The sequence below is a fragment of the Hyla sarda genome, chromosome 7, assembly GCF_029499605.1.
Source record: "Hyla sarda isolate aHylSar1 chromosome 7, aHylSar1.hap1, whole genome shotgun sequence".
NCBI classification, from domain to species: Eukaryota; Metazoa; Chordata; class Amphibia; order Anura; family Hylidae; genus Hyla; species Hyla sarda.
The window spans coordinates 28,783,581-28,846,388 of NC_079195.1; the positions used below are offsets into that span (position 1 = coordinate 28,783,581).

The 62,808-nt window shown below is 45.4% G+C and overlaps 1 protein-coding gene across 1 annotated transcript; it reads right to left on the minus strand.

Moving 5' to 3' along the window:
* Nucleotides 1–11,423: 11,423 nt before the first annotated feature.
* LPCAT3 (lysophosphatidylcholine acyltransferase 3) lies at nt 11,424–46,912 on the minus strand. The gene is made up of 13 exons (XM_056530061.1): nt 46,636–46,912; nt 45,149–45,256; nt 32,437–32,543; nt 32,235–32,328; nt 30,978–31,015; nt 30,234–30,412; nt 30,033–30,141; nt 27,050–27,136; nt 26,150–26,316; nt 23,980–24,127; nt 23,457–23,615; nt 13,118–13,246; nt 11,424–11,887 (listed from the first exon to the last, which is right to left on the minus strand). The coding sequence occupies exons 1-12, from the start codon at nt 46,727–46,729 to the stop codon at nt 13,130–13,132; spliced, it is 1,407 nt and encodes a 468-aa protein (XP_056386036.1). The 5' UTR covers nt 46,730–46,912; the 3' UTR covers nt 11,424–11,887; nt 13,118–13,129.
* Nucleotides 46,913–62,808: the final 15,896 nt, after the last annotated feature.

Genomic DNA, 62,808 nt, shown 5'->3' on the forward strand with positions numbered 1-62,808 from the left:
AAACCTTGCTCAATTAGCTCATGACAGCACCCTTGGAGAGGACCTCCCACCACAGGAAAGTAAACCTGGAAACATAAAAATGGGACACACCTCAGTTCAAAGTAAAGTGCTCCAAAGGAGCCAGAAAACAAGAATTATTTTCAGTCAGTGGCATACCTGGGGGGGGGGGGGGGGGAGGGGCACTCTCAAGGGGGGTGCCAGGGGCAGACTGACCCACCGCCGCAAAATAAAAATACAAATTTTCTACACTTTGCAGCCGCCCGCGCTCTGTGTCTGCCCGCAGATGGAAAGATTGTAGAGGAGGGGAGGGCACTGAAAAAATGCAGAGTCTGACATGTTTTTCCTGCAGATGTTAAGAGATCCACATGGTGGTCTTATCCAGACAGAGAAGAAAAAGAAAGAGGGCGCCGCTGATCAGAAAAGACGTAATTGTGAGTCTCAAAATGTAACTGCAATCACTTATATGGTATACACATCCTGTGTACAGCTGATATCTACCGCCATATGGTCCTGTATATAATCACTTATATTGTATACAGATTCTTTATAGTATACTGGTCTGTGTATAGTGGTATTATTCAGTACAGTATGGCGGTATTATCCAATTATTGTGTGGTGGTATATATTTACTCCTTGTATACCAGTATTATTGGTCATTGAAATGGACCTACGTTAAAGTGTTTCTTACATATATACATTTTTATTTATTGTGTGTGGGATTTGGGTGGAATAGGGGTGTGGCAGAAGATTGACGAGCTGCAGAGCCTAGCAGGGGCCCTTGCCTTTTTTTTGGTCCTGGGGCCCCGAGTGTTGTCAGTCCGTCCCTGGGGGGAGGGGAGGGGGTGAAATTAAGGGGGGGGTGCATGTGTGTGTGTGTGTGTGTGTGTGGGGGGGGGGGGGGGGTGCCAAACAAAGGGTCGGCCCCGGGTGCCAAATGCTCTAGGTACGCCCCTGTTTTCAGTCTCTAAATTAAACATAAAATGTTATCCTTGTAATCTATCTTTACCTAATCGTTCATGACAGCACCCCTGGAGACTTAGAATAGTAACAAATCAGGGTGGGAATACCGCCTGAAGGACTTTACGTCCAAAGGAAAGATCAGAAACAAACAGGATTTAATTGCAACCTATAGTGTTTTAAAAAAAAAGTATGTTTTGAGGACCATGGAGTTGCCCTAGAGATCTGGTCCTAAGAGGCTTCAGCCTTCTCTGCCCAGGAGGAAGCCACCGCTCTGGTAGAGTGAGCTAAAAAGAAGGAAGGTGGATCCTGATTCTTTGTAGTGTAAGCTAATGTAATTGATGCCCTGATCCATCTACTAGTAGACAGTTTAGAAGCAGTCTTGCCTTTGTTAGGGACAGAAATTGGACTTAAAGATTTTCTGTAGAATGAAATTCCATAGTAGAGTCCAGATACTTCAGGAGGCATCTTCTGGCATCAAGGTTATGGAACTTGACTTCACCTTCATGTCTCGGCTCATCGCAAAAAGAGGAAAGAATAATCTTCTGAGATTTTTGAAACTTTGAGACTACTTTCGGCAGAAAAGATGGTAAAGTTCTCATTACTACCCCAACATCTAATATCTTAGTATAAGGAGGAAAGGCAGAGAGCGCTTGTAATTCTCCGACCCGTTGTTATTGCCAGGAGGAAGAACATCTTGAGGGTGAGCAACTTGATGGAAATAGAATCCAGAGGTTCAAATGGTGGCATCTAACACCAGATTTAAGATATTATCTGCTAACTTGCAGTTAAACGGGGAACTAAGTACTGAAATTTGTACTTTAACCCCTTAAGGACCAGGCCATTTTACACCTTAGGACCTGGCCATTTTTTGCACATCTGACCACTGTCACTTTAAACATTAATAATTCTGGGATGCTTTTAGTTATCATTCTGATTCAGAGATTGTTTTTTCGTGACATATTCTACTTTATTTTGGTGGTAAATTTTCAGCGTTACTTGCATCCTTTCTTGGTGAAAAATCCCCAAATTTGATGAAAAATTTTAAAATTTTGCATTTTTCTAACTTTGAAGCTCTCTGCTTGTAAGAAAAATGGATATTCCAAATAATTTTTTTTAATTCACATATACAATGGGGGAGATTTATCAAAGGATTTAGACTGGTTTTTCCTGTCTAAATTTGTCTCACAGAAAGTCGCAGTCTAAATATGTGCGACTTTTCTGCGACTTTTGCTCTAGGATTTTTAGAACATGATGCATGCAAGTCTATTTTAGACGGAAATGCATTAGAAAATGCATTGGTGCTGAATTTATCAAGTGCGACTTTTGTGCGACAAGTCGCATCTGCCCAAAATACGCTGAAATGTCAGACCATGTTGGAGCAGGACTAAATGCAGTTTAAGCTGTAGACCCTGAAGTCTGAGCACAGAATTTATCATGGGCTGTGAGACCTTTGATAAATTAGGAGCACAATAGACAGGAGACTACCACATACGCTGGTCTATAAGCATACCCAGAATAGACTAGATTAGGAAATGTCCCCCAATATGTCTACTCTATGTTTGCATCATAAAATTGACAAGTTTTTACTTTTGGAAGACATCAGAGGGCCTCAAAGTTCAGCAGCAATTTTCAAATTTTTTACAAAATTTTCAAACTAACTATTTTTCAGGAACCAGTTCAGGTTTGAAGTGGATTTGAAGGGTCTTCCTATTAGATATACCCCACAAATGACCCCATTATAAAAACTGCATGCACGCTCGCCCGCCCCCCCCCAAAGTATTCTAAATGACAGTCAGTGTTTTAACCCTTTAGGTGTTTCACAGGAATAGCAGCAAAGTGAAGGAGAAAATTCAAAATCTTAATTTTTTACACTTGCATGTTCTTGTAGACCCAATTTTTGAATTTTTACAAGGGGTAAAAGGAGAAAATGTATACTTATATTTGTAGCCCAATTTCTCTCGAGTAAGCACATACCTCATATGTCTATGTAAATTGTTCGGCGGGCGCAGTAGAGGGCTCAGAAGCGACAAGGGGATTTTGGAGAGTACGTTTTTCTGAAATGGTTTTTGGGGGGCATGTTGCATTTAGAAAGCCCCTATGGTGCCAGAACAGCAAAAAAAAAAAAAAACACATGGCATGCCATTTTGGAAACTATACCCCTTGAGGAACGTAACAAGGAATTAAGTGAGCCTTAATACCCCACAGGTGTTTCAGGACTTTTGCATATTTAAAAAAAAAAATAATAAAAAAATAAAATTTCACTAAAATGTGTGGTTTCCCCCCCAAAATTTCACATTTTTGCAAGGGTTAATAGCAGAAAATAACCCCCAAAATTTGTAACCCTATCTCTTCTGAGTATGGAGGTACCCCATAAGTTGACCTGAAGTTCACTACGGGCGAACTACAATGCTCAGAAGAGAAGGAGTCATATTTGGCTTTTTGAGAGCAAATTTAGCTCGGGGGCATGTCGCATTTAGGAAGCCCCTATGGTGCCAGGACAGCAAAATAACCCCCACATGGAATACCATTTTGGAAACTAGACCCCTTGAGGAACGTAACAAGGGGTACAGTGAGCATTTACCCCCCACTGGTGTCTGTCAGATCTTTGGAACAGTGGGCTGTACAAAATTTTTAATCTGTCAGACACCAGTGGGGGGGGGGGGGGGTAAATTCTCACTGCACCCCTCATTACATTCCATGAGGGGTGTAGTTTCCAAAATGGGGTCACATGTGGGGTTTTGTTTTTTTTGCGTTTGTCAAAACCGCTGTAACAATCAGCCACCCCTGTGCAAATCACCTCAAATGTACATGGTGCACTCTCCCTTCTGGGCCTTGTTGTGCGCCCCCAGAGGACTTTGCGCCCACATATGGGATATCTCCGTAGTTGGGAGAAATTGCATTACAAATTTTGGGGGGCTTTTTCTTTCCCTTTTACCTCTTGTCAAAATGAAAAGTATAGGGCAACACCAGCATGTTAGTGTAGACCCCAACTTCACTTTTTCATAAGGGGTGAAAGGAGAAAAAGCCCCCCAAAATTTGTTAGGCAATTTCTCCCGAGTACGGCGATACCCCATATGTGGCCTTAAACTGTTGCCTTAAAATACGACAGGGCTCCAAAGTGAGAGCGCCATACGGATTTGAGGCCTGAATTGGGGATTTGCATAGGGGTGGACATAGGAGTATTCTACGCCAGTGATTCCCAAACAGGGTGCCTCCAGCTGTTGCAAAACTCCCAGCATGCTTGGACAGTCAACAGCTGTCCGGTAATACTGGGAGTTGTTGTTTTGCAACAGCTGGAAGCTCCATTTTGGAAACCGTGGCGTACCAGACGTTTTTAATTTTTATTGGGGAGGGGGGCTGTGTAGGAGTATGTGTATATGTAGTGTTTTTTTTACTTTTTATTTTATTTTGTGTTAGTGTAGTGTAGTGTTTTTAGGGTACAGGCACACGGGCGGGGGATTACAGCGAGTTTCCCGCTGCGAGTTTGAGCTGCCGCGCAAAATTTGCTGCATCGCAAACTTGCAACCTGATACTCACTGTAAGCCCCCTGTACATTCACAGGGGGGGGGGGGAACCTCCAGCTTTTGCAAAACTACAACTGCTAGCATTCACTGTCTATCAGTGCATGCTGGTAGTTATAGTTTTGCAACAGCTGGAGGCACACGGGTTGGGAAACACTGAGTTAGGAAACAGACAATGTTTCCCAACCAGCGTGCCTCCAGTTGTTGCAAAACCACTACTCCCAAACATTCTCAGGCATGCTGGAAGTAGCAGTTCGGCAACATCTTTAGAGCCAGATGTTGCCGAACTACAACTCCCAGCATGCTTGGAGTTGTAGTTTTGCAACATCTGGAGGACTACAGTTTGCAGACAACTAACAGTGGTTCCCAATCTGTGCCCTTCCAGATGTTGCAAAACTACAACTCCCAGTATGCCAAAACTGTCCAGGCATGCTGGGAGTTGTAGTTCAGATGTTACAGAACTACAACTCCGAGCATGCCTGGACAGTAAGGGCATGCTGAGGATGTGTAGTTTTGCAACATCTGGAAGGGCACAGTGGTCTCCAAAATGTGGACCACCAGATGTTGCAAAACTGCAACTCCCAGCATGCCCAGACGCCACGGGCTGTCTGGGCATGCTGGGAGTTGTAGTGGAAGGGGACCAGATGGAGCAGGCCAGATCACTTTACGGCGGTCTGGACTGCTGCAAAGGTCCCGCGACGCCGCCGAAGATCAACTCACCTGTCACCACCGCCGCCGTTGGGATCCGGGTCTTCAGGGACGAGGTAAGTACCGGGGCTGGTCCCCAGCACTCCCCCGTCCCTCACCGCGTTCTCCGGTCTTCCTCCCGTTCTCTCCGGACTTCCAGGGGCCGGGCAGGGCGGGAGGAAGTAACTGCCCCCCCCCTCCTCCTGCGATTGGTCGGTTAGCTAACCGAGGAATCGCAGGGGATAGGAGGAGGTGGCAGGCATGCTCGCTCCTAGCCTCCAGCATGGTCCTGGCTGTCTGAGACAACCGGGATCAAGCAAAATTACCGGACGGTCGGGTCCCAGAGACCCAATCAGCCCGGTATCGTTGCAGATCGAAGGCGATTTCCCTCGCGATTTGCGACGATCGCCGACATGGGGGGGCCTACATGGCCCCCCTCGCCGTTTGCCCTGGATGCCTGCTGAAGCATTTCAGCAGGCATCCGCTTCCGATCTCTGCCTGGCACGCGGCAGGGACCGGAATACGCCAGGACGTCCTGTGTCCTTAAGGGGTTAAGGATATTAGGACTTAACTTCTTATCCAGGCCTAACTGAAGGAAATGAAGTATTTGAGGTCCTACTACTCTTAAGAATGCTCTCCATGTTCTTAGGTATACGGCGCATGTTACGTCTTTCCTACTTGTAAGTAAGGTGTTTATTACTTGGTCAGATAGGCCTCTAGCTTTTAGAATTGACCTCAGCATCCAGGCTGTTAGATGAAGCTGAGCCGACTGAGGATGATGAACTGGTCCCTGGTACAGTAGATCCTCCCTGTCTGGAAGAACCCATGGTTGTGAGACTGGCATTGTCCTTAGCAAGATAAACCCAGGCCTTCGAGGCCAAAGGGGCGCTATCAATAGCACTAAGGCTCTGTCCTGCCTTATCTTCAAAATCCGAGGGATAAGGGGAAGAGGTGGGAAAGCGTACCCCTCTTTCTCTTCCCCAGTCCTAAGAGAAAGCGTCTACTGCTGTCGGATAATCCAGTGGGTTGAGAGAATAGAACCTGAGATTCTTCCTGTTTCTGGAAGCAAAGAGATCCATAGAGAATTTTCCAAACCTTTCCTCTATCATTGCAAATACCTCTTGTTTAGACACCATTCGGACTGAAGATGATGAACTCTGCTCAGGAAGTCTGCCATCTTGTTATCTTTCCCTCTCAGGTGAACCGCAGAGAGAGACGTCAACCTGGCTTCTGCTCGGGAAAAAATCTGGAAGGAGACACTTAGAGAGTCTGATCTCTGTTTATTTAAGAAAGCTACAGCAGTGGCGTTGTCTGAATATATCAGCACATCCTTCCCTTGAATTTGAGGAATAAGCAGAGATATTGCCTGGAACACTGCATAGAGCTCTTTGTAAGTTGATGTAGACCGATGCATCAGAGGAGACCATCTACGTTGAAGGAGACGCTGGCCACAGGAGGCACCCCAACCCCAAAGACTGGCGTCTGTATTTACACTCACTAACCAACAAGGGAGACCAAGGTAACCCTTGAGCTATGGTGGATGAACTCCAACAACCTATCAAGGAGACCCTTGCTTTTGAGGAAAGTGAACATTTTCGGTTTAGTGATGAGGGATTGCCATCCCACTTTTGGAGGAAATCTGTCTATAACATCCTAGATCTGTCCTGAGCCCATTTCACTGCTACTACAAAGCCATCATTGTTTGGGATCTTTAGAACTGGACTCCTTGTTGGGATTGAAGAGGAAACCTCTACCTTTGCTAGGGACTTTAAATTTCCTATTGTCCTGAAACTTCTGATTAGGCTTTCAGGATAGGTTTTTTTGCTACGAAAGGAACCCTTTGCAAGGGATGAAACAGTTTGCCTTTTGAGCCCACATCACCCGTCCACTGCCTAAGCCATGTGGCTCTCCTAGAAGAATTAGATAAGGCAGCTGCTCTGGCACCCAATCTTACAGAATCTACTGAGGAGTCTGCCAAAAAATTTACCACCTTGGAGGTTACGGGTGAGGATTCTAAGATCTCTTCTCTAGGAGTCTGGTTAACAAGATAAGATTGTAATTGTGAAACCCAGACTCTTAAGGAGCGAGCGACGCATGTAGCAGCTACATTGGTTCTGATAGAAGCTTTGGCTGCCTCCCAGGTCTTTTTGTTAAAGAACTTGGCTTTTTGGTCCATTGGGTCAGACAGGGTTCCTAGATCCTCAAAAGGCAAGGCGGATTTCTTAGTCATTTTAGCCCCCGGGGCATCAATTAACGGGGCTCTATCCCATGACTTAGTAACTAACTCCTCAAAGGGATACTTCCCTTTAAGGAGTTTAGGGGGGGGGGGGGGGGAAATAAAAGTTCTTCTCGGGATCTTCCCATTCCTTATCAATTATTTGCCTGACACTTTTATACAAATTGAATGTACGGGACTTCTTGGGGCCTAAGCTTTCATAAAGGGAGTCTTCAGTCGTGACTAGAGATGAGCGAACTTACAGTAAATTCGATTCGTCACAAACTTCTCGGCTCGGCAGTGAATGACTTATCCTGCATAAGTTAGTTCAGCTTTCCGGTGCTCCGGTGGGCTGGAAAAGGTGGATACATTCCTAGGAAAGAGTCTCCTAGGACTGTTTCCACCTTTTCCAGCCCACCGGAGCACCTGAAAGCTGAACTTATTTATGCAGGATAAGTCCAACTGCTGAGCCGAGAAGTTTGTGACGATCGAATTTACTGTAAGTTCGCTCATCTCTAGTCGTGACCGTCTCTATGCTCTTCTCAAGATTAGCAGTAAGGCGAATTGCTTTATGGAGCTGATCATCTGGAGAAAAGTTGGATTTAAACTCTTTTTGCTGTTCATCAGAGGAGGAATATAGAGTAAGATTTTCCTCTTGAACACTAGGGGAACTGGAAATAGCAGGGATGACCACAGATGAGGATGAAGCACCCACATTCCCGACAATTCCTAGTCCTTTAACCCCTTAGGGACCAAGGGCTTTTCTGTTTGTGCACTTTCATTTTTTCCTCCTTTAAAAAATCATAACTCTTTAAATTTGGCACCTAAAAATCCATATGATGGCTTATTTTTTGCCCCTGTATGGCCGGCACTCTCCTTCCTCGTCATCACGTAGTCGCGTACGTGCGTCGGCGTGCGTAACGACGTGATGACGGCGACAGATAGCGAGGATACCCGGCCGGCAGCAGAGACGTTCCGGAGCAACGGGGACACGGCGACAGCGATGGAGCGACATCCAGGGCAGCGGTGACGGGTCCGGAGCGGCGGGGACACGCGAGTATTACCTCCTATACCAGTGGTCTTCAATCTGCAGACCTCCAGATGTTGCAAAACTACAACTCCCAGCATGCCCGGACAGCCAACGGTAGTTTTGCAATATCTGGAGGTCCGCAGATTGAAGACCACTATTGGGTTCAAAATCTTAAATTTTTTAGATTTTGCACCTAAAATAGGGTGCGTCTTATACGCCGGTGCGTCCTATAGGACGAAAAATACGGTAGCTAGCAGAATATGGAATGAAATTAAAACTGCTCCGACATGCTGGAGGAGTTCTTTCAGCAAAATACTAAAGGGCAACCAGGAATAGTCTGCTTAGCTGCTATGGGCTGGAACTGCTGCCATGGGCTGCTGTACTGCTGTAGGCTCGGGCTTCTGCTGCTGTTGATATTGCTGCAGGCTGGCTGCCTGCTGTCCACAGGGTTCCGGATGCTGAGAACGCTGATGGGGAATGCAAAAAGTAGAAATCCTGCGCCCCTTTTGAATGGAGCCGGAACCGTAAGACACTACGCTGCCGGGCTGATGTCACATCCGCCGTTGTTGCTGCGTAAGCAACGTTCCAGCCCCAGAGACAGGAGAGCCAGCGGAAACAATGCTCCTCCACAGCACACCAAGGACAAGCAGGACTGCTCTGTGCACTGAGGCTCTGTGACATGCCCCCCGGCTCACACAGCAGGATGATTGACAAGCCAGAAGCCAGTACAGAGCCCTGCTTGTCCCACCCACACAAATGCAATCGCTGCAGGGTCAAAATATTCACATTGTTTGGCCAATGTGTATTACAAATATACATCTAATGGTATCTACATTATATAAAATGTTTTTGCTAATGACAAGTGCATTTTAAAGAAGTGCTCTGCTACTATGCAAATAAATCCTTAGCACTACATTACAACTTTATAATAGACTTATAGACTTCCAGCCATATTAAACAGTCTAACAATTTACAGAACAATCACTGGATCTTTGGGAGCGGCCCCAGAATCAGCAGCACATTCTCCATTACACGGGATGCGTGCAACTGATGGACAATACTTTTTTTTTTTTTTTTTAGTGGGTCGAAGTAAAGGTCCGACCTCTGGGATCCCCTGCAATTTTCAGAACTCTTGCCGCTGCATCGATGCAGGGTCTATGGCTGAGTTTCCCGACCAAGGTGCCTCCACCTGTTGCAAAACTACAACTCCCTGCATGCTCGGACAAACTTCCCTGTCCGGGCATGCTGGGAGTTTAGTTTTGCAACAGGTAGAGGAAACCAGGTTGGGAAAAGATGACCTATGGGAGCGCCAGAGATACTCAAGTACAGTGTTCAGACGCCCCACGATCAGACACTTATCCATTACGCACGGTGCTATCGCCAAGTTCAGCCAATAATCTCCCCTTAGACAGGGACTTACCAGTGCATTTAAACCAGCTGTAGACAAAACTATCATAAGTCCTTCACCAACATTGCACAAACATGTAATGCTGCGGCCCCTAAACATTTTAATAAAATGGAAATAGGCTTCATTTTACCCAAATGGAACATGGCCTTAGGCCAGGGTTACACGGTGACCTTTTGCAGCACCACTAATTAGTTTTTAACCATCTAGCGATAGCAGCAGTCAAAGCCCTGAATGGCCACTTAATAGTTAAAATCAATCAGTAGTGCTACAAAAAGCCACAGTGTAGCCCTGGCCTAAATCTTTATAGACAGAATTATACATAGTAAAAACCAGATAATGGAGCAAATCTATACTTGCTGGGTACATTGTAGTACATTTTCCACAATTAAAAGGGGTACTCCAGAGGGGGGAAAAAAATTTTTTTTTCATGTTAAATGGTAATAAAAAAATTTTTTTTTTAAACCACTTAAAAAAAAATTACTATTTAAAAATTAAATTTAAAAATCAATCCGTCCAGTACTTAGCTGCTGTTTTCTTCAGAGGAAGTTGTGTAGTTCTTTCCAGTGGACCAGTGTTCTTTACATCTCTGTCCATGTCAGGAACTGTCCAGACTAGGATCAAATCTCCATAGTAAACCTATCCTACTCTGGACAGTTCCTGACAAGCCGGGACGCCCCCCCCCCCCCCCCCCCCATACCCCCCTGTGATCTCCAGCACAACACCCCATTTATCAAGTTCACAGAGCGAACTCCACACCGTGTTGCGTGACCCTTCATACCCCATCCCATAGGCATGAATGGAAGGGGCGTGGCATAGCGTGGCGTCACGAACACAGAAGCTCCAAGCTTCCGTGTTCAGAATGGGGGGGCAGGAGATCACAGGGGACCGGCCCGCGATCAAACATCTTATGCCCTACCATTTGAATAGGGGATAAGATGTCTAGGGGAGGAGTACCCCTTTAATGCCAGTAAAATATTCTGGTCAAGCACATCTAATCATCATCACTTGCACAATAAAATAATCTTTGTGTTTCAGGATCAGATGGGAAAGGAGGGATTTGGTTTATTAGAATCCAAGGAAAGGACCCCCCCAAAAAAAAAAAAAAAAATCAACCCCCAAACACGCAGGCAGCAGATTGTTAATACAAGTACATGCGGATCACACCAAACAACCCATAAAAAAAATAAAATCAATAAAATTGGATCCGTACTCTGGGATCCCCCAGCACAGCCCTATTACCACAGGGGTGGGGCGGTACACACCAGAGGTTTGTTGTTCTCACTCGGCTCAGGGGTTTCGGGAATGAAAATGTGGCAAAGATGGGTTGACTTGGCAGAGTGCTTTATTGCAGCTCTTAAAAAAGAAAAAAAAAAAAAAAAAAAGAAGAAGGCAGGACATGACTGTACCCCCTCCAACACCCCTGCAGTGATCACATGACACCAACACAGCCAATCCAAGTGCACTTTTTTTTCTAAACAACGTTAAGCTTTGATCGGCCATGTTTGGTGTCACACTTTCACATAAGGGTCTGGACAGTCTCCCTTGTAAAATTTATAATCCCCCTCCCCCACCCATTGATACATCTCTTCCCCCCCCCCCCCCCTACTACTATTCTTCTAATCAATAACTGGCTGTATCCAGCAGTCCGGACTGTCCGTATCCAGTGCTTATGTGCAATATTTTACCATCAGCTTGTGTTAGCTGCCCTGTGACGGGACCCCCGAGGGGCGTAGGCAGATGTGTGATATAAAAGGACGGGAGCCGAGCTCAGATAGTCGGGTGAAGTCTCCAGCAACCTTAAAAGTTCAAGTAATAGAAAGTCCAGATATACCTCCCTCCCCCGCTCCCGAGTAGTAGAAAAGTCTATAAAACAACGCCTGGAGGGAGGAGCCTACATCGCTGCAGGATTATTGGCGCCGGTAACCAGTTTGTGATTTATTTAAAAAAAGGAAAGGAGAAACAAGAAGTATCAGCAATTTGTGTCCTTCCTGGCAGTGTGGTGTCCGCAGATGGCGCCAGCATGGAAGGAGGTGTGCTAACCATCGCCAACGAGTACGACATACAATCTGCAGAGACAGGAGAGAATAATACAGGTCACTTGGTTAATGCCTTATCTTTTAGATTTATTCTCTCTTAAAGTATCCCCCACCCCTATTCACAGGATAGGGGATTAGTGTCTGGTCATGAAGGTCCGACCGCTGGGACCCCCAGTTCTCCAAACTGCATCTAGGTCTACAGCAGGACCATGAACTGAGGATTAATGCAGGATCGGAGAGGTGTGCAATTTTGTGCATTTTAATGCATTTGGGGCCCATTTAAAAAATATATATATTATAAATGATATATTTAATAAAGATAAAACCACAACAAAATAATGATAAAATAAATAGAAATAAATAAAAATATATAAATGATGATTATGACAAAATATTATATCTATATCTTCTGCTCCACAAGAGGTTTCTGTCCTGGGGCACCTGTCAAACCGTATATATACTCCCAACATTAGAAGTATCCCTCATCCAAAGAAGAAAATATGATCTAAGGGTATGTTCACACGGGCGGATTTATTTGTGGGTTTCCCCGCTGCGTTTTAGAAAATGGGCGGGCTCTTCTTGGCAGATTTTCCGCTGTGTAAATTCCGCTGCCGAAAACCCGTCACAGACCCTACTAACTTCAATGGGGATTGCAGAGGATTTTCCGCAGCGGAAAATCTGCTGCGGACAGCCGAGAAGAGCCCGCCCCCTTTCAAATATGCAGCAGGAAACCCACAAATAAATCCGCCCATGTGTATGTACCCTAATTGTGAAGAGAGAAGAGGGGGTCTGACCTTTGGGACCCCCTGCAATCTGAAGAACTTGAATAGAGCTGTGGCCGTGTGTGCACAACGCCTTTGCATTCTGATGGTCACTCAGGTCCTGGATACTTATTCCCTATCCTGTAGTAAGGGGGGGGGGGGCAGCTTCTTATGCAAGACCTTTAAAAGGGGCTGTGTGCTGCCCTGCAGTTCGGAGCTCAGCTCACAGCATCCAGAAGTTCATTACTCCGAACGCTGTGTGCGGGCTTCCGTGTTCGCAGCCGCCGGGCGTGACGTCACAGTGGTCTCGCCCCCTTCACATAGACTTTCGTTGAGGGGGCGGGCGAGCTCCGAACTGCAGGGCAGCGCACAACCCCTTTAAGAATTTCCTTCATTGGGAAACTCACACCCAGAGCACCAAAGAAGTGATCGGACAGGGTGCAAGTGTCTAGAAATTATAGGGAACACAACAGGGAGCAGTCAGGATCCGGGTACTTACCATCGAGCACTGTCAGTGGGACTTCTGCAGCTTGTCCTTTCTTGGGACCAGGACTTTCCGTGCATAAGGCAGTGCAAACAGCAGCGATAAGAAGAATAAATGGCCTATAAAATAGACCGACATGTACACCTGTGAAGAGAGGGGGAGGGGTGTTAAAGGGTTGGCCAGCATTTGGAATCCTCATTTATATTTTTATTTTATTTCCAGAAGCTAAAAACCTGTCGTGGTAATTCAGGTGGACTGTTTGGTACAGTGTGTCAGAGCATCTTCTTAAAACAAAGTAATGCAGCTGAGCTCGACACATTTAAATGAGAACTGTCAACTTTTGGATGTGTCAGAGCAGATTTTCCCAGCCAGTGTGCCTCCAGCTGTTGCAAAACTACAACTTCCAGCAAACCCAACAGCCAAAGGGTCTCTGGGCATGCTGGGAGTTGTAATTTGCTACATCTGGAGGCACACTGGCTGGGAAACACTGGCATGGAGACATATCAAAAGTTTTGATTGGTCAGGGACTGAACACTCAGACAACCAATCACGAGCCAGGAATTGAGTATGTTAAGCAGGTTCTCTCTCGCCTGTGTCATGTGACCTGGATGGACTTACAATGGAAGTTCAGGTCTCAGACACAGAGCGAGGAGAGAAGGTTGTTCTCATCAGTCATTGTCTGAACACTCGCCAATAAAAACTCGACATGTCCCAAAGACAAGTTTTTTTTTTTCTCCCCCCTTTCACAGGTAGGCTTTAAAGGGGTACTCCGCCCCTAGACATCTTATCCTCTATCCAAAAGGATAGGAGATAAGATGTCTGATCACGGGGGTCCCACTGCTGGGGACCCCCGCGATCTCAGCCGCCACACCCGACATCCAATGCACGGAGCGGATGACTGGCGATGCAGAGTGGAGGTTCGTGACGTCATGTCCAGCTTGTGATGTCACGGTCACGGCCACGCCCCCTCAATGCAAGTCTATGGGAGGGGGCGAGACTGCCATCACGACCCCTCCCATAGACTTGCACTGAGAGGGCGTGGCCGTGATGTCACAAGAGGGGCGCGGCCATGACATCACGAGCCTCCGGAGCTGAACAGACGCTCTAAACGAATGCTGGGTGCAGCAAAGAGATCGCAGGGTCAACAGCGGCGGGACCCCCGCAACCAGACATCTTGTCCCCTATCCTTTGGATAGGGGATACGATGTCTAGGGGCAGAAAACACCTTTAAGCCTCTTAATAATGTACTTAATAATGGAATTACGCAAGGAAATGCTTCAGTGTGAACATACCACACCTGACTGGCAGAGTGGGTCAGGGCATGCATGTGGTCTATCCTTCCAGCTGACAAGAGGGGATATGGCTGACAGGTCTATGGCGGCCACATCTACTACCTGATGTCTGAAGTGGTACCACAACGGAAGCCCATATGCGGTAGAAGCTTGGGGCGCTTTGCTGTTGCCTTGGCAACAGGATTTCCTATTCTCCTATCATTGGAAGTACCATTTAAAGGGAATGGGTCACCAAATGTGATTTTTTTATTTTTATTTATTTATTTATTTTTTTTAGAGGTTACATTTTCACATTTTTTTAATTTTATTGGAAGTATAAAAAAATTAAATATTATCACAAAATATGAAAAATTGAATAACGTGTCATATGTCCTACTGTTGACCAGCAGAGGGAGCTAACATGAGGAATCTAGTGAAAGCAAGAAACTTGTCTGGCTGCTGCCAATTAGACCTCGCCCATCTACCTTCCTCCTCTGTCTATGTGCAAAAGGAGAGTGGGTTTTGTAGTTTTTTCAATTCCACTGTCACCATTTTGTTGGTGACAATTCCAGTCACCTAATCTGTGCTTTGCACATGTGCAGTAAGCAGTCAATGCTTTTCTATGAAACACTGTCTTAAAGGGGTACTCCCCTGGAAAACATTTTTTTTAAATCAACTGGTGCCAGACAGTTAAACAGATTTGTAAAGTACTTTATTTAAAAATCTTAATCCTTCCAGTACTTATAAGCTGCTGTATACTCCACAGGAAGTTATTTTCTTTTTGAATTTCTTTTCTGTCTGAGCACAGTGCTCTCCGCTGACACCTCTGTCCATGTCAGGAACTGTCCAGAGCAGGATATGTTTTCTATGGGGATTTTCTCCTACTCTGGACACTTCCTAAAATGGACAGAGGTGTCAGCAGAGAGCACTGTGGTCAGACAAAGGAAATTCAAAAAGAAAAGAACTTCCTGTTGAGAATACAACAGCTGTCCTGGAAGGACTAAGATTCTTAAATAGAAGTAATTTGCAAATCTGTTTAATTTTCTGGCACCCGTTGATTTAAAAAAAAATAATAATTAAAAAAATAATAATAATAATAATAATAATAATAAAAAAAAAAAAGTTTTCCAGTGGAGTACCCCTTTAACTTTCTTATGCCCTATGCCTGCCATAAAGCAATTGTGTAGGTGTTGTGAAGTGACACACCACAAAGAGGCTACAGTAATGGCAGCCCCCAGTAGACACTTTTTTATTCGTTTTATTGAAGTGTAAAAAACAAAAATCAGCATTACAGAGGAAAAGGCAGGCAATGAAAAAGTACATAGCAAAAGAATATACATCATAAAGTGCAAAGTACATTGCCAATTAACATCCGCTCACATTAACTGAGGCAAATCTGCCGATTAACAAAGGACATAAAAACATGCGCTTGTACGTGCTAACATACAAAAGTAAGGTCCATTAGTGTATCAGGTTCCAGAACCTAACCGTAGCCATATAATTGTAATAAAATAAGACTAAGGAAACACAGTGCCGCTGCCCTTATGGAAATCTAGCGTATAATATCTTAGAACATCTGCGGGGCTGTCAAGAAACCAATAGGTGGGAGGATCCCATGTCCTCCCAGTTCTCAGTAGTCATAGAAGGGATATGGGACCTCCAGTACCGTTCAGCAGGGAGAGGGGGACAGCTAAATTTTAGTCTGGATGAGGCGGGTGTATAAAATGGAAACCATGCCTCTGGGACCATGTAAGCATAGCACTCCAACCAGTGGATAGGCTGAGACTGGAGGACTACCAGCGGGGAATTAACAGCATTGCACAATTGGAGGAATTTATAAAAAGTTTCCATGGGGACCCCAAACTTAGTCTGGAGTTGTAGAAAGGAGCACAGAACATTGTCAGTGAAGAGATGTTCCAGTAAAATAACCCCATAGCCTGTTCAAAAGTCGGAATCCGGGGAACCCATGAGGTGAGAGAGACGTGGGTTGTGCCAAAGAAGAAGGTCAGCAGGGACATCAGCAAAGGCATAGATCTGCTTGGTGGCCTTCCACGACTGGACAGCTAGTCTTCTGCTGGGGGACCCTCTAACAGTGGGGGAGGGGAGCTGCACATATCTAACCAGCGTACACTCCGCCATTGGCATGGGATCAGGGAGCACCCAGTGTCGCATGTACCCAGCTAAATATTAGAGATGAAGGTCAGGGACAGCTTAACCTTATTCCTATTCAGACCCCAGATAAAGGGAGCAAATAGTAAGTGTAGATTGATAAAAAAAGATTTAGGCACAGGTACCGCTGAATGCTCCAAGATATATAATCAGCTTAATAAGATTAACGCGACCCGCCACTGCCAGAGGGAGAGAACTCCACAATCTGAACTTCTTGTATGTAGGGCAATAGGGGTACAACATAAGTGGCGGGATCATGCGAGGAGTCCCTATAAATGTAAATTCCCAGGTAAATACCACCGGCAGACCACACACTACCGAAGCCCAAGGAGAGTCCAAGAGGGGCATAAAAGCAGATTTAGACCAGTTTATACATAGGCCAGAGAAGCTATCAAATTTATCAAGTAGTTGTATAATGTAGGGAAGCATCACCTCAGGGCGGGACATGAAGAGGACCATATCATCAGCATAGAGACCTATACGCTCCTCCCCATGGGACATACCCGTATAGAATGTATCCTGCCTAATGAGCTTCACTGCCAGTGGAGACAGCCGGCAAAGGACTGTGAACATATACCATTAACCAGAACCTGAGCCCGAGGCTTCTTATACAAGATAGATACCCAGTGCCTAAAATTATCCCCAAACCGATCAAGAACTGCAGAAAGGTAACCACATTCAACTGTCGAAAGCCTTGGCCCCATCAAGTGCCGCCAAGGTCCAGTCTCCATGATAAGCTACACCCACCTGGACAGCCACTTGCACTCGCCTAATATTGTCTGAGGTGGATTTCCCCAGGCATAAAGCCCGTTTGATCCAGGTGTATAATGGAGAGGATCACACAATTTAGGCAGTTGGCCAAAACTTTAGCTATGAGTTTATAATCCAGATTCAATAATGAGATTGGGAGATAAGAGCCACAATCAGTAGATAATAAGACTACAATAGTAGCATCGTACAAGGAAGGAGGAAAAGCCACCTCCCTAAATGCCAATGTGTACATGTCGAGAAGGAGTATTTCAGAGTACCGAAGATAAAACCTCCAGGGGAAGACCATCGGGTCCAGGAGATTTTCCTTTGGCCATATCACAAATAGCATCCTGCAACTAACAATTCATGTTGATTTGCTGTGAGAGTAGGAAAATCAATGGCGTCCAGGTAGGCGTGCAATTGGGCCAAACTGTAGTGCGCCCTAGGACATATATAGATCTGCATAAAAGGAGGAGAACAGTCTGGCAATGTCAGAGCTGTCAATCAAGATAGAGCCATCTAAGGCCCGAATTTTAAGAATGGTCAGAGAAGCAGAGTACTGCTGCACCAAATGGGCTAGTGATTTACTGGACTGATTCCCATGTTCAAAGTAAAATTGTTCCATGAAAAATAGTTTTCTATTCATCTTCTCATTAAAATGCCTCATGTAAAGGCGGCCCATAGACAGCTAACGCCTGTTTGTTCGTTTTGGAAGGATCTAAAACATACAGCTCCTCCAACTCCGAACACTTGCCGGCCAACTCCACCTCCCACCTAGAAGTGTCCCCTTTAAGAAAAGAAGTTGTGGAACGAAGGCATCCATGTAGGTATGCCTTCATAGTTTCCCACACCATATCAGGGGAACCCTCAAGCAGATTATGTTGTAAGAATACGGACAGTTGGTCCGGGATCCTATCTGACTCACCAATAAGGTCTAACCAGAAGGGGGGAAAGATCCGATATGACTCTAGGCTCATAGGCGACCTGTCCTACCTGGGCATAACATAGGGAAATACAAAGGGCCAAGTCTATACGTGAGAGGGCATTCTTACCAATAGTGAAGCATGAGTATACACGAGAGCCAGGGTGACTAAGTGTCAAGCCAACCCAACTCCTCCAAAAGTGAGGAGAGCGGAGATAACAGAGGCCGAAACCGAGGACTGACCCCCAGAGTTATGCCTATCTAGCAGTGGGTCTGGTACAAAATTTTAATTGTCCATACAAATAGTACAAGCATTAGTGTAATCAGCAGCAAAGGCAATAGCCTGATGATCAATATCTAGATCAGCTGGAGGTGGAATATACACAAAAAGGAGCACATAAGGAACATTGTTAACACAAGCATGTATAAATACAAACCGGCGACGAGGGTCTTTGCGAACTGCAGTGGGCTCCCATCTAACAGATCTGTGGACCAGGACAGACAGGACCCCAGGGAGAAGGAGGTATGAAAGGTAAAATTGTGAGCATTGCACCCAGGGCCTAGACAGTAAGTGGACCCTGTATGGAGTCAGGTGGGTCTCCTGCAGAGCGATTATATGGGGGTTAAGTCTACGCATCTGTGTAAAGACCAACAGCCTCTTTTTAGGTGACCCAAGACACCCTCACATTCCACACAAGTACCTTGAAAGAAGCCATACTTCAAAATCAGCAGGTACAGACAATACGGAGGCAGCGGCAGTATAGATACCAGTAAACACTCCGCTAAGAGCCTCCATTTTGTTGACCAAGTGTGCTGCTGCCATTTTCTTTTTTTTTACATGTTTTGTACTTGCCACAGCAGCGTGCACCCGTGTATTGGGTTTAGGTGCTGGCTACATTTTTTTTTTTTTTGCTGTGCAATGTGGGGAGAGGGGCTCCCTCTGTAGCTGTGCATCCCCTCCCCTATTTCACAGGAGGTGGTTTTGAGTTGTTAGTGGATCCAGCATGTCGCCCAGCCTGAGGTGAGTGAATGTTAGGGTCCCAGCCTATATGAGGCCACCTCCACGTGGTGGATGGGGGGGGGAACACGTTTTGATCAAAAAGTGCGCCAAGAGCCTCCATTTTGTTGGCCAAGTGTGCTGCTGCCATTTTCTTTTTTTTTACATGTTTTGTACTTGCCACAGCAGCGTGCACCCGTGTATTGGGTTTAGGTGCTGGCTACATTTTTTTTTTTGCTGAGTAAACACTAGTGACAAAATATAGAGCATTACACATGAGTTAAATAGCAAAATGAGCAGATACCAATGAGGATCTACGAACCAGTCAGTCCAGATAACAAAGAGGACAAACTAACAAAGTCCACAGTGAGGAAGATACAGACTCTGGTTATGGCTCCATCTAGTGGGGAAAGCCTGTAATTACATGTAAGAACGTGATTCACAAATTAAGTAAAAAGAATAAGGCTGGGTTCACATCACGTTTTGTCGCATACGGCAGGGGGAGCTGAAAAACTTGCGCTCCCGTATGCCTTCATATGCGGTCCCGTATGTAATTCATTTCAATGAGCCGACAGGAGTGAAACGCTGACTCCGATCGGCTCATTTTTGCCCCGTATACGGTTTTCCCACCGCACCTAAAATCGTGGTCGACTACCATTTTAGGCCCGTGGAAAACCGCATACGGGGCAAAAATGAGCCAACCGGAGTCAGAGTTTCACTCCTGTCAGCTCATTGAAATGAATTACATACGGGACCGCATACGAAGGCATACGGGAGCGCAAGTTTTCAGCTTCCCCTGCCCTATGCGGTCCCGTATGGGACAAAACGTAGTGTGAACCCAGCCTAAAAGACGCCAAGGAGGAAAGTAGATGATAAAAAAAAGAGGAGGAGAAGGGATGTAAAAGGGATAGAAGAAGAGGAGGAAAGCAGAAAGCCAAAAGGGAGGAGAATTTGAGCTAAGAGACAGAAACCGGGAAATGGCAGAAGGGGAAAGGGAGAAGGAATAGGGAGGAGGGGGACAAGAGCAGAGAGAGGAATCAGCTAAGGAGAAGGAAGAAGGGGAGTATATAGGGTGTAAAGAAAAAAAGAAAGCCAGAGACGACCACTGGAGGAGAGAAGAAATAAAGCAAGAAAAGTAAGGGATGAACCAGAGGAGAAATAGGAAAAGGGATTTCCAGAGAATACAAGCAGCCGAAAACAACATGTAAGGAGAGTCCAAGCAGCAAGATAACTGCAGCAAGAACAGAGTCCCGGCCTGGAGGACCAGAAAAGCACGAGTGCCCTCATCCATTCTTCCAGAGGTAGGTCTTCAACCTGCAGACCTCCAGATGTTGCAAAACTACAACTCCCAACATGCCCGGACAGCCAACGGCTGTCCGGGCATGCTTGGAATTGTAGTTTTGCAACATCTGGAGGTCCGCAGGTTGAAGACCACTGGCATATGGCATCTGTAACACCGCAGCTGTAGCAGAGTCCGTATACACAGACGAGGGTCAGCAGATGAGACATGCAGTGAACATAGAAAGTATTAGAGTCCCCGGTGAGCTAGCCAGTCCAAGTTGACACGGCGCTGGCGCCAGTCATCAGCCTCCTGGGGGGTAGAGAAGAACATGGCTCGATCTCCGTCCACTACCCGCAGCCTGGCAGGGTAAACCATAGAGTAAACAATCCCTTTGTTGCGCAGTCGGCCCTTGACCGCAGCCAACGTAGCCCTACATCTTTGTAAAGTCCGGAAATACGGACACCCGGGTATTGTCATGGTGCAACTCAGGGAGTCTTCGCGCCGAGCGTAGGATCAAGTCCCGGTCATTACAGTTTATCCCGGTCATTATAGTTTGGCCAGCAGTGGCCTTGGTAGGGCGCCAGGTATGGGAGGTTTTGCTGGGATGCGATGCGCCCTCTCCACCGCAAACGCAGGAGAAAAGTCCACATCCAGGAACATGTCTTTCAGACAGCTTTCCACAAAGGCGCCAGTGTTTTGCCCCTCTGCCTATAATTCTGATATTTCGTTGCAGTCTATTCTCTAAATAATCACTTTTCTGTTTGCCTGCTCCACTTGAGTACGAAGGGCAGCGATAGAATCAGGGACAGGACCCACAATGTCCTCCAGCACCGAGACACGCTGCTCGACCTCCATCACCCTGTCCCTGAGATTGTGCAGGTCCTGCCGCAGGAGTCCCACGTCCGTCCTCACTTCCTCCATCTTGCCCATAAGGGTCTTGCTGTTAGCCTGAATAGCAGAGAGTAGCATTTCACTAACCTCCCGGAGGGTCAGCTCAGGGGCGTCTGCATCAGATTCCGAAGAGCCTCCACCAGGTCAAACTGAGGCTCGAGCGCAGAGCGGGCCACAGTTGCACGGTCGGGTCCATCTTGTTTGCCAGCGCGGGCAAATTCTTTTAGCTTCTCCGCCGCTGATTTCTCCTGCCCGTGGTTCGGATCTTTCTTAGGGGGCATCTCCTTAGCTTTATCGGGTCACAGGAGAAGCCAGGATGATTAGTCTGGATGGTGGATTTAGCAGGCTCTAAACGGGAGCACTCACTCCATGTGACCGCTCATACCAAGCACCAGGACACCCCCCCCCCCCCCCCCAGTACATACTTTATTAATAAATAACATTAAATACATTGTCCTAAAACTAAATACATAAATTAAATGCTTTATCTTGATAGAATAAATTTATTAAAAAGAAAAATAATAATAATAATAATAAATAATAAAATGGTGACGCAAACACTTGAAAACTCTTTAACGACCAAGGATGTAAATGTACATCCTGGTGATAATTTCCCTCCCCCAATAAAACCAAAAATTGTCCCCATTTAACCCCCAAAAAGCGAATAAAAAAAAAACAAAAAAAAAAACATTTGGTATCACCGCGTGCATAAATGTCCAAACTATCAAAATATAAATGATAATGATCCCATACGGTGAACGGCATAAACGTAAAAAAATAAAAAGTCCAAAAATGATGCTTTGTCACATTTTATTCCCCAAATTTTTTTATAAAAAGTGATCTAAAAAAAAAAGTTTTATATATGCAAATGTGGTATGAATAAAAAAAAAATAAAATAAAAAAATAAAAAGCCCTCAAACCACCCCATATACGGAAGAATGAAGAAGTTATAGGTGGTCAAAATAGGGCGATTTTAGATTACTGATTTTGTACAAAAAGTTTGAGATTAATTTTTTTAAGCGGTACAAAAATATATAAGTATCTAGCCATGGGTATCATTTTAATCATATTGACCCACAGAATAAAGAACACATGTCATTTCTACCGTAAATTGTACAGTGTGAAAACAAAACCCTCCAAAATGTGCAAAATTGTGGTTTTCATTTCAATTTCCCCCTAAAAAAAAATTTGTGTGTTCACCGCACATTTTTGTTAAAATGAGAGGTTTCATTACAAAGTACAATTGGTCACGCAAAAAAACAAGCCCTTATATGGGTCTGTAGATGGAAATATAAAAAAAAAAGAGGAGTTATGGATTTCAAAAGGCGAGGAGTAAAAAACAAAAACGCAGAAATTAAATTGGCCTGGTCCTTAAAGGGGTATTCCGCCCCCCCCCCCCCGAGTCATCAGCTCTCCAGAGCTACGTTTGCCCCATGGCTGATGACTCACGATACAGGGATCGGAGGTTCGTGATGTCATGGCTCTGCCCCCTTAATGAAAGTCTATGAGAGGGGGCGTGAATGTTGCCACACCCCCTCTCAGACTTGCATTAAGGGGGGCGGAGTGCGTTGTCACGAGGGGCGGGGCCATGACTTCACAAACCGCCCCTGTCATCAGCCACGGAGCAAACTTCGCTCCGGAGAGCTCATGACTCGGGGGGCTGCAGGAGAGATCGCGGGGATCCCCAGCAGCGGGACCCCTGCGATCAGGCATCTTATCCCCTATCCAAGGATAGAGTACCCCTTCAAGGGGTAAAAAAAAAAAAAAAAGGGGGCAGGTCAGAGGGCACTCGCCTTACCTCTTCACTGACATCTGGATATTATAATCTCTATACTCCAATGTGGCAAAACAGAACTGCGACAATGCAGTGTGTAATTCGCAGAGGAGTTTCCTGTATGAACATCAGAACGTGCTGCCATATCACTCCGGCTACACCTGTGCCCTAATCTACTACTCTGACCAACTCTGCTCTGCTACATCCCCATGCCAGCTCTGCTGCACGGCAATAACTGTGGATACAGATCGGTATGCCGCAATACATGGTGGTAGAGACAGATACATTCGCAACTCACCTTGAGCCACTTGTCCCAGGTGAAAAGGCAGAACGGCACCAGCGGGTATCCCATAAAGAGCCAGTGGAAAAACTGCTGCACCGCATAGAGGGGCGGGTGCAGCAGAGGCATGGAGCATATGTGATTGAGCACAGGACTGTCCCGCACCAACTCCATCGCCTGGAGAGAGATGGAAACATAATAGTGTCATATATACGGCAGAATAGTCACATATCAGGTCATATACAGAGCACAGATAGGCGAATAGTAGCCTGGAGCAGCGCAAAAGGTGACTCCTTGAGCCTCATTCCTTGGTGACACAATAAGCAGTTTCCCCATACAGCGTGCCTCCTGCTGCTGCAAAACTACAACTCCCAGCATGCTCTATAATGTCCTCCATGCTGCTGCTACTTCTGAGGGTGTGCTATAAAGCAATGTTTTACAACACAGCTATTGCAAAACTACAACTCCCAGCATGCCGGGCACACTGCTTGAAGAAACCACCCCCGCTCTGTAGATGAACAGCCCCCCCCCCCCCACTGACCTGTCTCTCCACTAAGACTATAAGGAACTCCAGTGAGAAGCAGACGAGGTATCCGGAATGCAGACCATGCCATATGGCCAGGAAGAAGAGGGCGGCTCCCTGAGACACGGCCTTGTTGCCAAGGAAACGGAGACGCTTAAAAACGTATCTGGGAGAAAAAAAAAGAAGAGAACAGAGGGTTACTGGCACGAACATCACAGTAACAAAATCATATTCAGAAATTATCTACAATCGCTAAACCCCCTTACCCAGTCCTATGCTCTTCTCCAGACACTGGGGCCTAGCCCGTTCTCAAACGCTTATCATAAATGGGTGGCTCATATTCCTGACCTGTCCGTGTGCCAGTGAAAGGAAGTGGGGGGGGGGGGGGGGGCGGGGGCTCATATTACCGCACGGTGGCGAGTAGTAGTGATATGCTGATTCATTCATGGTATGTTTTGAGGTTATATTATACGCCTGCTAAGCTGAAGCGTATAAGGGAGTCCTCGTCGGATTTATGTTTTCACTGTTCTGCGGGGGTAGGTACTTTTCGGCAGTGTCCAGTTATAGCCTCTTTTTGGAGGGAGGTGATGGGGCTTTTGGCGGGCAATCTAGATTTCCCCTTCCAGCTTACCCCGGTGGTGTGCTTGTTGCGAGTCATAAATGAGGTGGCATCAGGTCTGCATAGACGTATCCTGATCCGTTTCTTGTTATTCTGTGCCCATAAGGTGGTTGTGATGATGTGGAAGGATGCGTCCCCTCCCCCTTTGTCTCGCTGGATGAATATGGTAAATAAATACGTCCCGTTGTACCAAGCTTTGTATAAGAGTCGTAGATACCCAAGAAATTTGACAAGTTGCGGACTCCTTGGCTTTTACTGGATGTGTCGGCCGACCTTCCATCCATACTTTTCTCTACTAGGATATTGGTTTTGCGGCGGGGGTGGGGGGAGTCATTGGGATGTGTGGTAGTGTGAGTGTATACTTGTCTATTGGTGTGGGGCTTCTCTGGACGGTACTGGGGACATTCTTTTATCTTTATCCCTGTCATAGTGACGGAGTAGACCTGTGGACCTACAGAGGCACTGGATATGTGCTGCACGTTATCGTGCTGTTTATTTTATGCAAACAAAACTTAATAATAATAAATAACAAATACTTTAAAAAAAAAAAAAAAGAAATGATCTGCAAAAGTCACCTAATAAAGTATAATACAGGATATAACTCAGGATCAGTACAGGATCAGTAAAGTAATGCATGTACACAGTGACTTCACCAGCAGAATAGCGAGTACAGCTCTGGAGTATAATACAGGATATAACTCAGGATCAGTACAGGATAAGTAATGTAATGTATGTACACAGTGACCCCACCAGCAGAATAGTGAGTACAGCTCTGGAGTATAATATAGGATATAACTCAGGATCAGTACAGGATAAGTAATGAAATGTATGTACACAGTGACCCCACCAGCAGAATAGTGAGTACAGCTCTGGAGTATAATATAGGATATAACTCAGGATCAGTACAGGATAAGTAATGAAATGTATGTACACAGTGACCCCACCAGCAGAATAGTGAGTACAGCTCTGGAGTATAATATAGGATATAACTCAGGATCAGTACAGGATAAGTAATGAAATGTATGTACACAGTGACCCCACCAGCAGAATAGTGAGTACAGCTCTGGAGTAGAATACTGGATATAACTCAGGATCAGTACAGGATAAGTAATGTAATGTATGTACACAGTGACCTCACCAGCAGAATAGTGAGCACAGCTCTGGAGTATAATACTGGATATAACTCAGGATCAGTACAGGATAAGTAATGTAATGTATGTACACAGTGATCCCACCAGCAGAATAGTGAGTACAGCTCTGGAGTATAATACAGGATATAACTCGGGATCAGTACAGGATAAGTAATGTAATGTATGTACACAGTGATCCCACCAGCAGAATAGTGAGTACAGCTCTGGAGTATAATACAGGATATAACTCGGGATCAGTACAGGATAAGTAATGTAATGTATGTACACAGTGACCTCATCAGCAGAATAGTGAGTACAGCTCTGGAGTATAATACAGGATATAACTCAGGATCAGTACAGGATAAGTAATGTAATGTATGTACACAGTGATTCAATGGTTTCTGTAGATTACACAAGTCTGTATACACATCAGTCTCACCTTGCCACCCAATCATTGGTATTGATATTGAAGCTGGCAATGGTTCCTGTGAATAGCGGCGTAGTCTCAAAGAGCCACACTTTCATATTGGCACAGGCATCCCACCGCGCTTGACCATTTTCATCCTTGTCATTATAACCAAGGCCAGAAAGAATGCAGACTCCTTCCTGCAGGGAAAAGGGGAGTAAAACAAGGGTGATACATGACAAATACACATTCCGGCTCTCCATACCGGCCATATGTGCGGGCTCTTGTGATGTCACAGCTGTGCTTTGTGCTATGAGCCAATCAAATGTTGCCCCCAGATATTTTTGCTGAAACCCTTCGGCAGAGAAACTGCAGCTGCATACCCCTCCTACCCCCACCTATTACATTCCTGCAGGCAGGATGCTGCTGCAAGTAGAGGAAGATATTACAACATCTCATATATTTACATATATTTCCGATTTGGCCGGGATTCTGATATTTCTCCTGTACTGATCTTCTGGGTATTAAAGGGGTACTTAGCGTTTTTTCAACAAACTTATCCGAACGCTGGAGCCGGGAGCGTGTGATGTCATAGCTCCGCCCCCTCGTGACGTCACACGCCGCCCCCTCAATTCAAGTCTATGGGAGGGGGCATGGCACCCCCTCCCATTGACTTGCATTGAGGGGGCGGGGCGGGACGGCATGAGGGGGTGGGGCTATGACGTCACACGCTCCCGGCTCACGCTTCCAAACGCTGAGCAGCGGAGTACCCCTTTAAAGGGACATATGCTGTAAAATATCTACAACTACTGGATAAATGTCTCCCTGGTTCCCGTGCTGCATATATATTTGTGTGTACGGTTAGTCAGGCAGGTATGACAAGTGTGTATGAGGAAGGATAAGAAAGACCCAAAGAAAATATCCAGCACTTACCGTAACCAGCCAGCAGGTGACGTACTTATATAGCATAATTTTGCCCCAAATAGTCATGTACACACAGCGGTACCAGAATGGTTGGTTCTAAAATAACAATTAAAAAAATAAAAATAAATAAAATAAGCGAGAATGATTTAATTAATGATTTCATTAATAATCCAATCTACAGAACACGATCGGTCCTACCAGCCCTAGTGTAATGTATTATTGCTACGTACATACAACATAATAAGCCCCAGGCCCTCTGCTTATCCTTAAAGACATGTGTTCCCCAACCAGGGTGACCCAGCTGTGCAGAGGAAAAGTTGACCAGTTGCCCATAGCAACCAATCAGATGGCTGCTTTCATTTTTCAAAGGCCTAGTTTCTGAGTTGCCCATAGCAACCAATCAGATGGCTGCTTTCATTTTTCAAAGGCCCAAAGTTGCTGAGTTGCCCATAGCAACCAGATCGCTGCTTTCATTTTTCAGAGGCCTAAAGTTGCTGAGTTGCCCATAGCAACCAGATTGCTTCTTTCATTTTTCAGAGTCCTAAAGTTGCCCATAGCAACCAATCAGATCGCTTCTTTCCTAAAGGCCTCTGAAAAGTGAAAGAAGCAATCTGATTGGTTGCTATGGGCAACTGGGCAACTTTTCCTCTGGACAGGTTTTGATAAATCTCCCCCACAATTCCCCTCTTTTCCTATTTAACAGAACAAAATGTAAAAGTCGAAAATTTATGCTTTCAGTCACATGACATTCCAGAAGAATTTATTTTTATTTTTTTATAAAAAGGGATCACAAAGTCACATAGACGCAAACGTGGAACTGATAAAAAGTACAGATCAGGGCGCAAAATAAATGAGCCCCCAAACAGCCTTGTATCCGAAAAAGTGAGAAAGTAATAGGGCAGTGGTCTTCAACCTGCGGACCTCCAGATGTTGCAAAACTACAACTCCCAGCATGCCCGGAGAGCCGTTGGCTGTCCGGGCATGCTGGGAGTTGTAGTTTTGCAACATCTGGAGGTGCGCAGGTTGGAAAACACTGTTATAGGGGTTGTAATAGGGCGATTTTGTTAAAAAATGTAATAATAAATAAAATAAGTTTTTGTTTTCATATAAGCAGTACAATAATACAGTACAAAGAATTAAGAGAACATCAGTTTTACAGTAAAGTAAACACAAAACCCTCTAAACTTACAGTTGCGATTTTCTTATGAATTCCCCTTAAAGGGGTACTCCGTCCCTAGACATCTTATCCCTTATCCAAAGGATGGGGATAAGATGTCTATGATAGCGGGGGGTCCCGCGATCTTGGCTGCGGCACCCCCGACATCCGATGCACAGAGTGAACTTCGCTCCGTGCAGGATGACTGGCAATGCGGGGCAGAGGCTCGTGACATCAGGGCCACCCCCCCCCCCCCCAAGGCCATTACGTCCCCTCCCATAGACTTGCATTGAGGGGGCGTGGCTGTGATGGCACGAGCGTGGCGTGGGCGTGACATCACGAGCCTCCGCCGCTGCACCCAATGTTCTAAACTCCAGACATAAGGGGATAAGATGTCTAGGGGAGGAGTACCCCTTTAAGTTTCTGGCACCAGTTCATTTAGAAAAAAAAAAAAAAGTTTTCCACTGGAGTACCCCTTTAAGGGCATAATGGGCTGTGTCCTTAAGGGGTTAAGGTTTCAGTACATACTACATATTAGGGCTGCACGATATATCACAAAAGCAATCGAATCGCGATTTTTGCTTTTCGCGATACGGCCCCTTGGGAAAACATGCGATTATCTGCTTGGGCTCCCATGGGGCGGGGGGGGGTTGGGGGGGGGGGGGGTCGGCCAGAGCAGGTAAAAACTCATTTAAATACTAAAAGTCAGTGTTTCCCAACCAGGGCGCCCCCAGTTGTTGAAAAACTACAACTCTTAGCATGCCCGGACCGTTAAAGGCTGTCCGGGCATTCTGGGAGTAGTAGTATTACAACAGCTGGAGACACCCTGCTAGAAAAACACTGAGCTAAGGGCGCAGGGAAAAAAAAAAAAAAAAAAAAAAAAAAAAAAAAAACCTTCTGCTCACCTAGTCCCGGTCCCTGCAGATTAGTCTCCCTGCGCTCCGAGGTGTCCTTTCTTAGTACAGTAGGACCTTTCCCTTTTCAGCCAATCATTGGCCGCAGTGGTGTCATGTGTCAAGCCAGTGATTGGCTGATGAGGAAAGGGGAGGGAAAATGTGACAAGGGTGAGGAGAATGTGACAAGGGGGAGGAGAATGTGACAAGGGTGAGGAGAATGTGACAAGGGTGAGGAGAATGTGACAAGGGTGAGGAGAATGTGACAAGGGTGAGGAGAATGTGACAAGGGTGAGGAGAATGTGACAAGGGTGAGGAGAATGTGACAAGGGTGAGGAGAATGTGACAAGGGTGAGGAGAATGTGACAAGGGTGAGGAGAATGTGACAAGGGTGAGGAGAATGTGACAAGGGGGAAGAGAATGTGACAAGGGGGAGGAGAATGTGACAAGGGGGAGGAGAATGTGACAAGGGGGAGGAGAATGTGACAAGGGGCAGGAGAATGTGACAAGGGGGAGGAGAATGTGACAAGGGGGAGGAGAATGTGACAAGGGGGAGGAGAATGTGACAAGGGGGAGGAGAATGTGACAAGGGGGAGGAGAATGAAATAGGCGGTGGGCATAAAATGGGTAGGCAGATGTGAAATGGAGGAGATTTCACCATTTTTTTTTTATTATAGCGCATCGCATATCGCAATATTTAGGCCCAAAATCGCAATCGCACATTTTCCCCCATTTCATGCAGCCCTACTACATATAATATATATAAAGAATAAAAATAAAAAATAAAAACACACACACACACACACTTTATAGTGTAATTTAGCAGTAACGCACGCTGTAGATTTTTTTTGGCTCGGTGCAGCGTGCACAGATTGCAGATTTTATCATTGTATAAACATGTGCTGCCACCCGGAGGCGAGGAGAGGGAAGACGCGTCTCTTACCGCATATTCTTCCGTCAGGAAGTAGCTGTCAGGCAGATAGGGGCCGAACACCATGTATGTGGTCAGGAAGAAGAGTCCGAGGCTGAGCCGCTTCATCGCTGGCTGGATGCTGTATAGCGGCGGAAATAAAAGGAGATCACACACTGGGCGCCATTCTGGAGACCCCCCCCCCTCCCAGTCCCTAAAAGGTCACCTCCTTACCTGTTGGGTCTTTCTCCCTCCACATCGGTCAGTTCCCCCGTCACAAACTGCAGGTACTTGCGCATGGAAAACTGGGGTCCAACTAAAAACCCACCATAGTAGTAGGAAAAGCCACAGACCTCCAGCAAGGTGGGCACTCCCGCCACTGCGTAGCGCTGCTGGTCCGGGGTCAGTGACGTCTGCAATAGAGAGATTTAATGTAACACCCCAGGCAAAAATGTATACACTATATTATGCCTCCTGAGGGGGCAGAGCAAGACACAGGGGTCGAAAAAGCCACTGTAGGAATATTTCCATTCACTGACAGCAAGCAGAGAACTTGAAATCAGTTAAGAGTACATGTCGCTTTAAATAATGTCTGACATGTCTATCTACATGTATAAAAGCAGTAGTCTTCAAATTGTAGACCTCCAGCCGTTGCAAAACTACAATTCCCAGCATGCCCGGACAGCCGTTGGCTGTCCGGACATGCTGGGAGTTGTAGTTTTGCAACGGCTGGAGGTTCACCGGTATGAAAGGGCAAGAGGATGCCTAGAAAACACGTGTATGAGATCCGCTGCTTTCTAGCAGTTGTCTGGGCCAGAGGATGTTTGTGTAATGGGTGACACCCTGGCACAGTGACAGGAGGAGATCCGGAGGAATGACTAAGCGTGGCAATCTTCCTTGGACACGTTACAGAGGAATTACAGGTGCTGCACAACCTGCGAGAGACAAATGATCCGCACCGAGAGACACGATACTAACCTTGGCTTTCCCTCCATCATAGTAATCAAAGGAGAGTCCTGTAAGAGGGGAACAGAGGTCAGTCAGCGCAAGCTGAGAGTGTGTAAATGTTAAAAAAAAAAAAAAAAAAAAATGTATATATATTATATATATATACACACACACACACACACACACACACACACACACATATATATATATATATACACACACACACTTTTTTGCACACCCCAAATTGTATACAGCAATAAATTGTTATATCCTTTATTATACTTCAGAGCTGTACTCACTATTCTGCTGGTGAGGTCACTGTGTACATACATTACATTACTTATCCTGTACTGATCCTGAGTTATATCCTGTATTATACTCCAGAGCTGTACTCACTATTCTGCTGGTGAGGTCACTGTGTACATACATTACATTACTTATCCTGTACTGATGCTGAGTTATATCCTGTATTATACTCCAGAGCTGTACTCACTATTCTGCTGGTGAGGTCACTGTGTACATACATTACATTACTTATCCTGTACTGATCCTGAGTTATATCCTGTATTATACTCCAGAGCTGTACTCACTATTCTGCTGGTGGGGTCACTGTGTACATACATTACATTACTTATCCTGTACTGATCCTGAGTTATATCCTGTATTATACTCCAGAGCTGTACTCACTATTCTGCTGGTAGGGTCACTGTACATACATTATCCTGTACTGATCCGGAGTTATATCCTGTATTATACCCCAGAGCTGTACTCACTACTCTGCTGGTGAGGTCACTGTGTATGTACATTACATTACTTATCCTGTACTGATCCTGAGTTATATCCTGTATCATACTTCAGAGCTGTACTCACTATTCTGCTGGTGAGGTCACTGTGTACATACATTACATTACTTATCCTGTACTGATCCTGAGTTATATCCTGTATTATACCCCAGAGCTGTACTCAGTATAATCATTGGTTGAGAAATATTGTCTTTCGCACTTCACATGACTATAGGGTAAAGGCTGTCCGGGCATGCTGGAAGTTGTAGTTTTGCAACAGCTGGAGGCACCCTGGTTGGGATACACTGCTCTAGTGTTATCTTACACTGACCTCTAGGCAACAGGAACAAATAAGATTATACAGTCCCATAGGTTCCTATGGCAGCCACTATTAACATGGGGTGATATGAATGGAGGTAGATTTCCAAAAAAATTATAAAAAAAAAAAAAAAAGTAGGGTCATTGTAAAACAAGAGATATATTTTGCCCCTATGACAACACTTACCAATCAGCTTGAGTGTAAGGACGCAGTGCGGCATGGTCCACTTGATGTCATAGTCATCGGTGGCTGTGTAGTAGTAGCCAGACAACAGATAGCCCTGTCATCAGAGAGAAGGGTCAGTAATTCCAAATCTATTGTTACCTTAGACAAGCCTGTTGGGGGAGCTACAGGCAACACAGGAAAAAAAAAAGGTATCAGAACTCACCATCTGGAAGCAAAAACTGGTCAACACCGCAGTAACTGTCCTCCCCATGAGGCGAAGGATGAGGAAATGCAGCACAACACATAGTAAAGAATGGTACAACTGAGAACCTAGAGGAGGAGAGATGTAATACATGTATATAGGGGGCAGTATTATAGTAGTCATATTCTTGTACATAGGAGGCAGTATTATAGCAGTTATATTCTTGTATATAGGAGGCAGTATTATAGTAGTTATATTCTTGTATATAGGAGGCAGTATTATAGCAGTTATATTCTTGTATATAGGAGCAGTATTATAGTAGTTATATTCTTGTACATAGGAGGCAGTATTATAGTAGTTATATTCTTGTATATAGGAGCAGTATTATAGTAGTTATATTCTTGTATATAGGAGCAGTATTATAGCAGTTATATTCTTGTATATAGGAGGCAGTATTATAGCAGTTATATTCTTGTATATAGGAGGCAGTATTATAGTAGTTATAGTCTTGTATATAGGAGCAGTATTATAGTAGTTACATTCTTGTATATAGGAGGCAGTATTATAGCAGTTATATTCTTGTATATAGGAGCAGTATTATAGTAGTTATATTCTTGTATATAGGAGCAGTATTATAGTAGTTATATTCTTGTATATAGGAGCAGTATTATAGCAGTTATATTCTTGTATATAGGAGGCAGTATTATAGCAGTTATATTCTTGTATATAGGAGGCAGTATTATAGCAGTTATATTCTTGTATATAGGAGCAGTATTATAGCAGCTATATTCTTGTATATAGGAGCAGTATTATAGCAGCTATATTCTTGTATATAGGAGCAGTATTATAGCAGCTATATTCTTGTATATAGGAGCAGTATTATAGCAGCTATATTCTTGTATATAGGAGCAGTATTATAGTAGTTATATTCTTGTATATAGGAGCAGTATTATAGTATAGTAGGTATATTCTTGTATATAGGAGAAGTATTATAGTAGATATATTCTTGTATATAGGAGCAGTATTATAGTGCTTATATTCTTGTACATAGGAGCAGTATTATAGTAGTTATATTCTTGTATATAGGAGGCAGTATTATAGTAGTTATATTCTTGTATATAGGAGCAGTATTATAGTAGTTATATTCTTATATATAGGAGCAGTATTATAGTAGTTATATTCTTGTATATAGGAGTAGTATAGTAGTTATATTCTTGTATATAGGAGGCAGTATTATAGTAGTTATATTCTTGTATATAGGGGCAGTATTATAGTAGTTATATTCGTGTATATAGGGGCAGTATTATAGTAGTTATATTCTTGTATATAGGAGCAGTATTATAGTAGTTATATTCTTGTATATAGCAGTATTATAGTAGTTATATTCTTGTATATAGGAGCATTATTATAGTAGTTATATATTTGTATATAGGAGCAGTATTATAGTAATTATAGTCTTATGTTATAGTAGTTACATTCTTGTACATATTCCAGCAATTAAAATCTTGTCTATACTATTATGGTAGTTCTATTCTTGTTGAACAATTAACAGGCTTGTGCTATTACCCATAATTAGTATGTATAAAGCTGACACAAGAAAACCTGTGAGGACTATAACAAGTGACCTTCGCTATTATTATGGGATTACACAGTAACCAGAGAGACCGGTTCAGAGTAAACATTGATCTCCAGACCCTAAAACGATCAGTCCCTGCCCACAGCTAAGCTCCTCCTACTACTACATAAATAATGGGAAGGCAGCAACGAGTCCCCTGACCTTGGCTTTTTTTTTTAAAGGGGAATGCACTATTTAAGCCAAAGTCCACTAAGCTTGGTCTGTAATGTTTACGTACTGTGTCTATCTATCTATATATATATATATACACATATATACATATACACACACACACACTGCTCAAAAAAATAAAGGGAACACTAAGATAACACAACCTAGATCTGAATGAATGAACTAATTGTATGAAATACTTTTTCTTTACATAGTTGAATGTTCTGACAACAAAAACACAAAAATTATCAATGGAAATCAAATTTATCAACCCACCGAGGTCTGGATATGGAGTCACACTCAAAATCACAGTGGAAAACCCCACTACAGGCTGATCCAACTTTATGTAATGTCCTTAAAATAAGTCACAATGAGGCTCAGTAGTGTGTGTGGCCTCCACGTGCCCGTATGACCTCCCTACAACGCCTGGGCATGCTCCTGATGAGGTGGAGGATGTTCTCCTGAGGGATGTCCTCCCAGACCTGGACTAAAGCATCCGCCAACTCCTGGACAGTCTGTGGTGGATGGAGCGAGACATGATGTCCCAGATTTGCTCAATCGGATTCAGGTCTGGGGAACAGGCGGGCCAGTCCATAGCATCAATGTCTTCCTCTTGCAGGAACTGCTGACACACTCCAGCCACATGAGGTCTAGCATTGTCTTGCATTAGGAGGAACCCAGGGCCAACCGCACCAGCATATGGTCTCACAAGGGGTCTGAGGATCTCATCTCGGTACCTAATGGCAGTGAGTCTACCTCTGGCAAGCACATGGAGGGCTGTGCGCCCCCAAAGAAATGCTACTCCACACCATTACTGACCCACCGCCAAACCAGTCATGCTGGAGGATGTTGCAGGCAGCAGAACGTTCTCCATGGCGTCTCCAGACTCTGTCACATGTACTCAGTGTGAACCTGCTTTCATCTGTGAAGAGCACAGGGCACCAGTGGTGAATTTGCCAATCTTGGTGTTCTCTGGCAAATGCCAAACATCCTGCACGGTGTTGGGCTGTCGGGCCCTCATACCACCCTCATGGAGTCTATTTCTGACCGTCTGAGTGGACACATGCACATTTGTGGCCTGCTGGAGGTCATTTTGCAGGGCTCTGGCAGTGCTCCTCCTTGCACAAAGGTAGCGGTCCTGCTGCTGGGTTGTTGCCCTCCAACAGCCTCCTTCACGTCTCCTGATGTACTGGCCTGTCTCCTGGTAGCACCTCCAGGCTCTGGACACTACGCTGACAGACACAGCAAACCTTCTTGCCACAGCTCGCATTGATGTGCCATCCTGGATGAGTTGCACTACCTGAGCCACTTGTGTGGGTTGTAGACTCCGCCTCATGCTACCACTAGAGTGAAAGCACCGCCAGCATTCAAAAGTGACCAAAACATCAACCAGGAAGCATAGGAACTGAGAAGTGGTCTGTGGTCACCAACTGCAGAACCACTGCTTTATTGTGGGTGTCTTCCTAATTGCCTATAATTTCCACCTGCTGTCTGTTCCATTTGCACAGCAGCATGTGAAATTGATTGTCAATCTGTGTTCTTCCTGAGTGGACAGTGTGATTTCACAGAAGATTGACTTGGAGTTACATTGTGTTGTTTAAGTGTTCCCTTTATTTTTTTTTTTTGAGCAGTGTATTTTGTGTTGTATGTGTGTGAAGAAAAAAAATAAATAAATTTATATATATATATATATATATATATATATATATATATATATATATATATATATATATATATATATAAATAAATAAATAGTAAAATATATTTATTCACATCTGTTGGGAAACACTAACAGGTTAATGTTTCCCAACCAGGGTGCCTAACCAAAGTACAACTCCCAGCATGCCCGGACAGCCGATGGCTGTCCGGGCATGCTGGGAGTTGTAGTTTTGCCACAGTTGGAGTAAGCCGGTGAGTGGAGGGCGTCTCCGTAGACGACGTCTCGCCGTGTTACGAGGCATCTGGATAAACTCTTAAGCCAGACAGACATTACAGCTCAGCAAGCCTTCAGGGTGGGAAGGAGGCCAGATTTGGCGCGTGCCAGGAGCTCAGGGTGCGCCCGCACAGGGCTCTTCACAGAAACTTTCCGTGCCCCCAAGGCATCCTTCAATTACACTATCCAGGCAAACACCATGTGCCCAATAACCTTCTCGCGCCCGCCGCCAAAACCGCGAGGATTCAGCCTACATGCTCCGTTACCTCCGACGGATGCAAAGCCATCAGCAGGAGCCGACGAGTCTTAAAGGAGCAGCGCTCTGCCTGCTTCACCTGGGCAGCCCGGGTTTTTAAAGGGGTACTCCGCCCCTAGACATCCTATCCCCTATCCAAAGGATACTCCGGCCCCTGTATCACCCATCATCGGAGTGCTGCAGGGGAGATTGCGGGGGTCCCCCGCGATCAGACATCTTATCCCTTATCCTCTAGGGGTGGAATACCCCTTTAAAAAGGGGTTCTCCACTGGAAAACATTTTTCTTTAAATCAACTGGTGCTAGAAAGTTAGATTTGTAAATTACTTCTATTTAAATAGCTTAATCCTCCCAGTACTTCTTAGCAGCTGTATGCTACAGAGGAAATTATTTTCTTTTTGAATTTCCTTTTTGTCTTGTCCACAGTGCTCTCTGCTGACACCTCTGTCCGTGTCAGGAACTGTCCAGAGCAGCATAGGTTTGCAATGGGGATTTTCTCCTGCTCTGGACAGTTCCTGATACAGGCATCAGGTGTCAGCAGAGAGCACTGTGGACAAGATAAAAAAGAAATTCAAAAAGAAAAGCATTTCCACTGCAGCATACAGCTGCTAATAAGTACTGGAAGGATTAAGATTTCTTTAATAGAAGTAATTTACAAATCTGTTTAACAGTGGATTTAAAATAAATGAATAAAAAAAGTTTTCCACTGGAGTATTCAGGATTAGCAAAAACAGCGCCACTCAGGTTGTGTGTGGTATTACAACTTGGATCATAGTCACTTCTATGGAATTGAGATGCACACAACCTGGAGAACAGGGGGCGACATTGTTTAGAGAAAAAAAATATTTCTGCATTGTTTTCCTAATCCTGCATAACCCCTTTAAATGCTGATAGACTTTAGGAACAAGTTACCGTATTTTTCGTCCTATAGGACGCACCGGTGTATAAGACGCACCCAATTTTTAGGGGCAAAATCTAAAAAAAAAATAAAGATTTTTGAACCCAATAGTGGTCTTCAACCTGCAGACCTCCAGATGTTGCAAAACTACAACTCCCAGCATGCCCGGACAGCCAACAGCTGTCGGGGCATGCTGGGAGTTGTAGTTTTGCAACATCTGGAGGACTGCAGATTGAAGACCACTGCAGGAGGAGGTAATACTCACGTGTCCCCGCCGCTCCGGACCCATCACCGCTGCCCTGGATGTCGCTCCATCGCTGTCGCCGCGTCCCCGTCGCTCCGGAACGTCTCTGCTGCCGGCCGGGTATCCTCGCTCTCCGTCGCCGTCATCACGTCGTTACGCACGCCGACGCACGTACGCGACGACGTGATGACGAGGAAGGAAAGCGCCGGCCATACAGGGGATCCCTGAACGGAGAAGACACCGAGGAGGCAGGTAAGGTCCCTCCCGGTGTCCTGTAAGCACTAACCCGACTATTCAGTCGAGCTGTTCAGGACCGCCGCGGTGAAATCGCTGAACAGCCGGGTTAGTGTCACTTTCCCTTCAGACGCGGTGGTCAGCTTTGATCGCCGCGTCTGAAGGGTTAATACAGGGCATCACCGCGATAGCTGATGTCCTGTATTAGCCGCGGGTCCCGGCCGTTGATGGCCGCAGGAGCCGCCGCGATAGGGGTGTATTCGCCGTATAAGACGCACCGACTTTTCCCCCCCCAGTTTTGGGGAAGAAAAAGTTTATCTTATACGGCGAAAAATACGGTAGCTGAAAGCACCAATTTTATGTGGGACCGACCTAATGGGGGCAGGGGTCCTGATCCTTTTGTTTGTGCTAGAGATAAGCAGCAACCATAGGCGCTTGGCTGCAGCATTCTCCCATTCTCACTATTGAAAACATATGCACACTCAGCATAGTTGGGTGTGTATGCACGGGAAAAATTGCTGTCAGCCCACACAGGTGTCCAGCTAAATGCTACTGAAAAGTATGTGCGCCTCCAGTCACAGGATAGGTGTTAACTAGTTGATTGTAGGGGGGCCGCCCTCTGTTTTATGAGAATGGAGATTCCTCCTCCCCCGGGGAATGTTGCAGCAATGCACACAAGTGCTTGGCAACGTCCAGAAGCCCAACAAGAGGCTGGGACACCCCCCCCTATGATCAGCTCGTGAACAGGTTAGACCTGTGTTTCCAAACCAGGGTGCCTCAAGCTGTGGCAAAACTACAACTCCCAGCCGTTGGCTGTCCGGGCATGCTTAGAGTTGTAGTTCTGCAACAGCTGGAGGCACACTGGTTGGGATATACTACACTAGAGGTCCATTTAAGGGTGTGGAGGAGACACCTTTACCCTATAGTCAGGCATGCTATGTGCTGCAGTTTTGCAACAGCTGGAGGCACACTGGGTTAAAGGGGTACTTCGGTTGAAATTTTTTATGTTTTATTTTTATATTTTTTTTAACCCCTTCACGACCACGGACGTAAATGTACGTCCTGGCGGGACTTCGCGCACCAGGACGTACATTTACGTCCTGTTTATGACCGCGAGCATCGGAGAGGTAAGAGGGACCCGCCGTAATGGCCGACATCTGCGATCGCGCGGATGTCCGCCATTAACCTCTTAGATGCCGTGATCAATACAGATCACGGCATCTGTGGCATTGCGGTACTTGGATTGTATGATACGATCGCCCGCAGTGCTGCCGCGGGGATCCGATCATCCAGCAAGGCGGCCGGAGGTCCCCTCACCTGGCTCCTGCCGTCTCCCGGGGTCTTCTGCTCTGGTCTGCGATCGAGCAGAGCAGAAGATCACCGATAATACTGATCAGTGCTGTGTCCTGTACATAGCACTGCACAGTATTAGCAATCAACTGATTGCTATAGATAGTCCCCTATGGGGACATAAAAAGTGTAAAAAAAAAAAAAAAAAAAAAAAAAAAAAATGTTGAAAAAAAAAAAAAAAAAAAATTTTAAAATCCCCTCCCCCAATAAAAATGAAAATTGTCAGTTTTTCCCATTTTACCTCCAAAAGCGTAAAATATTTTTTTAATAAACATATTTGGCATCGCCGCGTGTGTAAATGTCCGAACTATCAAAATATAATGTTAATGATCACGTACGGTGAATGGCGTAAACGTAAAAAAATAAAAGTCCAAAAATGCTGCTTTTTTGTCACATTTTATTTAAAAAAAATTTATAAAAAAATGATCTAAAAGTTTTATATATGCAAATGTGGTATCTCAAAAAAGTACAGATGACGGCGCAAAAAATGAGCCCTCATACCGTCCTATATAGGGAAAAATGAAAAAAAGTTATAGGTGGTCAAAATAGGGCAATTTTTGATTACTGATTTTGTACAAGAAGTTTTAGATTTTCTTTAAGCGGTACAAAAATATAAAAGTCTCTCGCCATGGGTATCATTTTAATCATATTGACCCACAGAATAAAGAACACATGTAATTTTTACTGTAAATTGTACAGTGTGAAAACCAACCCCTCCAAAATGTGCAAAATTTTGGTTTTCATAAAAATTTCCTCCCTAGAAATTTTTTGGGGAGTTCGCCGTACATTTTATGCTAAAATGAGAGGTTTCATTACAAAATACAAATGGTCACGCAAAAAAAAAAACAAAAAAAAAAAAAAAAAAAAAAAAAAAAACAAGCCCTTATATGGGTCTGTAGATGGAAATATAAAAGTTATGGATTTTAGAAGGAGAGGAGGAAAAAACGAAAACGCAAAAATAAAATTGGCCTGGTCCTTAAGGTGAAAATGGGCTTGGTCATTAAGAGGTTAAATCAACTGATGCCAGAAAGATAAACAGATTTGTCTATTAAAAAAATCTTAATCCTTCCACTACTTAGCTGCTGTATGCTCCACAGGAAGTTATTTTCTTTTTGAATTTATTTCCTGTCTGACCACAGTGCTCTCTGCTGACACCTCTGTCCATGTCAGGAACTGTCCAGAGCAGGATAGGTTTGCTATGGGGATTTGAGACAGTTCCTGACAAGGACAGAGGTGTCAGCAGAGAGCACTGTGGTCAGACAGAAGAGAAATTCCAAAAGAAAAGAACTTCCTCTGTAGTATACAGAAGCTGATAAGTACTGGAAGGATTAAGATTTTTTTTATAAATAGAAGTAATTTACAAGTCTATAGAACAGAAATAGGTAGCCAGTGGTACGATGAAAAAGTCTGTTTATTCGGATCCCATAAAACCGCATGCAAGCGGGACTCAGCCAGGCAACCAACAACCAATAATCAGCGTGGACGCGTTTTGGGTATGAACCCTTTGTCTCAGCACATTGTAATTAACTACAAGAACAGGTTATATACGGGCATCTATCAGGGAAAAGGAGGAGTCAGGACAAAGTCCATACTAATTAACCCACTTCGTTGCCTCGACAGATTAACCCTAACAAAACACTTAAAGGTAAAACCTGTAAGTAGTAATAAAATTAAAAAATAATTTAAATTTTTTTTTATAAAATTACACACAATAAATGCAATTATGGAACAATATAAATCCTATGTTAATAAAAAAAGAGAAAAAACATAAGAAAAAAAAAAAAACTAAAATAGAAAAACCGCAGAGAAAAAACGCACAATGTAAATAATGCCCTAAAAGTGAAACCAATTAATAATGAAGTATCAAATCATTTCTAAGGTTCAGGCCACTAGGATGAGTGGTCTGAAGATTATGTATCCAAAAGGCCTCTGTGTTTCGTAGGGTTCTAACCCGATCCCCTCCTCTCGAATGTTTACGGATACATTCGATGCCACAGAAAATCATGTCCGAGACATCGCCACCGTGAACGTCCCGAAAATGTCTAGAGACCGTGGAGGCGTTCACGTGGTGCGGATTGACTGCGGCTCGAATGTGCTCCTGTATACGTTTTTTTTTTTTAAACGCTTTGTGCTGCCCACATAGTTTAGTTTGCATTAAGTACAGGATATAACTAACTGTAAACGTAGTCTGGAAGTTTATGAACGAGCGTATAGGAAAACATTGGTTAGTATTATAAGCAACAACCTCCTTAGTTACTTGTGCTTATCTGCAAACCACGCAGCGAGAGAGGCCACACTTATAAAATCCTTTAACCTGGAGCCAGGTGGGGCTGATCTCGCCGGTGGTGGGTGCCAAGAGTGGGAGCGCGTCTAGAGGAAAACCTACAACCTCTACGTATGAACTTGGCCAAGATTGGATCCTGCGATAAAACTGGTAGATACTTCTTTACAATTTTAGTTACTTCATGATACTCTGTACTAAAAAGTACACCCCCCCGGCTTATACTCGAGTGAACTCCCCCACCCGCAGTGGTCTTCAACCTGCGGACCTCCAGAGGTTTCAAAACTACAACTCCCAGCAAGCCCGGGCAGCCATCGGCTGTCCGGGCTTGCTGGGAGTTGTAGTTTTGAAACCTCCGGAGGTCCGCAGGTTGAAGACCACTGCGGCCTTCGACATCATCCAGCCTCCTCTCACCCCCCTTTAGTTCTGTACAGTACTCACCTCCGCTCGGCGCTGGTCCGGTGCTGCAGGACTGTCCGGTGAGGAGGTGGTCCGGTGGGATAGTGGTTCCGGGCTGCTATCTTCACCGGGGAGGCCTCTTCTAAGCGCTTCGGGCCCGGCCCCAGAATAGTCACGTTGCCTTGACAACGACGCAGAGGTACGTTCATTGCCAACGTACTTCTGCGTCATTGTCAAGGCAACGCCTCTATTCCGGGCCCGCAGCGCGGAGAAGAGGCGCCCCCGGTGAAGATGGCAGCCCGGAACCACTATCCCACCGGACCACCTCCTCTCCGGACAGCCCTGCAGCACCGGACCAGCGCCGAGCGGAGGTGAGTACTGTACAGAACTAAAGGGGGGTGAGAGGGGGCTGGATGATGTCGAAGGCCGCAGTGGTCTTCAACCTGCGGACCTCCGGAGGTTTCAAAACTACAACTCCCAGCAAGCCCGGACAGCCGATGGCTGCCCGGGCTTGCTGGGAGTTGTAGTTTTGAAACCTCTGGAGGTCCACAGGTTGAAGACCACTGAGGGCGGATGATGAGAAGAGGATGATGAAGGGGGGTGGGGATGATGACAAGGGGATGATGAAGGGGGGTGGGGATGATGAAGGAGGGATGTGTGGGATGATGACAGGTGATGATGATGAGGGTCTGGATGAGGATGTTAATGACGGGGGTCTGGATGATGACAGGGGGGGGGGGATGATGTATTTCCCACCCTAGGCTTATACTCGAGTCAATAACTTTTCCTGGGATTTTGGGTTGAAATTAGGGGTCTCGGCTTATACTCGGGTCGGCTTATACTCAAGTATATACGGTAGTAACAAATGTAACTTCATCATTATCAGGACACTTCGTTCCTATGTTTCTGTTACCACTTTTAGATTTAGACGAGATCAATAAATCCTTCCTATCCTTGCCACAAATCTTATTTAAAGCTCTGTGTATTAGTCTTGGGGGATAAACCCTATTGGTCAAGCGTTCTTTCACCACAATAGATTCGTTATTGAACAATTCTTGGGAGGAACAATTGCGCTTGGCACGGGTAAATTCACCCACAGGCACAGCAGCAATTGTGCGCCTCGGGTGACAAGACTCAGCTCTTAAAAGTGAATTGCCCGCACAGACTTTACGGTAAGTAGATGTACAAACATGAGGGATTTCAGCTGTTAGCAGTATATCCAAAAAAAGGGACTTGAGTTTTGTTCCAGGCAAATGTAAACCATAAATTAAAAGGGTTATTATTGATGAAGTCAATGAAGTTTTGTATGTTACATGGATCTGTTTTCCAAATTATGACCACGTCGTCCACAAATCTACCCAAAAAAGCAATATCTTGCTGAAATGGATTGTCATCACAAAAAATGGATTGTAACTCCCACCAGAAAACAAAAATGTTAGCGATGGATGGTGAGGCTTTAGCCCCCATAGAGGCACCTGTTTTTTGAATAAAAAAACTCCATCAAAAGAAAAAAAATTATGTGACAATAAGTAACGTAAAGCCTCGATGACAAATTCCTGCAACTCAATACTGTAGGTGGAAAAAGAGGACATAATAGAGGTGACGGCCAAGGTAGACATGATGAGGTAGGGATGAATATAAGGATTCCATATCCATGGTGAGCCAGGAGGGTTGCCATTCTATCTGGTCCACCATGGATAACAAATGTTGCGAGTCCTTAATATAACTGGGGCAGAGAGGAACCAAAGGTTTTAAAAACTGAGTCCACCCACTGACTGAGGCGCTCGTTCAAGGAACCGATTCCCGCTACCATAGGTCGCATCGGGGGAGGGAATCGGTCCTTGTGTACCTTAGGCAGTGAGTGGAAAATGGGGGTGGTGGGATTGTGAACCAGGATAAAATCGTACTGTTTTTGAGAAATAACCCCTAAATCCAGACCAAGGTTCAACACTGACCTCAGATCCTCCCTAAAAAGGGATGTGGGGTCAGAGGGCAGTGTACCATATGTACCCCGGTCTTCAAGGATTTTTTTGTTTAACAAGCCATATAACCCTGTATCCAAACAGACCACCATACCCCCCCCCCCCCTTATCAGCTGACCTCACAATCAGTTGTTTGTTATCTTTGTAATTTACAAGTCTGTTTAACTTTCTGGCACCAGTTTATTAAAGGAGAACTCCGAAATAGGAAAATTATTGTCCATACTGCTGGCAGTAAAAAAATAAAGATGTACATACCTTCCTCCGCTCCCCCCGGGCCTCCGGTAACCGGCTCCGGTCTCCGCCGCGATCCTCTTCCTGGTAGTTGGCGAGTCATACTGCACTCAGCCAATCACCAGCCGCAGTGAAGTCCGACTCGGCCGGCGATTGGCTGAGCGGCAGTGTGAGGACGCTTCAGGACACAAAATTCTTCACTACACCGGCACCTGCTCCCGGGGCCGAAAACGTCCCCCTGCCGCTCAACCATATCTCCGGCCGAGTCGGACTTCGCTGCGGCTGGTGATTGGCTGAGCGCAGTATGACTCGCCAACTACCAGGAAGAGGATCGCGGCGGAGAACAGAGCCGGTTATCGGAGGCCCGGGGGGGAGCGGAGGAAGGTATGTACCTGTTTTTTTTTTTTTTTTTACTGCCAGCAGTATGGACAATTTTCCTATTCCGGAGTTCTCCTTTAAAATAAATAAATAAATAAAATAAAAATAAAAACTTGTTTTCCCCCGGAGTACCCCTTTAAGGGGATAACTTTACAGGAATAACGTTTAAAAAATAAAACAGCACCACTCCTGTCCTCAGGTTGTGTGTGGTATTACAACTTGGCTCTATTCTCTTCAATTGAACTGAGCTGCAATACCGCACACAACCTGAGGACAGAGGTGGTGCTGCTGCTGGGGGGGGGGGGGGGGGGGGAATAAATAAAATAAATAAATAAAGAGTAGCTCAGGTTTCCTAACCCCATCAGACTCCAGACTGATACATTATAACAAACTATCAGGGCAGGAATTTTATTTAACACACAGAGAATTAATCTAGACTGGATTCAACTGTAACAAACCCTCAGCTCCATATTGGTTATTAGCCTCTGAATGGGGGGGGGGGGGGGGGGGGGTGCTTCCATTCATTGTCAGCAAGAAAATACAAAGGTGCAAAACTTTGCATTACAGGATGTGATGAAGATTTTTTTATTTATATTTTTTTTTTTGTAATGCAAAGTTTAGCACCTTCGTATTTTTTCTTGCTGTCAATGAATGGAAGTTTTATTTTTATTTTTTAAAATAAGACATTCTAGCGAGCAGCGGCAGTCGGCGAGGATCTCCTGCTCCAGCTCCACCCCCTTCCCCCCCCGCACACATGACGTACCGAAGTTAAAGTAGGCAATGCAGAGGCCGGTCACCGTGTTGAACAGATGAATCTGAGACGGCTGCTTCTTAAATAGGAAGTATCTCTGAAAGAAGGCCAAGGGGTAACCTGAGGAAAGAGGAGGAACTGTCACATCTGGAGACAGGACACACAGATACCTCACAAGGGTATGAAGAGCGGGGAGGGAACTACAACCCCCAGCATGCCCCCACAGCATTTGGCCATTGTTTCCCAATCTGTAGGCCTCCAGCTGTTGCTAAACTACAACTCCCAATGTGCCCAGACAGCTTTTACCTACCAGTCCCCAACCAGAGTGCCTCCAGCTGTTGCTAAACTAAAACTCCCAATGTGCCCTGACAGCTTTTACCTACCAGTCCCCAACCAGAGTGCCTCCAGCTGTTGCTAATCTACAACTCCTAATGTGCCCTGACAGCTTTTACCTACCAGTCCCCAACCAGGGTGCCTCCAGCTGTTGCTAAACTAAAACTCTCAATGTGCCCCGACAGCTTTTACCTACCAGTCGCCAACCAGGATGCCTCCAGCTGTTGCAAAACACAACTCCCAGCATGCCCGGACATCCGAAGGCTGTCCGGGCATGCTGGGAGTTATGTTTTGCAACAGCTGGAGGCACCCTGGTAAGGGGAACATTGCCCCAACCTGTAGCACTTGACTGTTGCAAAACTACAACCCCCAGCATACCCTGAAAGCCCTTGACCCTCTGTGTCTCCTGCTGTTGCTAAACTACAACCCCCAGCATACCCTAACAGCCAGATATTAGGCAACACTGACCGAAGAATGTCAAGACATGCTGGGAGTTGTAGTTTTGCAAACAAAAAGGAAGAGACACAGGTTGGGGGGGGGGGGGGGGGCGGCAGTGGGTGAAAACTGTGAGAGCATGCTGGGCGTTGTAGTTTTTCAACAGCTGGAGTCACCCCGGTTGGGGAACACTTCCCCAACCTGTAGCTCTTCACTGTTGCTAAACTACAACCCCCCGACATGACCTGACAGCCTTCACCGTGACCAAAGACTGGGAATGCTGGGAGTTGTAGTTGTGCAACAGCTGCAGAGCCACAGGCTGGGGAACACTGGCCAAGGACTGTCCAGGAATGGTGGGAGTTGTAGTTTTTGCAACAGCTGGAGTCACCCTGGTTGAGGAACACTTCCCCAACCTGTGGCTCTCCGACTGTTGCTGAACTACAACTCCCAGCATTCCCTGACAGCCTTTGGCCAGTGTTCCCCAACCTGTGACTCTCCAGCTGTTGCTGAACTACAACTCCCAGCATGCCCCCCTCCCCATACAGAACCTACGACTGTGGCATTTTGTCCCTCGTGGGCCACCACATTTTACCATAACAACCCCTCTAACCCACAGAACACCTGTTTGCCCCCCTCCCCCAATATCCCCAGGACAGGTGACCCCCCTGGACTCACCCGACACCCTCCATAATTAACCCCCTAAACTCCTACAGGCCCCGTAAGATTCTCACCGCTTAAGATAGAAAGGATAAGTCTCAGCGCCGCCTCTGAAGCTCCCAGCGCCCCCGCCGCCCCGTGCAGCAAAGACCCCGAGGCCGCCGCCATCTTTCAGCTCCCCCGCCGGCCCTCACTGGACCGAGCAGCCCCACTATCAAGGCCACGCCCAGGGCGGGGACACTCAGAATCTCTCCACGCCCCTTCTGTGCGGTGATTGGCCGAGGGACATGAGGAGCCCTTTTGTGGGCGTGGCTACGGAGGCCGTTACACAGTCAATGTCACTGGTGGGCGTGGTTTTGCGATGTAGTGGAGTGACAGCGGGCGTGGTTTGAATGCTGATTGGACGTGTCAGGGGAGGGGGGTTACTAGCGGTCACACCGTGGAGCCTGGGGAACGGGGGTCACGTGACGCCACATGTAGGGGAAAGGTCAGCTGACTGGAGAGCGGCTGCACCTGTGTATTATAAAGGTTATTATAGGCGGTTATGGACGGGGAAACCGCACAGTGTGTATGGAGCCTGATGATAACGGCACACCCTTCACATCACCCAAACTGTTCACACCAATCCCCCTTAACTCTTTGAGGACAGAGACAATGAGGGAGATTTATCAAAACCTGTCCAGTGGGAAAAAAAAAAAAGTTGTTGAGTTGCCCATAGCAACCAATCAGATCGCTTCATTCAGCCCCTTCCCCGATCACAGACTGTAATATGTTATTGATTTTCGACTGTTTCTTCGATATCAAGTGATGGAGCGGAGTGTTAGCGTAGCATGTGGTACGGTGTATAGCTTAGGGAACCTGTGCTGTATGTTGTACCGTCATGCTTTGTGCGATTGTAATTTATTGTAATGACGACTGAATGGCGAATAAAGCTCTTTCAATACCTTCATTCATTTTTGACAAGGTCTCGGAAACATGAAAGAAGCGATCTGATTGGTTGCTATGGGCAACGCAGCAACTTTTCCTCTGGATAAGTTTTAATAAATCTCGCGTTTTTCATTTTTCCTTTTCGCCTTTTCAATTTTCCGTAAATCTTTAAATTTTGCACCTACAGACCCGTAGGAGGGCTTGTTTTTTGTGCCAACTATTGTATTTTGTGATGATATCACTCATTCTACCACGAAATCTACGGCAAAGCGCAAATCATTTTTTGTGGGGCAAAATTGGCAACAAGAAAAAACGAATTTTGCAACTTTTCGGCGTTTCATGTCCACACAGTGCACTTTTCGTGAAACATGACAAGTTCTCCTTATTCTGTAGATCCATACGATTACAACGATGCCCAACTTATATAGGTTTTGTTTTATTTTTCCACTTTAAAAAAAATTATAACTTTTTCGAGATGAGCGAACTTACAGTAAATTCGATTCGTCACGAACTTCTCAGCTCGGCAGTTGAAAACTTTTCCTGCGTAAATTAGTTCAGCTTTCCGGTGCTCCGGTGGGCTGGAAAAGGTGGATACAGTCCTAGGAAAGAGTCTCCTAGGACTGTATCCACCTTTTCCAGCCCACAGGAGCACCGGAAAGCTGAACTAATTTATGCAGGAAAAGTCATCAACTGAAAAGTTCGTGACGAATCGAATTTACTGTAAGTTCGCTCATCTCTATAACTTTTCGTACAAAAATAAGTATTTTAAAATCGTCCTATTCTGCCCCCTATAACTCTTATATTTTTCCGTATACCGGGCTGTATGAGGATAATTTTTTGCGCCGTCATCTGTAATTTTAATCGGTACCATTTTTGTTTTTATGGGACTTTTTGATCGCTTTTTATACATTCTTTTCTGCTATATATTTGCATTTCTGGACTTTAGTATTTTTTTACCTTTATGCAATTGACTGCGCGGTTTCCTTAAAGGGGTACTCCGGCGCTTAGACATCTTATCCCCTATCCGAAGGATAGGGGATAAGATGCCTGATCGCGGGGGTCCCGCCACTGGGGACCCCTGTGATCTTCCGTGCCGCACCCCATTAAAATCAGTCCCCGGAACGTGTTCGCTCCGGGTCTGATTACTGGCGATCACGGGGATGGAGCACGGCTCTGCCCCAGTGTCACGTCACACTCCGCCCCCTCAATGCAAGCCTATGGGAGGGGGCGTGACAGCTGTCACGCCCCCTCCCATAGACTTGCATTGAGGGGGCGGAGCAAAACATCACACGGGGGCGGAGTTGTGATGTCACGATCTTCTGTTCCCGTGGTCGAGAGCCAGAACCTCCAGCGCTGCCGGAAGCAGATACAGGTGGGTGCTGAACGCTATATTGCGGGGGTCCCCAACGGTGGGACCCCCGCGATCAGACAGGGGATAAGATGTCTAGGGGTGGAGTATCCCCTTTAATGTTACATTTTAATATCTTGGACATTACAACATATGTTTATGTTTATTTTTGTTAAAAATGATTTTATTTGAAAAATGGGAACTTTTATTAGGGGAGGGGCTTATTCATATTTGGTACATCATTTTTTTAATTATATATTTTTTTACTTTATTTTTTTTTATCCCTATAAGAAACTATTACATGTCATCTTTTGCACACACTGAACAAAGCTGTGTTCTGCATTTTTAACCTGAAGAAGAGAGAACATTGGATGACACGGGGGCAGGTAGGGACCCTCAGGTCGTCATGTCAGCTGATCAGGACCCCGTGATCACCCTGTGGTGGTCCAGATCAGCTTCACTAAAGTACTGGCACCAGTTTTTTTACTGGATTTAGGTCAGTGTTTCCCAAGCATTGTGCACCCAGCTGTTGCAAAACTACAACTCCCAGCATGCCCGGACAGCCTCCGGCTGTCCGGGCATGCTGGGAGTTGTAGTTTTGCAACAGCAGAATGCACAATGCTTGGGAAACACTGAAGAAAAAGAAAAAAAGCAATAAAAACCATCACAGTCCCGGGAGGTATTTACGGGGTACAGGTCAGCGCGTTTCAAGCCACGCCCGCCAGCTCTTATTTATGACCTTGTTTGGAAGCAGGTCAGAGCGCCTCCGCCCCCTCACACCTGTAGCATAATGATAGTGTAATACTATATGTAATACAACATCTAAATGGCAATTACCTACAGAAACAAGAGGAAGAGGACGAAAACATTTCTGCTGCACCGAAAGTTCTCATGAGCACAATGGCCTCCATAATTCAAAAAGGTCGGAACAACCGGGACCCTTCCTAAAGCTGCCGCCCCCACCAAACTAAGTAATCGGGGAAGGAAGGTCTTGGGAAGAGAGGAGACCATGAACCCAATAATCACTCTGGCTGAACTCCAAAGATCCTGGGGGACATTTACTATTGCGTTTATGGGGTTTTTGTGGTGCCAAATAGGCGCCTCATTGGGCGCAGTGTGTTAATACGCCTTTTTGTTGCGCTTTTTTCATATATTCCCTTTTTTAAAACTGAAACGGGAATCCAGCTGTGGGCACTTTCCGAAGCGGTGGATGATATTTAGTATTTGCGCCCTTTTGGCAAAAAAGGGGCATAAAAAGGCGCATCGACCTTACACAAGCCATAAATTCATTCCATGTCGAGGCGACCTTTTCATTGTGGCTGGAGCCAGTGAAATCAGAAGGTTAAAGGGTTATTCCAGGAAAAGAGATTTTATTCTCCATTCCAAAGGATAGGGGATAAGATATCCAATCGCAGGGGGCGCGCTGCTGGGACCCCCACGTTCTCCGTGCAGCACCTGCATTCTATGTCGGGCTGCTGGTCCAGTCTGGGAAACCTCTGTGTTTCCGGGACTGGAGACCTGAAGTCACGCCCCCCCTCCATTCATGTCTATGGAGGGGGCATGGATAGGGGATAAGATAGGGGATCTTTGGTCGGAATACCCTTTTAAAACCAAAAGCTGCAATATTTATTAAGGCCGTGCACCTTTATAGTAAATTTGACGCACAGCAGCCAAAATAGGTTCAACAAATACTGTCAGGAAAAATGGCATCATAAAGGCAACGTTAATAAATGTCCCCCCCCCCCCCCCCCCCCCCCCACTACAATGATCATGGTGGGGGCAGCATCATGTCTGGAGGAAACCAGGTACTGCCCATCACCTGCCCAATACCATCCCTACAGTGATCATGGTGGGGGCCACATCATGTCTGGAGGAAACCAGGTACTGCCCATCACCTGTCCAATACCATCCCTACAGTGATCATGGTGGGAGCAGCATCATGTCTGGAGGAAACCAGGTACTGCCCATCACCTGTCCAATACCATCCCTACAGTGATCATGGTGGGGGCAGCATCATGTCTGGAGGAAACCAGGCACTGCCCATCACCTGCCCAATACCATCCCTACAGTGATCATGGTGGGGACAACATCATGTCTGGAGGAAACCAGGCACTGCCCATCACCTGCCCAATACCATCCCTACAGTGATCATGGTGGGGACAGCATCATGTCTGGAGGAAACCAGGCACTGCCCATCACCTGCCCAATACCATCCCTACAGTGATCATGGTGGGGACAGCATTATGTCTGGGGGAAACCAGGCACTGCCCATCACCTGCCCAATACCATCCCTACAGTGATCATGGTGGGGGCAGCATCATGTTTGGAGGAAACCAGGCACTGCCCATCACCTGTCCAATACCATCCCTACAGTGATCATGGTGGGGACAGCATCATGTCTGGAGGAAACCAGGCACTGCCCATCACCTGCCCAATACCATCCCTACAGTGATCATGGTGGGGGCAGCATCATGTCTGGAGGAAACCAGGTACTGCCCATCACCTGCCCAATACCATCCCTACAGTGATCATGGTGGGAGCAGCATCATGTTTGGAGGAAACCAGGCACTGCCCATCACCTGCCCAATACCATCCCTACAGTGATCATGGTGGGGACAGCATTATGTCTGGGGGAAACCAGGCACTGCCCATCACCTGCCCAATACCATCCCTACAGTGATCATGGTGGGAGCAGCATCATGTTTGGAGGAAACCAGGCACTGCCCATCACCTGCCCAATACCATCCCTACAGTGATCATGGTGGGGACAGCATCATGTCTGGAGGAAACCAGGCACTGCCCATCACCTGCCCAATACCATCCCTACAGTGATCATGGTGGGGACAGCATTATGTCTGGGGGAAACCAGGCACTGCCCATCACCTGCCCAATACCATCCCTACAGTGAACATGGTGGGGGCAGCATCATGTCTGCAGGAAACCAGGCACTGCCCATCACCTGCCCAATACTATCCCTACAGTGATCATGGTGGGGGCAGCATCATGTCTGGAGGAAACCAGACACTGCCCATCACCTGCCCAATACCATCCCTATAGTGATCATGGTGGGGGCAGCATCATGTCTGGAGGAAACCAGGCACTGCCCATCACTCACCCAATACCATCCCTACAGTGATCATGGTGGGGGCAACATCATGTCTGGGGGAAACCAGGTACTGCCCATCACCTGTCCAATACCATCCCTACAGTGATCATGGTGGGGGCAGCATCATGTCTGGAGGAAACCAGACACTGCCCATCACCTGCCCAATACCATCCCTATAGTGATCATGGTGGGGGCAGCATCATGTCTGGAGGAAACCAGGCACTGCCCATCACTCACCCAATACCATCCCTACAGTGATCATGGTGGGGGCCACATCATGTCTGGGGGAAACCAGGTACAGCCCATCACCTGCCCAATGCCATCCTTATAGTGATCATGGTGGGGGCAGCAACATGTCTGGAGGAAACCAGGCACTGCCCATCACCTGCCCAATACCATCCCTACAGTGATCATGGTGGGGGCAGCATCATGTCTGGAGGAAACCAGGCACTGCCCATCACCTGCCCAATACCATCCCTACAGTGAAGCATGGCTTCCACTGATGGTCCCCGTCTTGCAACACGTTTCGCAAATGTGTCACTTCCTAAGGCCTGAGGATGCAACACCGGTGGAGAAACGTGTTGCATGCTGGGTATTGTAAGTTGTTTTTACCTTCTATCGTGGTTGAAACCTCTCTTGGTGCCCGGATAATCCTGTCTTTCTTGGAGGAATATTTGGAGTGTGACATCATTGCTGACGGGAAGGCTGCAGAGAGACCTAAGAGCAATACATATGTGGTTTCCAAAGTTGTGCTTGTGTTCGCACAACCATCAAGGGTAATCGCTGTATCACACGGAGCGTTTACTGTTCCTGATGTGCTGTACTATGGAGCACTTTCCTTTATGTTTTAGCTGGCTATGAAATGTCTTTTCTGAATTAAGGGGTTCTGGTCTGGGGACTGTGTAAATGGATGTCTGGGATATGTATTAGGGTTTCTGGTCTGGGGTCTTTATTTATTAACCCCTTCCCGACCCATGACATACATGTACGTCATGGGTTGGGTGGGCGGACATGAAGGGGGCCCCGCGGGTCAGGCCCGCGTCATGACTGGGAGATGTCCGCTGCTATCAGCAGCAGACATCTGCCGGTAATGATGGACTTTGGTGATCGCGCCGAGGGCCGTCATTTAACTGGTTAAATACCGCGATCTATACAGATCATGGCATTTAAACACTAAATGCCGCTATTCCCTGGTGTCTAGTCGTCCCATAGCCCCCCCATGTAATCGCGGGGGGAGGGGGCTGTGGGTTGCTAGGGAAGCCCGAGTTCTTACCTGCTCCTCGGTGTCTTCCCTTGCTCTGAGATTGTTTAGGGCTCACTTAGGCAGCCCTTAGCACAGATTTAATAGATCAATGCAATGCAATAGCATTTGATGATGGCTTATGATAGGCCCCTAGGGGGGCCAAAAAATGTGTATAAAAAAAGTAAAAAAAATCTTTTTAAAAATATAAAAAAATCCATTCCCTAATAAAAATTCAAATCACCCCCCTTTTCCCATTTTTTAAATGAAACACTGTACAAACAAAAAACAATACTCATATTTGATATTGCCGCGTGCATAATTGTTATGTTTGTGATCCTGCACGCAACGAAATTCCAAACGCCATAATTGCAGATTTTTGGTTACATTCCATCTAAAAAAAATGTAATAAAAAGTGATCAAAAAAACAGAACTACACAAACGTGATACTGTTAAAAACTACAGCTCATGGGGCAAAAAGCAAACCCTAAAACAGCTCTGTGGGTGGAAAAATTATAATAATAATAATTCTTTTTTATATTTCAAGGTTTACATTTTTTTTTTTTTTTATAATTAAATGAAACCAAAATTATTCAAGTTTGGTATCATTGGAATCATACTGACCCATAGAATAAATATGGAAAAACTCCAAATCTAATGCACCTTAATCACTATTATAGGCAGCATTCAGGTTCACCTGTGAGGCCGGCAACATATCAGCCTCCTTGGGTGGGGCTTGTAGTCTGCCTCCCTCCTCCCATTGTATATGTGCTCAGTCCACACTGGAGGTAACTGGGTGCAGGCTGTAAGTCAGAACTAATGCTGCTGTAATTGCCCACTGGCCCCTGTTGTTGCCCATATGGCACAGGTAGATTAAGGGTTAGGTCCCGTGCCACTTGAGAAACTTGGCGTTGGTGTGCGGGCTCAGGTATTTCCTTCATATAAGGATATACTGGCTAATGTCTCAATTTTAACATCAGTTTGAGGGTTAGTCATATGTTACTGTCCACATCTGTTACGCCGAGCGCTCCGGGTTCCCGCTCCTCCCCGGAGCGCTCGTAGCGTTCTCCTGTTCGCAGCGCCCCGGTCAGACCCACTGACCAGGAGCGCTGCGATAATGTTCCTAGCCGTGATGCGATCCGCGATGCGGGACGCGCCCGCTCGCGATTCGCATCCCGGCTCGCTTACCAGACTCGTTCCCCGTCTGTGCTTTCCCGGCGCGCGCGGCCCCGCTCCCTAGGGCGCGCGCGCGCCTGCTCTTTAAGATTTAAAGGGCCAGTGCACCAATGATTGGTGCCTGGCCCAATCAGTCTGATTAGCTTCCACCTGTGCACCTGTCTATTTAACCTCACTTCCCCTGCACTTCCTTGCCGGATCTTGTTGCCATTGTGCCTTGAGAAAGCGTTTCCTTGTGTATCCCAAGCCAGTGTTCCAGACCCTCTGCCGTTGCCCCTGACTACGATCCTTGCTGCCTGCCCTGACCTTCTGCTACGTCCGACCTTGCTCTTGTCTACTCCCTTGTACCGCGCCTATCTCAGCAGTCAGAGAGGTTGAGCCGTTGCCGGTGGATACGACCTGGTTGCTACCGCCGCTGCAAGACCATCCCGCTTTGCGGCGGGCCTTGGTGAATACCAGTAGCAACTTAGAACCGGTCCGCCGGCACGGTCCACGCCAATCCCTCTCTGACACAGAGGATCCACCTCCAGCCAGCCGAATCATAACAACATCTACCACAGTAGTGCGCCTACATTTATGTATTAATAAATATGGAATGTCAGATTTACCGTATTTTGAACTCCGAAAAAATGATTGCCCTACAAAATTGTGCAATTCCATATTTTTTTTCAATTTTGCTCTGCACATAATTTTTTTCTGGATTTGTAATACATTGTATGATAAGGAAAAAACTGAATCATTGAAAATTCCAACTTGTTACACAGAAAATAGGCCCTAACACAACTTTGTCAGTCGAAAAGCGAAAAAGTTATGGGTCTTAGAATGTAAGGAGGAAAAATCATGAGCCAGATATCAAAATTTGCTGGCTCATGAAGGGGTTAAAGGGATCTGATCTGGGATCTGTGTGGTGGCCCAGTATCCTTGCTGCCGTGTCAGGCAGCCTCCATACAATGACCCCTGCGCCCCCCCCCCCCCCCCTCACCTATGTGCCCTAACTAGTTAAGCAGTGCCTATGTTCTGTATTGCACTGTACATATATTGTTATATACCTGTACATATACCAGTGACCATGTGACCTACGGGGTGACCTATGGGACCCCTCCAGAGTCTCCCCCATATAAACCCTGGGTGGAGCTAGGTCAGTCTCTTCCTCTTGAGTGCTGAGTACAGTGAGGTCAAGTCCTGAGAGAGTGTCTAGTGTCCTGAGGAGGCCTAAAGCCTACCCCGCAGCCACAAGTCCACTACCCCACAGGTGAACGTCAAAACCTGGTAAGCTACAAACGGGGTGAAGTCTGTCTAGTCAGTCTCAGTTACGTCAGTCAAGATTAATCTGTGTCAAGTCAGCGTGGACCTGCATCAAATTGTAAAAGTCTACTACAAGTCCCAGCGAGCCCTGAGGTCTCTTCCTTGAGCCTAGCTAAACTGTTAAGACTGTTCCACCTGTCTACCCTCAGTAAAGCTGCCGTTGTTCTGTAATGATGCGTCAGAGTTATTATTTCCCTTGTGCCTAGCCCAGGATCCAGCGGTATACCTTTGGGTGGTGAAGAGGTTAAACCACACCCTGGCGTCACGAATACAAGGGGTTAATGCCATCTGCCCCTAGGGTAATAACGTCTGCCCTCATCACACCCTCACCACAAGAGGGTTAGATCTGGTGTCTTTATTTATTAAGGAGATCTCATCTGGGGTCTGTTCTGTCTTTATTAAAGGGGTGCTCCGGTGGAAAAAATTTTTTTTTTTCAAATCAACTGGTTCCAGAAAGTTACAGAAACGGGTTTGTAATTTACCCCTATGACAAATACAGACCCCAGACCAGATATATCCCAGACTAGACATTCTTCAATGAAGACAGTATATACCATAGACCAGATCCCTTTGATAAATACAGACCCCAGACCTGACACCCTAAATATAAATCAAATAACAGACATTACTTAAAGGGGTACTCCGGTGGGGGGAAAAAATTTAATCAACTGGTGCCAGAAAGTTAAACCGATTTGTAAATTACTTCTATTAAAATCTTAATCCTTCCAGTACTTATCAGCTGCTGTTTGCTCCGCAGGAAGTTGTGGACTTCCTTTCTGTCTGACCACAGTGCTCTCTGCTGACACCTCTGTCCATGTCAGGAACTGTCCAGAGTAGGAGCAAATCCCCATAACAAATCTCTCCTGCTCTGGAAAGTTCCTGACATGGACAGAGGTGTCAGCAGAGAGCACTGTGGTCAGACAGGAAAGAACAATAGCAAAGAACTCAACTTGCTCTGGAGCATAAAGCAGTTGATAAGTACTGGAAGGATTAAGGTTTTTAATAGAAGTAATTTACAAATCTGTTTAACTTTCTGGCACCAGTTGATTTAATTTTTGTTCCCCACCGGAGTACCCCTTTAAGAAATGTCTGTTATTTGATATGTATTTAGGGTGTCAGGTCTGGGGTCTGTATTTATCAAAGGGATCTGGTCTGGGGTCTATTCTGTATATATTAGGGAATGTGGCCTGGGATATTTAGGGTTTGGCTGGTCTGGGGTCTGTATTTATTAAGGGGATCTGGTTTAGTGTATGTACTTTATTTATTGAAGAATGTCTAGTCTGGGATATATCTGGTCTGGGGTCTGTATTTGTCATAGGGTCTGGTCTGGGGTCTGTATTTATTAAGGGGATCTGGTTTAGTGTATGTACTTTATTTATTGAAGAATGTCTAGTCTGGGATATATCTGGTCTGGGGTCTGTATTCATTAAGGGTATCTGGTCTAGGACATGTATTGTATTTATTGAAGAATGTATAGTCTGGGATATGTCTGGTCTGGGGTCTGTATTTGTCATAGGGGTCAGGTCTGGAGTCTGTATTTGTCATAGGGGTCTGGTCTGGGGTCTGTATTTATTAAGGGGATCTGGTTTAGGGTATGTACTGTATTTATTGAAGAATGTATAGTCTGGGATATGTCTGGTCTGGGGTCTTTATTTGTCATAGGGGTCAGGTCTGGGGTCTGTATTTGTCATAGGGGTCTGGTCTGGGGTCTGTATTTATTAAGGGGATCTGGTCTAGGGTATGTACTGTATTTATTGAAGTATGTATAGTCTGGGATATGTCTGGTCTGGGGTCTGTATTTGTCATAGGGGTCTGGTCTGGGGTCTGTATTTATTAAGGGGATCTGGTTTAGTGTATGTACTTTATTTATTGAAGAATGTCTAGTCTGGGATATATCTGGTCTGGGGTCTGTATTCATTAAGGGTATCTGGTCTAGGACATGTATTGTATTTATTGAAGAATGTATAGTCTGGGATATGTCTGGTCTGGGGTCTTTATTTGTCATAGGGGTCAGGTCTGGGGTCTGTATTTGTCATAGGGGTCTGGTCTGGGGTCTGTATTTATTAAGGGGATCTGGTGTAGGATATGTACTGTATTTATTGAAGAATGTAAAGTCTGGGATATGTCTGATCTGGGGTCTGTATTTGTCATAGGGGTCAGGTCTGGGGTCTGTATTTGTCATAGGGGTCTGGGGTCTGTATTTATTAAGGGGATCTGGTCTAGGGTATGTATTGTATTTATTGAAGAATGTATAGTCTGTATTTGTCATGGCTGTCTAGTCTGGGGTCTGTATTCATTATAGTCTGATGTGGGGCTCTTAATAAATGGGATGTCTGGTCTGGATACTGTACTTTGGGTTTCTAGTTTGGGATCTGTGTTTATCAGGTTTCGTTCTGGGGTCTATATTTATTTGTCTTAACTATGGGGAAACATCAAATAATTAGTTTATTTTGTCTTGAGAAGAGAAGTTTAAGAGGGGATTGGATTTAAAGGGGTACCCTGCTGCCCCAGTGTTCGGAATATTTTGTTCCGAACGATTGGAGCCGGCAGCGTGGGTCGTGACATTACGGCCATGCCCCCCCCCCCCCCGTGATGTCACACCACACCCCTTCAATGCAAGTCTATGGGAGGGGGCGTGGCAGCCGCCACGCCCCCTCCCATAGACTTGCATTGAGGTGGCGTTGTGTGACATCACGAGGGGCGTGGCCGTGACGTGATGTTTGGTTTTCAGCTTCTCCGTATTCTCCTCTACCCGCGCTGGTGCTCGAGCACCTGTAGGTCATCTGGCAACCATTTGCACGAAGCAGGGTACAAGCAGCTTACTTTACTGACACAGCCAACAGGAATGAGGAGCAGCTGACGCGTTTTGGCTAAGTGTTTTATTCACAAGATCTGACACATGTGTCTTACGCCCTTATTTATATAAACATAAAGAAGCACAAATAACAATTACGTTAAAACCACGGAGGAGTCTGTGATGTACAGTGATCCCTCAACTTACAATGGCCTCAACATACAATAGTTTCAACTTACAATGGTCTTTTCGAATGGGCATTTTACTGGTAAATCACCTGTATTACTGAAGTGTATGCACTGACTGGCTGTCTGGTAGCGCCCCTTACAGTACAGGGAGGAACTACAAGTCCTGTACTACTCCTTACCTGTGCCAGGCTTAGCTGCTCCTTTGGACTCCAAGTAAGGGCGGCTCCATTTAGGACACTGTGTACTGTATAGGACCCTAAAGAAGCTCCCGTCCTCTACATAAACCATTGTTTCCCAACCAGGGTGCCTCCAGCTGTTGCAAAACTACAACTCCCAGCATGCCCGGACAGCCGTTGGCTGTCCGGGCATGCTGGGAGTTGTAGTTTTGCAACAGCTGGAGGCACCCTGGTTGGGAAACACTGACATAGACAGTGATTACAGCTCCCAGCAGATCTTTATTACTTTTATATATAAGGATTTGCTTTATCTATATTAGTTATTTACTTATTTTTCTTTAGTCCTCACTTTTTCCTATTTTTGGATGACATTTTGGGGCTTCAGAACCAATTACCAGGTTTCCATAGAGTTATGGGGGGGGGGGGGGGAGATTTATCAAAACCTGTCCAGAGGAAAAGTTGCCCAGTTGCCCATAGCAACCAATCAGATCGCTTCTTTCATTTTTAACAAGGCCTCTGCAAAATGAAAGAAGCGATCTGATTGGTTGCTATGGGCAACTGGGCAACTTCTCCTTTGCACAGGTTTTGATAAATCTCCCCCATGGTCTCAACATACAATGTTCGTCCTGGAACCAATTAATATTGTAACTTGAGGGACCATTGTAGATCTAATTTGCTTACTAAGAATAAATTGGATGTACCCAATGCAACAAACTACTCTTTATTTCTGTCGGTTGTGTCTGGATGTCGGCCCAATAATGTCGCTTTTACACTGCTTTACAGTGCTGTAATCTGTTACTTTGTGTACCAGCTGATGACCAGTACAGGTAGAGGGAGAATACAGATAAGCTGACCACCATTTTCTATTTCCATGTTATTAACCCCTTAAGGACTCAGGGTTTTTCAGTTTTTGCACTTTCGTTTTTTCCTCCTTACCTTTAAAAAAATCATAACCCTTTAAATTTTCCACCTAAAAATCCATATTATGGCTTATTTTTTGCGTCGCCAATTCTACTTTGCAGTGACATTAGTCATTTTACCCAAAAATGCACAGCGAAACGGGAAAAAAAATCATTGTGCGACAAAATCGAAGAAAAAACGCCATTTTGTAACTTTTGGGGGCTTCCGTTTCTACGCAGTGCATATTTAGGTAAAAATTACACCTTATCATTATTCTGTAGGTTCATACGGTTAAAATGATCCCCTACTTATATAGGTTTGATTTTGTCGCACTTCTGGAAAAAATCATAACTACATGCAGGAAAATTTATACGTTTAAAAATGTCATCTTCTGACCCCTATAACTTTTTTATTTTTCCACGTACAGGGCGGTATGAGGGCTCATTTTTTGCGCCGTGATCTGAAGTTTTTATCGGTATGATTGTTGTTTTTATCGGACTTTTTGATCACTTTTTATTCATTTTTTAATGGTATAAAAAGTGACCAAAAATGCGCTTTTTTTGACTTTGAAATTTGTTTGCACGTACGCCATTGAACGTGCGGTTTAATTAATGATATATTTTTATAGTTTGGACATTTACGCACGTGGCGATACCACATATGTTTATATTTTTTTTTTTTACACTTTTATTTTTTTTATGGGAAAAGGGGGGTGATTCAAACTTTTATTTGGGAAGGGGTTAAATGACCTTTATTAACACTTTTTTTTTTACTTTTTTTTTGCAGTGTTATAGGTCCCATAGGGACCTATAACACTGCACACACTGATCTCTCCCATAGGGACCTATAACACTGCACACACTGATCTCCTATGCTGATCACTGGCGTGTATTAACACGCCTGTGATCAGTGTTATCGGCGCTTGACTGCTCCTGCCTGGATCTCAGGCACGGAGCAGTCATTCGCCGATCGGACACCGAGGAGGCAGGTAAGGGCCCTCCCGGTGTCCTGCAAGCTGTTCGGAACGCCGCGGCGCGATCCCGCTTCATATCGCGGAACCCAGCGCAGGACGTAAATATACGTCCTGCGTCGTTAAGGGGTTAAAGGGGTACTCCGGTGGAAAACTATTTTTATTTTTTAAATCAACTGGTGCCAGATTTGTAAATTACTTCTATTTAAAAATCCTAATCCTTCCAGTACTTATCAGCTGCTGTACAATACAGAGGAAGTTGTTTTCTTTTTGAATTTCTTTTCTGTCTGAGCACAGTGCTCTCTGCTGACACCTCTGTCCATGTCAGGAACTGTCCAGAGCAGGAGAGGTTTGCTATGGGGAATTGTTCCTGCTCTGGACAGTTCCTGACATGGACAGAGGTGTCAGCAGAGAGCACTGTGCTCAGACAGAAAAGAAATTCAAAAAGAAAATAATTATTGTAATATACAGCAGCTGATAAGTACCCCTTTAACCCCTTAAGGACCTGGGGTTTTTCCGTTTTTGCATTTTCGTTTTTTGCTCCTTGCCTTTAAAAAATCATAACTCTTTCAAATTTACACCTAAAAATCCATATGATGGCTTATTTTTTGCGCCACCAATTCTACTTTGTAATGACGTCAGTCATTTTGCCCAAAAATCTATGGTGAAGCGGGAAAAAAAATCATTGTGCGACAAAATTGGAAAAAAAACGCTGTTTTGTAACTTTTGGGGGCTTCCGTTTCTACGTAGTACATTTTTTACAAAAATGACACCTGATATGTATTCTGTAGGTCCATACGATTAAAATGATACCCTAATTATATAGGTTTGATTTTGTCGGACTTCTGGAAAAAATCATAACTACATGCAGGAAAATTAATACGTTTAAAATTGTCATCTTCTGACCCCTATAACTTTTTTATTTTTCCGTGTATGGGGCGGTATGAGGGCTCATTTTTTGCGCCGTGATCTGAAGTTTTTAACGGTACGATTTTTGCATTGACAGGACTTATTGATCACTTTTTATTCATTTTTAAATGATATAAAAAGTGACCAAAATGCACTATTTTGGACTTTGGAATTTTTTTGCGCGCACGCCATTGACCGAGCGGTTTAATTAATGATATATTTTTATAATTCGGACATTTCCACACGCGGTGATACCATATATGTTTATTTTTATTTTTATTTACACTGTGTTTTTTTTTTATTGGAAAAGGGGGGTGATTCAAACTTTTAATAGGGAAGGAGTTAAATGATCTTTATTCACTTTTTTTTTTCACTTTTTTTTTTGCAGTGTTATAGGTCCCATAGGGACCTATAACACTGCACACACTGATCATTGTTATCCCATAGGGACCTATAACACTGCACACACTGATGATTGTTATCCCATAGGGACCTATAACACTGCACACATTGATGATTGTTATCCCATAGGGACCTATAACACTGCACACACTGATGATTGTTATCCCATAGGGACCTATAACACTGCACACACTGATCATTGTTATCCCATAGGGACCTATAACACTGCACACACTGATCATTGTTATCCCATAGGGACCTATAACACTGCACACACTGATGATTGTTATCCCATAGGGACCTATAACACTGCACACACTGATCATTGTTATCCCATAGGGACCTATAACACTGCACACACTGATCTTCATCATTGATCACTGGTTTCTCATAGGAAACCAGTGATCGATGATTCTGCCGCATGACTGCTCATGCCTTGATCTCAGGCACTGAGCAGTCATTCGGCGATCGGACAGCGAGGAGGCAGGAAGGGGCCCTCCCGCTGTCCTGTCAGCTGTTCGGGATGGCGCGATTAGCCGCGGCTATTCCGAACAGCCCGACTGAGCTAGTCGGGAACTTTCACTTTCACTTTTAGCCGCGCGGCTCAGCTCTGAGCGCGCGGCTAAAGGGTTAATAGCGCGCAGCGCCGAGATCGGCGCCGCGCGCTATTAGAGGCGGGTCCCGGCTTCACTATGACGCCGGGCCTGCCGTGATATGACGCGGGGTTACTGTGTAACTCCGCGTTATATCAGAAGAGCAGGACCAAGGACATACCGGTACATCCTTGGTCCTTAAGGGGTTAAGGT

Excerpts from the sequence above, each read along its gene's own strand:
- LPCAT3 (XM_056530061.1), bottom strand. The coding sequence starts at position 46,729 with ATGGCGGCGGCCTCGGGGTCTTTGCTGCACGGGGCGGCGGGGGCGCTG. Across the intron at positions 31,016-32,234 it reads CCTTACACTCAAGCTGATTG|GACTCTCCTTTGATTACTAT; the intron begins GTAAGTGTTGTC and ends CCCCTCTTACAG. Across the intron at positions 30,142-30,233 it reads GAGGGAGAAAGACCCAACAG|CATCCAGCCAGCGATGAAGC; the intron begins GTAAGGAGGTGA and ends GCCGCTATACAG.